We start from the raw sequence: 72089 nt of genomic DNA on the forward strand, positions 1-72089 counted from the left end.
TTCTATTGATTTTGATATCTAAAGATTTATTAATTCTCAAAACCCTAAAAACCCTAAAACCTAAATTTTATAAAATTTGACATCAAGAATTCTATAAAAATAGTTATGAAACTCATAATATTATCCTAAAACAATTAAATTCAGGGAAATATAATCAAGGAAAATAAAATTTAACTCATTAACATTTACCCTTAATTTATAAATCAAAAATCAAGGTTTTATGAATAAAAACTTGATTTTAGTGCACATTTTATATAAAAATTGAGATATTTTATAAAAGAACTTAAATTTTATAAAAGAAAATGAATGAGAAAGGGGTATTATACTAAAAAATTCGGATCCCTCTCTCCCCATATCTCTCTCTCACATTCTCATTCTCCAACACACACACATCTCTCTTCTTTCTCTCTCTAGAAAACTCTCTCTATCTTCTCTCTAATTTTTCTCTCCAAACACCACTCCATTCTCTCTTCCTCCCTCTAAGAACCATGAAATTTTCCAGAAAACAAACCCAAGAACACTCCTCAAACTCGAAATCTTCATCATCTTGTGGTATTCTTGAAGGTAAAATCGATTTCTACTTCACTTTTCCTTCAAGTTTTGCTCTTTTTCTTACACTTTCTCCTTCTTCATCTTCTTCAAACTTGTTTTATTTTTGTTAAAATGGTTTTTAGAACATGATGGATGTGTTTTAACACCATGCATGTATGATAAACAAGGTTGCATGTTCATGATCTTAGTGCAAAAATCGATTTTAAGGATTAAAACATCAAACTCAAGTTAAGAGTTTTTGAGAAACAAAATTTTGTTCATAAATGCATGTATACATTTTGATAAGTTTTAATCTTTTGATCTCTGGAAACATGACTAAAATATGAGTTTATCATGATATATTTAAAATACTTCAAAAGATTTACTCAAGGAAATGATGAAAACTCACTTTTCTAACCAATCATCATGCATGCAATCTGCCAGATTTCTTTACCTGACTTTAAACTGTCATATCTCACTCATTTCTTAACCAACATTCGTGATTCTTTTTCTGCAATATAATATTTTGAGTTAGCTTTCAAACCCATCTGACCTCACTGGAAAATTCTAATATTTCGATTTTTACCAATTTTTACAAAACTGTTGCTCAAACAGCACTTTCCTTATGAACATTTGTTTTGTGTTGCATGTTCAAAGGACTTATTCATCACTAAAAGTCATTCAAAAATTATTTTGAACTCTTAATATCATGTATTAATAGGTACAAAAAGATCTTGATTCAAAAGTCTTTGTAACATGTTGCAAAAATTGTCATAGTAACATCAATAATCTTTACATAAATCACAAGAACCAAGTTTTCTCTATAATTTATTGAGCCTTTAGGCATGGTTTTCAACATCAAAAATAAGAAAACAATTTTTCATTGTTATTAAATTGTATGAAGATGCATTCTGGAAATTTTCAGCTCAATATATATTTTCTTTATTTTTATATGAAAATAATAAGAAAATAGAGTGTTAAATCATATAAAATACTTACGCTAGTAAATAAGTTCTGGAAAAATTCTTGGATAATCCTTTAAGTTAATAAACATTCCCCATGAAGTTTCAATGACTTTTGTTACTGTTTAGTATTGTTTTTAATTTTCTTTTTATTTAGCTCTAATAAATCATAAAACCACTTTAGGGAATGTGAAAATATTATTTCTTATTTTTCGCAGCTTGTACCCTGTATTTAAAACTCAGAAAAATATTTTGGGAATTTTTCAAAATGTATATCTATTTTTCCATGATTTTTGTGTTTATAATGGATTAAAAACAGGAAAAATAGTTTTACTCATCCAAAATTAATAAAAATTTACCAGAAACTCTTATAATATGTTAGGATGATAAATAAAAATTTTGATGATTTTTATCTTCTGTATGCTATTTTTCTTCTATTTTCCCAAGATTTAATACACTTAAATGTACAAAAATCATAAAAATTGTGTTAAACTTTTTGAAAACACATATTCATAATTTTCCCAGATTATGTACACTGTAAAACAGTTACACAAAAATTATAAGAATTTTTCATGATAATTTACTATTTTTCCATGATTTTATGATTATTCAAGGAATTAAATGGTGAAAAATAGTTAGACAAATCAAAAATTCAAGAAAATTTACCTTAAGGTCTTTGACTTCAATTAAAAATGAAATACAAAGTTTGGGAAAGTTTAGAACTAAATTGATTTCGTTTTGAATATTTAATCATTGGAACACCTCTAAAATGTTAAATATTAACATTTCAATAATCGAAATTTTCCACTTAAATTGTTATATAACAATTGATTCTTTTAAACTTAATTTCCACAGAAAAATGTTTGTAACTTATCAATATTAAATTTTGACACATTATTGGCATAATTCTATTGTAGTAGTAAGTATACTAGTATTAGATTTCGATTAGAGACTCACTAGCGAATACCATTATTGTAGGAATCGGTAGTGGTACTCGTGGAACGTAGTTCAAGGCACCATTTGCATCATCTCAATGCATTGTGAGTATTCACGTACTCCCCTATTTTCAGTTTTTATGTTTTGGGGTGGAAAAGCATGTCCCGAAAAACTATTAATTTGAATGTTGTATTTAAATTGATTTGTATCAAACATGATTGCTATTTTATTGCTATGTCTCTCTATGTATGTCTATGCAACACGGAACATGAGAACTTATCGTACTAAGGCCCTTCCCTTATCTCTAACCATTAACTCTTTGAGCCAATGGTCATTATGGATAGCGCTATTAGGAATTGACAACTCCTCACTCGCCCTATTGCTGGAGTGCATGATACCATATTCATCTTTGGAACGATAAGCATAGATCTTGATAGGGCTTCAGTCATAGGTTTGGTTGAGACTCATTGTTTGCTCATACACATACAAACTCATTTCTCGTTATAGCAATAAACTTGTTATTAATTATAGCAATGAACTTTGTTTCTCATTACAACAACGAACTTTTATTACTGAAAACTTATATACATGTTTTAGCAATGAAATTGTTTGCTCCTTGTAGCAACGAAATTGATTGCTCATTTTAGCAATGAAACTTGTTTACTCGTTTGAGTAACGAACTTTATCTTCCATGAGAATATGAATGTTGCATCTTAATTGGGCAACATACTTTATCTCTCATGATGACAAAGAACTTTGTTTTTACAAACTTATTTACTCATTTTAACAATATACTTTTATTATTGGAAACTTTTATCAAAACTTTGATTTCAATTCATGGAACCAATATTATTTTGTTTATCTGTGAGTACTCACCAACTATTTTTATAGTTGACGCTCGTTTTACATGCTTTTTCAGGAATCATCGAGTAAGTGGCACTTAGAGACACTTCACTTTTAGGAGCATTCGCATGTGTTGTATTTCAATTTACATTGTAATTTCTTTTAAAAGTTGTTCAAACCCATTGTAAAATTGTAATGATTTTTAATACTATGGTTGGTGTTGTCTTTTAACTTTTGCTATGAAACCCTTTATACTGCCACGCCTCGTGTTTCCGCTTTAGCGGGGTGTGACAGTTCGGCTAACGACCCTCCACCGATCAAGGAAGCGGTGGGTGAGAGTGGACACCCATTAAGTTGCCATTTTATAGGCAACAACCTTATACCCCCCCTTATACACCGGCTTCGTGAATGAGGCGTACTAGCGGTAAGACGACTTGATCTTATACATATATAAATATTATCAAACTTATAATATTATAAAGTATAAGGGTTGAATTTTAACTTTTAAAATTCTAGGGGTTGGAACTAAAGTTTTTAATATGACTTTACATGTTCCAAAACTTGAGGGCAAGTTTTGTAAACTTTCAAAACTTTTCATTTCTCATAACTTATGAGTTAATGGTTATTAAAAATGAAGACTCTTCATTTTTTTTGTAACCTATGTGTTCTTTTAATGGTTATTTATAAATGTGACTTTTGGTTATCCATAACTTAAGAACTAGTTATGGACTCCATTAAAACACATAAAGATCAAGAATTAATCTAATCAATTATTAGAACATAATTTCTATGATCTTCTAAACTCATATGTTTATGAATGTTCATATCAAAAATTTCAAGAATCGTAAAAACATATACAAAACTTGAAATTTTGATACGAGCTTTTGAACAAAACTACGATTTTTCAAGTTTTTTTTTTTTTTTTGCATCAAGTATCAAATAAACAAACCTGTCTCTGATACCACTGATGGGTTTTCAGCATTCTAACACTCCTATGGTGTACATGCAACCCTAGAAACCTTGGATCTATGTTTGACTAAGATACATGCAAATAATTATTTTTCCAAGGTTCTTATCCTAACTAGCATGGCATGGGGTACTTGAATCAAATAAAACTAGTAGAATTACTTACCTTGTAGTAGTAGTTGATTGCTTGGAGTTTGAGAGCCTAACACCAATAATGTGGATGCCTCAAATGGAAGTCACAAATCACCACAAACTTGGAAACTTGAGAGAATAGTCACAAACTTCTTGAAATCGGCCCTCTTAGTTTACACACATCAACTAGTGCAATTTCAAGAACCAAAGCCTCCTTTATATAGTGTGGTGGATTAGGGTTACATCCATGTAAACCCTAATACCCATGTCTTTTCATTTCCATGAGATCCATGGGTTAAAGCTCCATGGAGTATCCATGGACTTTCCATGCAAGCCTAGCCCATTCCAAATAAGCATTAGCCTACACTATATAAATACAAGAGCCCATATTTAATTAGTCATACTTTTGATCTCTAAATTAATTCTAAATTAATTATAGATCAACACTAATTAAATAATATGATTTTATATTAATATATTATAACTTATAATATATTAATAAATCATAACTTATACTATTCTCAAAAGATTATTCGTAAATTGTTCTGGTGAAGTGCAACCCAAATGGACCATGCCGGGTCGGGTCAAGTACATACCAAATATAGTTATGGACTTAGACACTATCTCCAACAGTAATATCCGCCACAGTTTCAATAGTCTGAAGAAGGTCCTGGAACTCCCTCGCCAACTGCTGCACTTCGATCGCTGGTGCAAAGTCCTTCTGGGACCTCAAAACAAACTCCTCCTAAGGCATGACTGCCACTACCACATACCCCACAGCTTGGCCAACCTCATCCCATCAATCGCGTGCTCGGTCCCTCAGCAGGTAGGATGTAACTCCTAATTTTGCGCCCTCAGGGAAAAAACTCATCTACTGAACATTTTCCATATCAGCGATCCAGCATCGGCTAGCGATGGGGTCCTTAGCCCCAAAGAACTCTGAAGCTCCACACGCCTTGAACTCCCGAAACGAGGGAGTTCGCACTCCAAACTGACCCGCAACAATATCGAATCGAAAGGACCTGATCCACTCATCCATAAGCTCCATAATCCCTTCCTTTATGGTACCAAATATCATAGGATTAGCATCCAAGATACCGCGCGTAACCTCGACCACAATGAACTCGCACAACCTCTTATCAATCGGTTCTGGCCTGAGCCAAAACCTGAACTAGAACCTCCTCCTCGAGTGATCATCACCATACTCAAATTAAAAACCATACACATAAATAGTCAACATAGTCTCGAGGGAACTCACGACATACAGATCTCCATAGAGTCCCCAGGTTTGTTCTTGTCTCAAGTACATATCCTGTGCTTCCAGCAGTACGGGCCCAATACTACCTTTCACACCTATCTATACCTTCCTTACGATCCATCCTAATTCCTCTAAGTTACCACACTAAAACTATATACCAATCATATGCTAAACGGCATACATATCCTAGACTTTCCTAGGAATCCTCAACTCCCACCTCTTGCAATACTGAGAACCTTAATCAACACTGCTGGTTGCCTTATGCATGCAAGTTATACAAAAAATAGAATCATATAGATTGTCAAATGATGATTCTACTCTATGTCGAAAACCAAACAAGGTATATGAAATGAGGCTAAATCGATCATTCTAGGGCTATATGATCCTAATCATATACAACTTTAAAAGAATACACTTAGCAATTAACTGAGTCAATATCAATTCCAAGTAATACATAGCATCCAATCCTCCTAGGCTATAAGGCATCACACAAATCAAGTAATTCTATCATATGATTCCTGAAGGTATCCATAGTCCTAATCTAACATGTAATTCACATATCAAGCATAATAATAATAATACATAAGTATGGGTAATTTAGGAACCACTTACTTGAGCTCGGATGATTACACGCATCACATCCCTTTTACTTAGTAAAATCTTTTTAGAAATTCAATTTCTTTTTCCTTTGAAAAGATTACAATTTCCTTAGTTTGAGTTCTGACACACCCGAAAGTGCGCCCGAATCCCTCAAACCAAGGCTCTGATACCAACTTGTAACAACCCAAAAACAATGATAAAAATTTTCATGTAAAAATCAATAGTTTCAATTATCAAATAGATCCAAGTCAATAACAGTGTACAATATCCAAAACATCAGGGTAATAGTATCCAAAAAGTGCGGAAATCATGAGGGGAGGATATGGTGCCATCACGCCGGGCTCTTCCCTTTTGTACCGTAAGTACCGGAAATCATAAACATAAACTGTAAGCCCAAAGCTTAGTGAGTTTCCCCAAAATACCACATACCAAACATATAAACTAGGCCTAGCCCTGAGGTATATGCTAATCTAATAAAGAAATATGGGCCCAGCCCTGGGGCCTCACCCTGGGGTTTATTTGAACGTGATCATACAATAGTGGTCCCTGCCCTGGGGTTTATTTCAACTCGATCATACCATAATAGGCCCCGTACTGGGGTTTATTTAAAGACGATCATAAAATAGTGGGCCCTGCCCTGGGGTTTATTTCAACCCGATCATACAACATATATGGAACAGTCATATAACAACTAGCATTCTACATATCAGAATAACAGGTCGACATTGGTGCCTTTGACCCATGGATACAGTGAGGAGACTTACCTCACAGACAGAAGAAATAATTGCAAAAACACGCTGCTCCGAATACCAAATCTACCGATCACCTTTACAAATAACAGTGACCAAAACTCAACCTACAACTCAAAATACCCAAAATACCCCTAGGTCAAACTTAGTCAAATCCTTATCAAATTCAAATGTCAACACAGCTAGTCGCCACTTCGTGGCCTCCTTGGCCACAAACTTGTTGGGTTTTGAGCATTCTAACACTTCCTAAGTGTACATGCAACCCTATTAAACCTTGGATCTATGTTTGTCTAAGATACATGCAAAATATTATTTTCCAAGGTTTATAACCTATCTAGCATGGCATGGGGTACTTTTAAACATAAAAGAACTAGATGAGTTACATACCTTTTGTTGATTGTTGATTCCTTGGAGTTTGAGAGCCAAGCACCAATAATGTGAATGCCTCAAATGGAAATCACAAATCACCACAAACTTGGAAAATGTATGAGAGAGTATACTAACTCTTGATTTTGGCCACCACACTTACACACACCTTAGTGTCTTTTTCATGCAACATAAGCTTGTTTATATAGTGTACATGGTTAGGGTGAAACCCTAATAACCCATGTCTTTTCCTCTTCCAAGGATCCATGGGTAAAAGCTCCATGGATCATCCATGGACTTCCATATAAGCTTAGCCCATTCCAAATGAGTGTTAGCCCACACCATATAAATATAATAGCCCATGATTTAATTAGTCTTCCTTTTAATCACTAAATTAATTCATAATTAATTCATAATTAATTCAAGATTAAAACTAATTAAGTAACATGACTTTATATTAATATATTATAACTTATAATATATTAATAAATCGTAAGTATACAACTCTCATAAAATTATCCATAACTAGTTCGGGTGAAGTGCAACCCAAATGGACCATGCCGGGTCGGGTCAAGTATATACCAAATAAGTTATGGACTTAGACACCTTATCCAACAAACTCCCACTTGGATAAGTCTAATAACTGTATTTGCGTATGTTACTTCAGGAACCAACCAGCAATCGTAGCTCTCGAAAACTCTGTTGAACTATGAAGCGCCATTTTAGATAAGTGATCATATAATCCTCTGCTCTCATGATATCAGCCGGACAAATACATGGAACAACGTCGTACTTATTGTCCAGCAGTTTGTTTCCCGATTTCCGATTTGTTTGACAAAGAACTAAATTGAACACATCAATTAGGTTCTGACCGGGCCCGGTACATAGGTCAAAACAAAATCATCGAGGGGCCCAGATATCGCTTCTAATCCTCCAAGGACTAGAAGGAACAGATAAACTTCGACTCATATACTTGTTTCTACTACTTGTTGAATTATACACAAAGGCACGTTTTATAACATCAAGTTACTGATGCGTTTACGTGCAATCAATGCACAACCAACTCATAGGTAACAACTCATATCTCTAGGTTTGAAGACTTATATGATATTACCGTCTCACGATCACTCGAGATAAATTCCATGAAGTGATACAAGTGAGCGTGGGTTAATTCCAATACTCATAACTTATGAGTACTCATGAATGTTGTAGCAACCATTGCTATGTCTAAACACGTTTAGCCATCTACAAACTCAATTCATGATAGTCTTAATTCATACCTACTTCCAACATATGAACGACTGTGGAGTGTTTAAATAACTTAGTCATTCGGAAAGAATAACCTAGCTATTCTGGAAGTCAAAACATGCAAAGTGAAACACAATAATAATCGAATCCAATATGGTCTCAGAACCCTTTTGAATATAAATAAAACCACCTTTTATTTATCACCATATTGATTACACATTATTCATTGTATAATGTTTCAAATAATCAACTTAATACTTGAACAAAAACAACAGTCGTCCCATGCTCCTAGCATGTACACTTTGTTTTTCTAAACAATAGTTATGCCATACTCCAAGTATGCACACTATGTTTGTCTATGATCTTTACTTTGTGAAATATATCAATTGAACATGATTCCAATGATGCTCATTTCACAATCCTAAATCCTTATTGTAAATGTAAGAATTCCTCATTCCTACCATTTACCAAAAAACTGTTAGATTTTAAACTTATATGCACTGATCCTCTCGTAATGATTATGCACCAGGTCACCAAAACCTTGTCATCAGTCATTACAAAGGATTCCAAAGGAGATCAACTCTATGGAAACGAACTCTCATATTCAAAGTACATTGCTTTGAACATCCTTCTTGCATAAAAGTTTCTAACTTTCTCATAGATTCTTAATATCCAACTCCCAATATGGAAAATTTCCATATTCCTATTTTGATTATCATATCTGAACAAGAGTCACCTCTTTTCAGAATATGTCAATATGGTCCTTTCCAACAATTTACATCATACTTCCAACTGTCCCTGAGCAACCAATCTTTGGTGAACCTTAGATTGTCCTCGACAATTGCTTAATCATTTTAGTCTTATCCAATTCTAGACTTTTCCCTTCTTAATGCTCTGAGCATTTGGAAAATTTAGAAAGGATGAATACTATAGCACATGTGACCGATCCTATACCCGAAGCATATGGGACACGATTCACGATGTCTCACATAAAGACCTGATACTGGATTAGTCTTTTGCTACAATATATTTTTTTTATTTTCCATGTTTTCAAAAATCGACTATGAAGAGGGATGTCGTGATCATAATCGAATTTGAGAACGCAATATATATAGAATTTCCTTATGTTGAACCATTCCAACATAAAATTCATATATATATCCTTGACTAAAGATGATTAAAACTCAATCTAAGCTTTTAGAATTGAAATGAAGTATAATTTCCTCTCCCTTAATTATAGCAAAACAACTTTTTCAACCCCTACAACTTTACGAATTGAAACTTTTGTTTTTCTTTAATTAACATTGCTAACTTGCAACACTAAACATAATAATCATGCTCCCACTAACATGATGATTATCAGCATAACACTTATGCTCCCACTAGCTCTGACATATTTCCAGAAATCAGCTGGACTTCTGAAATTTAGATTCGTACACCCTTTCTTAGATAGCTCACATGTGTGTCTAAACAATTTCCAGAACTATGAAAAGGGATGCCGTAATCATAGTCTTAATTGTTTAGACCTTTGCCATTTCTCACAAGTCCATGTTAGTGTGCCGGTTAACCACACACGCTCCACTAACGACTTTGAGAATGCAAACATCACAATTGCTATCTACTTAAAATCTTCTTAGTGAAAGCATTTCCTCACCATCATTTTCATGAATCGGAGAGAAACCTTATGACACTTAGATTTTATGGTGTATGAGTTCCTATCCATGTGAATTTGTCAAAACCATAATCACAAGACAAGGTTAGTAACAAATCCAGCCTTACATGGATTGAACTTGTTCAATCTTAATTTCTTGTCATCTGGTAGCACAAGGCCCACCAATGCTTCCAAGCTGTTATGCACACAGTTTAGAACTAACATAACTCATATGCATAGTCAACTTAATAGGAACAGACACAGAAACAAGAATTATGTCAACTTAATAGGTTGCAAACCTTAAGTCGTGTGCTAGTGATAAAACTCAGGTTTTACTCTTGATATCTTGAAATCCTTTCAGGATCTTAAAGACTCCTACTGTCCTCTTGACATATAAGTTTCCCTAGTCAAGAACCATTTCTTGACAAAACAAATATTCAAGGGATAGTGCAGATTCTTATCAAGATAAACACTTCACACAATTGGTCTTAGTTGGTCTTTGTCTTATCCAAGACATCACAACTTACCAATTTCAAATGTACAGGAGTAGAAAACATTTTACACTACATTTGATAAGTGTTTTTAAACCTTACTTTATGTCACTCAATGTTACAATCTTGGAGTATGACTCTAAGAGTTGTTTTGGAACGAAGTATGATCCATCTTCTTGATTTTAACCATTCCAACAATTCATGACCCCTCATCTTAGTCATAACAATGCACTAAGATGTCCTTAAAGTATGAATTTGTGATATGGTTTCATAATCATTAAGATGATCATAAAAACATGTATGATCCATCTTTTTGATTTTAACCATTCCAACAATTCATGACCCCTCATCTTAGTCATAACAATGCACTAAGATGTCCTTAGAGTATGAATTTGTGATATGGTTTCATAATCATTAAGATGATCATAAAAACATGATACTAAAGTTCTCTCAGATTTGAGAAACTTTTATCTTTCTGCCAAATTTGATTCATCTCATCCGTTCTGCCATACATTGAAACTTTTCCAATGTTACAGAATTATACTTAACCTTATAAGTATAACCATATTTACTAATCTTTAGTAAATCATGACGAATTGATCTTTGTGGTGGACCTTGACCATCGCACACCGAGTGTACCTAATTCCTTAATTGACTCACATATGCATGTGATCAATGAATTAGTCTCAATTTTACAAAGATGAAAATTCTCATTCATCATACAATACAACTTGTATGATTCCAAGTTTCTGTCTAACTGAAGCTTGGGTGATGAGAACCTTTCCTCATTTGGTAAATTCAGACACTACCACATATGAGAGAATCAAACTCATATTTCCAATATTGCTAGAAACATACAAACATCAATTTCCATAAATGCCATTGTAAGGGGATATAATATAAAATAAACTAAACAAAACTTTTATTTCTTTATTAAAATGCGGAAAAATATTCCTTACAATGCATCTTCAAATGAAAACTATGATATTACATATTTCCTAGCAATCTATCATAACTTTTAAGTAGTAGCTCAAAAATCCGATCCTCGAACCATGCGATAGAAATCCATCTTCGTGATCAGATTCAGCACACTCTTATTTTAACCTTCCTTTTGCTCGATCCTGCTAAACATCAAGATGCAACCTAGTCACATCATGTAATAAGAATCAACAATTAGGAATTTTAACAAAGTTAGATAGTGGACTTACCTGAAGCCGAGTCAAACATTTTGTCTCTACTTGCTTTCAAATATTTCAGGTATTCAGGGCAGCTTCGCTTCCAATGTCCCTTTTCATGACAATAAAAACATATAGACTCTTTGGGAATGGTACATGAGACAATCACATACTTAGCCTTTCCCTTTACCTTTTGGTCAACCGGGTTGACCAAGGCCGATCCCCTTCCATTGGGACGAGAAAGCTTTTCTGGACTTCCAATGTTACCGTTGTCCATGTCCATGGAAGTTTGAGAATTAGACCTTCCATCAATATTTGCTTGACCATTGCGCCAAATCATTGCTGATTCAGCAGCAACAAGCAAATAAGAAAGATCTATTAGGGTCATGTCGTGATCTTTCATATGGTAGTCTTTAATAAACTCACTATATGACTCAGGAAGTGACTGAAGAACCCAGTCAACAACGAACTTCCTTGAAATAACAGCACCCAACATTCTCAACCTGTCTATGTGTGACTTCATTCCTAAGACATGAGTGCACACAAGTCTTCCATCTTTATGTTTCATTTCTAGTAGAGCTTGAGTGACCTTGAACCTTTCAAGTCTTCGGGCTTGTGGGTCAGGGAGAATAAATGGAGGAGGTGGAGGGAGTGAAGCATGATGTTGAGGGACATCATCTTCAAGAGGAAAGCTTGTTTCAAGCGATTTGGGAAGATCATAGTTGTCTGAACCAGACATCTACAATGGGAGAAAATCAAGTTAGTTGATTCAAGTCCTTAATATAACACCCAATATGAAATATTAAGGCTAGGACCCAACACAATATTTTATTACTTGGAAGAGGGATGCCGTAATCCAAGCTATAAAATATTTGAAGGTAGGTGAATAACGATTCACCAATTTCCACCATGAAAAACGAAATAATGTATTAGGTTTTAATTGGATTTGAAACTCCTAGATCTTTTGAGATTCATTGAACTTTTCAATGGCATGTTTCAATCTCGATTGTGCCCTTCAGGTTTTGTGACTGGGATGCCGAGGATCACAAAACAAGGTGTGAATAACCATGCAAACTCACTTGGTACCCTTAATATTATCACCTAATCGATGTGCCGGTTAACCACACATGCTCCACCGATCTATGATAAACATTAAGTCACCCTTCGTGATCCTTACTAGTCCATGTTAGTGTGCCGGTTAACCACACACGCTCCACCAACGACTTGGTAAGGTACAAAGTGTGAATTTCATGGGTTAGCACCATATTCACATTTTCCTAAAGTAACTAAGATTGGGAATTTATAAAAGGTTTAGTTACTTTATAATATTCATTATACTTTTAATGAGAATTTAAAGTCATTGTCCTACCCGTTCGGCTAGCGACCCTCCACCGATCAAGGAAGCAGTGGGTGAGAATGGACACCCATTAAGTTGCCATTTTATAGGCAACAACCTTATACCCCCCTTATAGACCGGCTTCGTGAATGAGGCCTACTAACGGTAAAACGACTTGATCTTATACATATATATAATAATTAACCATTAATGTTATAAATAGTATAAGGGTTGAATTTTAACTTTTAAAACTCTAAGGGTTTGGAATTAAAGTTTATTAAAGTGTGTGAAACTTTACAAATTCCAAAACTTGAGGGCAAGTTTTGTAACTATCCAAAACTTTTCATTTCATAACTTATGAATTAAAGGTTCATAAAAATGAAGACTCTTCATTTTATGTAACTTATGTGTTTTAAGTGTGTGTTTAAAAGAAGTGACCTTTGGATATCCATAACTTGAGGACAAATTATGGACTCCATTAAAACACATAAATGATCAAGAATTAATCCTAAACAATTCAGCAAATAATTCCTATCATCTTCTAAATTCATAAGAACATGAACATGATCATCAAAGTTTCAAGAATTATATGAACACATACAAAGCATGAAATTTTGATATAAGCTATTGTAAATGGATTAGAACAACCATTACACCAACTAAAACAAGTTTTAAAACACCAAAACAGTTTAGGGTAATGTTTCTAGTCCATTTCCAGCAGCAAAAGTCGAAAAACTGCATTCTGAGGCTCCTACTCGCCGAGTGCACGAACCTACTCGGCGAGTAGGATGAGTTTACACATGAACTCGGCGAGTCCCCCCATGGACTCGGCGAGTTCATCAGTCAGACAGCAAAAAATCGACTTTTTATCACTATTTTGCATCAAGTATCAAACAAACAAGCCTAGGCTCTGATACCACTGTTGGGTTTTGAGCATTCTAACACTTCCTAAGTGTACATGCAACCCTATTAAACCTTGGATCTATGTTTGTCTAAGATACATGCAAAATATTATTTTCCAAGGTTTATAACCTATCTAGCATGGCATGGGGTACTTTTAAACATAAAAGAACTAGATGAGTTACATACCTTTTGTTGATTGTTGATTCCTTGGAGTTTGAGAGCCAAGCACCAATAATGTGAATGCCTCAAATGGAAATCACAAATCACCACAAACTTGGAAAATGTATGAGAGAGTATACTAACTCTTGATTTTGGCCACCACACTTACACACACCTTAGTGTCTTTTTCATGCAACATAAGCTTGTTTATATAGTGTACATGGTTAGGGTGAAACCCTAATAACCCATGTCTTTTCCTCTTCCAAGGATCCATGGGTAAAAGCTCCATGGATCATCCATGGACTTCCATATAAGCTTAGCCCATTCCAAATGAGTGTTAGCCCACACCATATAAATATAATAGCCCATGATTTAATTAGTCTTCCTTTTAATCACTAAATTAATTCATAATTAATTCAAGATTAAAACTAATTAAGTAACATGACTTTATATTAATATATTATAACTTATAATATATTAATAAATCGTAAGTATACAACTCTCATAAAATTATCCATAACTAGTTCGGGTGAAGTGCAACCCAAATGGACCATGCCGGGTCGGGTCAAGTATATACCAAATAAGTTATGGACATAGACACCTTATCCAACAAAACTAACAAAACTGGCGGGTCTTGACCAAGTCACCATGTCGTGGCGACCTCAACCATGCCGTGGTGATGAATCTGGACAACTTAAACCAATAAGTCATTTCCTTCAACTACAAGAGCTCTAAGGCTCAGATCTGGTCCTTCCCATGGTCTTGATGGGTAAAGTTTCCAACTTTATTCCTAAAACCCATCCATAAGCCAAAGTCCCAACCATAACCACTAATGGTAACTTAATGCATCAAGATTCTCATTAAGCACCAAATACTTAGAGTTGCACCTCCAAAGTTTCCAGAAAGATTTTACACTCCAAAGAGACCTTAAAAATCATGGATTTATGGACTTGCATGTCCAATACATGCCTTTTTCATTTTAGGTGAAAAATACGGTTTAATGACTAAAACCCCATGCATGACATCAAAACTTGATTATAATTCAGATCCAAGACACTAAATTCTCTATTTGCCCTGGAGATTAAAGTTGCAAACTTTATGAGATCCTATTACTTAAGTCCATCAAAACATGGAAAAAGGGGACAACAACAAGAGATCTAGCAACATAGCAAGAAAATATTGAGTCTTGGGCACTCACCAAGGTCCAAGAGATAAGTTAGCAGAAGAAATGATGCTTGCCAAGTAACCACCTCACCAAGAGCTTCCTTCTCCTTTTACAATCACCAAAAAGCACCAACAATGAGCTCATAACTTCCATAGAGGCTAGGGTTAGGGTTTCTGAGGCTAGGAGGAAGATAGAGGTTGAAATCCTAGCCTTAATGTTCCTTATATAGGGTCCAAATCCCGAAATTTGGGTTTTCACTAAAACACTTGCCACGTCGTGGTGCCCCAATGCCATGTTGTGACGGGTCATTTAAATCCCGCAATCCAAAATGTTTCGCCATGTCGTGGTGATGCACCACTACGTCATGGCCATGCTCCACCACGTCGTGGCCAACCTTTTAAAGTAAATACAAGAAAATTGATTTAAACCTGCACCATGTTACAAATTCAGTTAGGGTGTTGTACTATTTAATTAATGGTCCGAATTGGGACTCCTCTTCTATCTATGCTTACACAACCCTCTTCCATCAATGTCCTTCATCGTCGACACTGCTTCCATCAACGCCCTTCATCATCTGACATATCTTTATTTCTCCATTTCCTCTCCAAATCGACACTTTCTGAGGCTGCATTCTTTCTTTAAATTTTTTGAATTGAATTAAACGTATGTTTAGGTTTTCGAATATTTGATTATGTTTAATTTGGCTTTCAGTGCTTATTTGAGCCCTAAACTGAACATGACTGAACATGTTTAGATTTTAAAATGAAGAACCGTAATCGATTGATATGTTGATTGTTTGATAGTTTTGGTTCTAATTTTTTTGTTTTGATGGTTTAACGGAATCAATCTTATAGTATTGGGGGCGGCCATTTCGATTGTCAAAATTCATGCTATGGAAGCCCAAATTAAGGTGATTTTTTCCTATTTTATTGCAGGATTGATTATTTATGTGCTTGAAACTATTGTCATGTCAAATTATTGTAAATGGTAATTTTCTTTTCATGTTAAAGAATAGAAAGTCGCTACTAGAAAGTTCGGTGTTGATAATCAAAAAGAGGAACTATACTTTACCCCTGTGCTGTATTCAAGAGAAAATAGGGTTTTTGAAATCTGCTATTGCTTACAATAGATGCTAAATTAGTTTCTTTATTTTTCTTTTTTGACTTCTATATTTATTTTTGTTTGTTAAGTTAAAGGGCATAAGATGATTAGTACAAAGTTTGGCTTTCATATTGAGAGAAAGACTTTTGTTTCTATTAACCATAGATGTATGCATTTTTACCGAAGTTGTACTACTTCATTCGTTGGTTATTGGTTTGATGTTACAAATAGATGAAACACAGGGTCATGGAGAGCATGGATTATGTCAACATGATTAAAATCAAACCCTCCATATATGTTCAAGGCGTTCGACCTTATGGAGCTTTGTGCTACTATAAATGGTTTCAATAACGACCTTAAAGTTTTGGAAATTGGAGAGAAATCTCCCAATGCAGCCAGACCTTCAACAATTTTAGGTATCATCAACTAAACCAAAACAATACTTTTAGGTTCATTTGAATTTAATTTTTTATCAGAAAAAGGGTATTACATACTCAATTGGAGTAAGTTTGTATATAGGCGAATTAAATTTTCTCTATTTTAGTCGTCTTCTGTAATCTCAACTCAGTTGTGTATGTTGAAGCGATAATCATTATTTACTGGAGTTAATTGAGTTGTTTGGTATAATATCAGGACATAATTTGTATTAACCTTTGAATTTCACGATAACGAAAACAACTTATTTGGTTTCTAAGTCATAAACTTTGTTCTTCCCTTTATTTCAAATTGATTTTGTTGTTCAATTTCATTATAATTGTTTTAAAAAGAGAGGTCGTACATGAAGTAGGTTAAATTTCAATTTTACTGAATTTGATCTACTGTAATTGCATTTTGTTGAACAAGAGTAATTTCTCATGAGTTTGATTTCAAGAACACACATGTGTCAAAAGTGATGAAAAGAAACACTTTTTTTCAACTTTTTGATACTTTTGCTGTTAAAATATTACAAAAGATGGTCCAAGGTATTAATCATGACAAATGTGATGGTTATGCAACAGTTCTTGCTAATTTCTAACAAATTGAAATATTTACACTATTTTAAGCTTAATAAGGTTTATTTTTATACGAAGGTAGTTAAAAAGGTATTAAAAAACATCGATTATAAAGTTATTATGTGAAGAAGATTGGCATGCTCATTGTAAAATTTATCGAGTATTTTTCCGTGTTTGGTTGGTTTTACTGCTTATCTTAAATTCTTAACTACTCTTTATAGTGTAATTCAATATCGTGTTCATACCTTGACTTTCTTACTTGTTTCTTTAGGAAATTCTGCAATGCACACGCAGGGTAGTGTAGGCAACACGTCCAATTCAGTTTGTGCTTAAGGAGAAGCTATTGACTTATGTGTTGCCTGATGTTGATGACAGTATCCGCGTAATTTGGATGATATCCTCCAATAGAATAAAACACATAGCCACCCATTTACCTGAAGCTATAAGGTACCCCCTAACACACACACACACACACACACAAACTTATGCCTTTAAAGTTAAAAACTATTTTTTTATGAATGTAGGAAAAGTGTTAGTTCAGATTTATTCTGGAACATTCTGAGTTTCCATTCTCTCAGCCAACAAATGTGGGGAAGTAATTTGTCTACCCACTAGGTGTTAGATCATTTGCATGAGTCTATTTCAAAAGGAAAAAGTGAAACATAGTTACATTGAAGTGCCAAATTGCGTTTCAATAAGTTAAAGACGTAGTTTAGTATTATTATTTCACTTACTTTGTTCAATTAAAGAACAAAATTGTTTATCATTGTTTATAATACCAGATCTTTTCATTGTCTTAACTAATCATATGTTTAATTGCAGGCCTTCCATTAAAAATTAATTTTAATTTTATTGGGTTCTTCATTCGATCGAAGTCGAGCAATAGGAAACGGTGCTTATAAGCTGAAGGTCATTTCAAAGGTAATTTGTCTTTACTCTTTATGATTTACAAATCTTATTGTGAGTTTTTTTTTTGGTTCTTTTCTGAAACTTGGTTCTGTGGTGTTATGTGATATAATTTAGTTATCAAAAGCTGGTTATTCGGAAATTAGTTGAGAGAAAGTAGTAATAGAAAAGAACAATCTAAAAGGATAAAAGTTTTAAAGCATCTAAATGTCCCTTGTTATGACAGCTTCCTGTATTGATAGGTTTATGCTGATATGGACTCCAAAGATACTTTTTGAAGACTTTATTGACTATGATTGTGCATATGAGTTATGTTATGCCTTTAGATTTGGGGAAGCTATTGGGCTTACATGTGCATTCAACATGTAGTTAATCTATCAAGTCAAGTAAGCAACTTTATTTGATTGTAGTTTATCTTTGTAAACAGTACTTACAATATTGTTTGTGGGTGTATTATCAAGGGTGGAATCCGAAGGAAATATAAGGGGATCTAAGATTATATTTAAGATGATCTGGTGCGCACATAGCGTGTAGGTGAACCGTTATTATCGGAATCCATCAAGATTTTTAAATTACCCAAACAAGTGAACAACCACCAATTGCATTTCAACAATTTTCAGGTTATTTCATATTCGATTTAAAGCGGAAAGGATCTTTTTTTTTTTTTTTTACTATTTTGTTGAAGTTGAAGTTGATCCAGTTTCAAAGCTGTTGGTACTTTGGTTAAATGGAGGTAGAAATTTATTTGTTTAACAGCTCATCTTACATCCATTTTTCCTGTAAGTAATTTCCATTTTGCTTCGTATTAATATGTTGTAGTTTTAAAACCCCGCCCAACTTTAGCATTTTACTTTCAAAATTTTCTTATTACAATGTTGTTATTTGGTAGATCTTTTGAACTATCATGTTGTAGTGGGATAAATTAAAGTAACATGATATAATAAAAATATACGTGAAAGTATATTGCTATTTCTTGTGCAACTCATCACTTTAGATTATCTTTTTGTGCATAAATGCACCAACCGTTGGTTAAACTTTAAAGCATCAATATCTTGATTAAACTATGCTCCAAAGTCTGATGTTTTACCGAAGATCACTTAAAACTAGCTTATTGATCGACTCTTTAGGGCCGTGATTATCACGGTTCCAAAAAGTTTCCTAGCATATATATATATATATATATATATATATATATATATATATATATATATATATATATATATATAATACATGGTTGTTATGTTTATAATATCATTTTAATTAAAAAACACAATTTTCTTTCATTGTTAACTTCTTCTTATTGCTTTTGAACTCATATTATTTTTTTATTTCGTAGTTCATCCCTAACATCTATGTATTTTGAATGTGTTTTTTTATTAGACCTCTAGTAGGCTTCATAACTTCCTCCGCCACCTATCTTATGTATACTTGCGTGGTTTTTTATGGGTTACGGAAAGAGATTTATTGGGTATTTGAATGAACACTTTCAATCTTTCACTATATTTTTATGTATTAATTTCAATATGGAGACCTAAAGGTAGTTGGTAAAATATTCTTATAAACGGTTTCTCGTGCAAAATTAAATTTGTAAAACTCTATAAAAATTATATACAAAGCCTAACATAATGTCACAGAGTCGATTCCAAATTCGTGCAACCTTAGTGATCTTGTTGTCAAAGATACTACGTAAGCCAAAAATTGAAAGAAAGGTTGATAAGGCAACACTTGCAAATCAGGAAATGCTACGAACTTGTTGTATTGATCATAAAATCCATGATATACAAATATAAGAGGGGAGGCCTTCCTATAGGGGTCTAGAATTCAAAGAGAGAAGGAAACCAACATTTATGAATGAAAGACACAATCATGAAATGAAGGGACATGATCTAGAAGCTCTTTATTTGGTGGGCTGGACTAGACCCTCAAAAATAGTTGGGCTAAGGTTTGGGAGGTAACACTCTCCCCAACCCGATTTCACGATGTCCCCGTCGTGTCTTCATTGTAGTGTCAAATATCATCTTCAAATTTCAACAATGCGTCCCCTCGTTCCCAGCTTGTCTTATCTTCTTCTTTACCTTTCCACTGTATTAGGTATTCTTTGTAGTTTAGTACCCCTCGCTTCCGAATTACTCAATCTGCCAATATACAATCTATCTCTTTGTTGAACAGAGTTGTGATAGTTGTTGGTGCTCTCTTGGATCTATTTCTATTAGGATATTCTTCGTCTCCATGATATCGTTTCAATCGATTAACGTGCACTACCAAGCGAAATTTGAGTCGTGGAGGCAACTCTAGTTGATAGACCGCTGAGCCAATCCTTTTGATTATGGGGAAAGGCCATACATAATTCCTGATTAGGCCTTTATGTAGGGATCTCAAAGCTTTGAATTTATTAGGTAAGAGTTTCAGCATTGCCAAATCCCCGACTTGGAATTCTAAGGGTCTTTGTTTCATATCAGCCCACTTCTTCATTTTCTTCCTATTCTTCTTAATGTATGCTTGATCTTCGTCTACTTCTTCATGCCATTCTTTTGCAAATTTGAAGGCTGATGAATTATTTCCCAAGTATGGGGTTTGTAGGGCATTAGGAGTAAGAGGCTGTTGTCTTGTCACGATTTCGAACAGGCTCCTTCCAATAGACTCATTTTTTATAGGTTAAAGGAGAATTGGGCCACAACCAACAACTTTACCCAATCCTTCTGGTGTGTGCTTACATAGTGTCGAAGGTATAGGCCGAACAATGCATTGACTCGTTCTATTTTCCATCTCTTTGGGGGTGAAAACTGGTGGAAATGTTAAAATCCGTCCCCATCAACTTGAATAGTTCCCTTTAGAATTTTCCTGTGAATCTTTGGTCTCGATCACTAATGATGCTTTGAGGGATCCCACAAAGTTTTACCATGTTTTTAAATAACATGCGTGCTGCTCCTCTACCTTGCAATCGGGGGTGACAGGGATGAATGTTGCGTATTTTTTAAAACGGTCAACTACCACCATTGTTGCCCCAAAGCCATCCGATTTTGGGAGGGTGACTATGAAATCGATAGAAATGCTAACCCAAGGTCTTTTAACAATCAGAAGTGGTTCCAAGAGGCTTGTGGGGGGCTTTTGTTCCCATTTGTCTTGTTGGCACATAAGACACGTCTTCAAAAATGCCTCGATTCCATCTTGCATGTGAGGCGAGTAGTGGTTTTGTTGCACAAGCGTAAGGGTCCAATGCATCCATATATTCCCTAACCATAATGATTCGTGACTCTCTTTAATTATCTCCCGACGCAAATTCTTCCATGTTGGAACATAAGTTCGATTACCCACAGTGTACAATAACTTATTCTCCACCCAAAATCGTCGGGTCTTCCCATCTTTTGGTGAGCTTCATCAGATTACATGCTACTGGATCATGACTTATTCCTTCTTTCAACTGTGCAAGGAGGCTTGTCGGAGGCTGGGAAAAGACGAGATTCCAGCCAATTCTGTCTTTCGACTAAGGGCATTCGTCTGACCTGGTTTGTACACCATCTCATATTCAAATTCTACATGGAAATAACTCGTGGTGATGTTGTCTATGTTGATAACGGTCTGACTTCCTAAGAGATAGTTTCTCCACATATGCAAGCAATGTACCATAACCGTTATTTCTTTTTCTTGGACCGTATATCGTCTTTCTATCTCATTGAGCTTGCGGCTTTCGTAAGCAATAGGGTTACCTTCCTGCATCAACACACCACTTATAGCAAAATCAGAAGCGTCGGTATGAACTTCAAATGGAACATTACAGTCGGGTAATTTCATGACCGATTCCTGCATTACAACGTCTTTCAGTGTTTGAAGGCATTTTCGCAATCACTGGTCCAATCACATGCTTTATTCTTCTTTAACAACTCAATCAAAGGAGCGACTATTGTTGAATATCCTTGGATGAACTTCTGGTAATAGTTTAGTAAGCCTAGGAAAGAGCGCAATTCAAGAATCATTGTTGGGGTCTTCCATTCCTTGATGGTTTTTGATTTTGTCGCATCCATCATTAACGTTCATTCCTGGGTGTGATGCCCAAGGAACTCTACTTCATATTGTGCAAAAGAGTATTTTTCCAACTTTACATACAAGTTATTTTCTCTTAATACTTGAAGGACCTATCGAGGTGTTGTTGTGTTGCTGATGTTCTTCAATGGTTTTGTTATACACCATTATATCATCCAAACAAACCACCACAAATCTATTCAGAAACGGATGAAAGAGTTTATTCATCAAGATAAAAAATGTTGGCAAGGCATTTGTAAGCCCAAATGGAATGACAAGGAATCCGTACGAACCATACTTTGTGATGCAAGTAGTTCTTCGCTCATTTCCCTCCGCAATGAGAGCATGGTAATATCCCGATCTAAGATCCAACTTTGAGAAGAACCTTGTAGTCCCCATCTGGTCCAAGAGATCATCTATTAACGGGATCAGGTATCGATTATTCACAGTGATTTTGTTGAGTGCCCAGTAATCTATGCACATGCGTAAAGACCCGTCTTTGTTTTTTTTGGAAGAGTACTAGTGCACCAAAGGGGGCTTTCAGTGTTTGGATATAACTTGCATGAAGGAGTTCTTTAAGGTGTCTACATAATTCTACCAATTATGGGGGAGTCATCCGATATAGGCTCATTATTGGGGGTTTTGCTCCTGGTTTCGACTCTATCTGGTGGTCTGCTTCACGCCTCGAGGGTAACTGTTTTGGGAGTTCTACTGGCATCACATCCTGATATTCCTTCAAAACGTGTTAGATCAACTTTGGCAGCTCGTTTATGAGGAAACTCCCATTTCCTGCACATGACTCCCACATTACTGAAACATAGCACCTACCTTCTTTCATGCCTTTCTTAAACTATATTACAGAAATTAGAGACGAGTCTTCCCTTTTGCCCCTCAAGCGAGTCACTTGGATGCAGTTATCATCAACGAAAATAAGCGAGCTTACGAAAGGAATGGGGAAAATGCGAGCTTTTCGAAAGAAGGACAAATACAATACCATCCTGAAATCATCCATTAGAACAACAATGAATGTTAGTTCATCTATCCAATCATCAATACGTAACCGAACAATGGCTATCCTCAAAATTTTCTTGGCTCCCAAGTTAACCGCATTGATTGTGCCATTGCTTGGTGAGTAACAAACACCAAGTCTTTCTGACTTCTTTTTATCTAACATTTCTGAGACGCGCCGATGTCCACTAGTGCTGCCGATTTTTCTCGTTCACCACCAAATCCATAAAGAGTAAGCCTTTATCTTTATTCTCGTCTTTCTAAAGGAGCTTGTTAAGGGCTCCAAGATGCCTTATCGATCCTAGTTCTTCTTTAGTCTCCGTATCATCATCAGGTTTATTGATCATGTAGGTCACCAATGCATTCATATCCTTCTGACCAGGGTATTTTCGAGTCCAGTGAGATCCGTCACATATGAAACAAGGCATTCTAGGATCCTTTGGGGCATCACGTTTGAACAAGCTCTTGAATCTAGGTTTATCCATGCTACTGTCATCAAACTTCTTAGGGGCATTTTTGTCTCCGCCACTTCTGGCAGTAGGGGGATTCTTTTGTGGAGGGCGATAGTCTAAGAGTGATTCAACCATCGAGATTGCATCATCCAAGTTCTGGACATTCCTCCTATTTAATTATACGTTGGCATAATCACACAGTCCATCGTTGAAGTATAATAAGGCATCTCGATCTAAAAGGTCATCGATTTCTAACATTATAGTTATGAATTCTTTTATGTAATCTGCGATTGTACCTCCTTGGCACAACCATCTTAGCTTCCGCATGGCTTCCTTAGTTGCATTGTGTAGGACAAAGTGCTTCATTAGCTCGACCTTGAACTGATCCCATGTATCAATCATGTAAATACCATTTTCACGTTCTGTGTACTTCCTACTCCACCATAGCTGAGCTGTATCACAAAAAATGCAGGGGCATTCCTGATTGTGGCAATATTATCAAGTACTCCTCTTGCTTCAAAGCAGCTCTTACAAAAATAGTGTTGAATTTCCTCTTGAACTCAATCATCTCGAACATCTCACCCACGTGGGCTTGCATGCCTTTTACTAGAAACTTTAGACTAGCAATGCGAGAGTTGACATTTTCACCCAAACTACTAGGGGCAACAGGCGGCCTTGACTTACTTTTTGATTTGGTGCTCTTGGACTTTGGTTTCTCAATTTCTCATCGATGAACATCATCAAGAATATCAAAAATAACACCTTAATCTTCTGCCATTGTGTTGAACCTTCAAAGGTGTACCTAGGATTGATCCTTTGCTTTGATACCATAATAACACTAAAAAAACAAAAGTAAGAACAATTTAAAAACATGAATTACAATATTTATTAAAATCCTTAATATTATAATATATATAATTGGTCCACAAAGCAAATTGCAAGGCTTTGAAATGTGAAAGACTTTAAGACCATCCACACCCGTGCACTGTCAATCATCCTTCAAACTTGCCACTTCAATTTTGCAATAACCATTCACATCAATGAAATATCAATACTTTTATAAAATGAGACCCTCTACCATATCAACAATCATTTTATACATTTTTAGTAAAAGTGATCAATATGTATTTTAATGTGCTCAATAGTGAAATATAAAGAAACTTAAACATATATCAATAATGTTAATTTAATATATGAATTACAATTAAATAATTATAAAATGAATTTCTTTTACTAAAAAAATTAACATACAATAGGTTTTTTAAATAATGAGAAAACTGTAAAAACGGTCCATGTGGTATGTTGAAAATTGTCACTTCGGTCCAAAAAGGTTTGGACTAGTACTAGTAGTCCAAAACTTTGATTTTGTTGCGAGTTTGGTCCAATTTGTTTTGAATTTGTTTTAAAATGATGATTTTTCCCTTTGTATTTTCTTTTTTCAAATTTTTTATTAAATAAAAAAAGAAAAAAAATACCCTCTCTCTCTCTCTCTCTCTCTCCCTCTCCATTCCTCTTTTTTTTTCTCGCTCAGTCGACCTTCCCAATTCTACACTCACTCAAAACCCCAACCATCGGAGAAAATGCAACAACGTTGTTCACCAGCTTGGTCTTAATTATGACATATACTTGTAGATGCGTAGGGAACCTTAGCATCGTCGTCCTCTTCCCCAATAAGAAACCCTCGACCAAAAGTCTTGAAATCATTGTCATGAAACCCTAACACAACTATGAAAAACCTCAAAGGAATATTTGTCTCTCTCCTTGAAGATTGGAACACATTGTCAAAATCTAAGGAAGGGCGGTGACGAGTTAAGGCTTTTAGATCCCACAAGTTAGGGTATTTGGACCAACGATTCAGAGCCGCTATCTTCCTCAGAAAAACCTATCTCCATCATCTTCTCCACATCGTTGGTCTTGTTTGGATTCGACAACACCGGAGTTCAGGTTCGATTTTGTAGCACCTAACCAACGATTCAGAGCCGCTATCTTCCTCAAAAAAACCTATCTCCATCATCTTCTCCACATCGTTGGTCTTGTTTGGATTCGACAACACCGGAGTTCAGATTCGATTTTGTAGCACCTGTGGCTCGAGTAAAACTCTGATCTCCGTCTGTGGCTCGAGTTTGCAGTGTCTCCGCCTCTGTAAAACTCTAGTCGTGGACATGTGTCTATTTTTGGAGACCTTGTTACATCTGGTATGTCTGATCTTCATTTGTTTAAGAAAAAATCAAGATTTATTGCTCATCATTTTCTATTTCTGATATTTCTTTCCCTTGATTTTTGAATTTTGTGTGTAATATGATATTTCTTTGAAATGATTTTTTGGTTTTGTGTGTGTTCAATCTCTCTTTTTTTCTCTATCTCTGTGTGTGTGTGTGTGTGTGTTTGTGTTTGTGTGTGTGTGTGTGTTTGTGTTGAATTTGTTGGTACAGTTCTTAATTTGATAGCTCTCGAGCTCGAGATATGGAAAAATTGTTTTTGAGTTCATCATATGGTGGCGGCGACGTTAAACGGTGGCGGTGGCGATGGCTAGTGGTGGTCCTCGATGTCTCTCTTTTTTTTGGCGAGTTGTTAGAGATGGAATTCCGGTGATGATGGACATCTGCTTTGTAGGGGGAGTGGTTGGGGATAAACACTCAAAGAATTTTGTTTTTGTTTTTGTTTTAAATTATTGTAGAAGGAAAAATAAATATCAGGGGCAAATAAATCATTTTAAATATTTTGAAAATACTTTTGGACCAAACTTGCAACAAAATGAAAAGTTTGGACCTCCGGTGCTAGTCCAAATCTTTTTGGACCAAAGTGACAATTTTTAGCTAACCTAAGAGACCATTTTTGCAGTGTTTTCTTAAATAATGTATTAAATATGATTAGAAAATGAAAAAAGTAAATTAGGAACGAAACATGGATAGTAATTAAAAGGTGGGATCTATAAATTTGCTTATAATTTCAAGACATTTTTCAAATATTAAAAGACGAGAGCTCATGTGCCAATTGCAAATGGTTTGCAATCCATTTGAAAGACCCGATGTGGGTGCCGTCACATGACCTTGATTAATTTTTGGCTTGTGTAACAATTGAAAAACCATTTGCAAGAACGATGCAGATCGTCGAAGTGATGAATCAGACAAGCTCACCGGTTGGAGTTACTCGCTTGATCCATGTAGCAGCTCCTCCAACATTTATGACGTATCTTGTGGTATGGATTTGAACTTTAATTAATTCTAAGTATTTTTTTTTTCAAAATCTTAAAATCATTTTTTAAATACACATCAACACCATCTCGCTCTGTCTTATTTTCTTATTGTTTTATCTCTTCTCCAACTAGGATCTACACACACATACTTTTTTTGTTCACTCTCTCTCTCTCTCTCTATATATATATATATATATATATATATATATATATATAGATATATATATATATATATATATATATATATATATATATATATATATATATAGGGTTAACAAGGATTGCGGTGGAGAACCAGATTTTCAATGGATCGTGTAGGTTTGCCTTCCGAACTGGTCTTTCCACCTTATGACCAGGTTAGCAGAAATCTAGTCTAGGATAATATAAATGGACACTTACGAATCCAAGCACAGAAACATAAACCAAATTGCTAGAGAAATTTGATATCATTTGGAGAAGAAGGAGAGCTGAGAAGGGTATGTGGATGACTCAAAAGAAGAGTCGTATTTATGCTTGACATTTAGGGTTTCCTTCTTATAAATTAGTTAAGTAAATCATGAAATTAATGACATAACCAATGATTTACAAAACTGACGAGATTTGTCAATCTTACCATAATCACTTGCTAGAATTTAGATTTTCCACTATGATACTAGTTCAAATTCTCAAAGACCTTTTAGGGTGCTGCCCCAAACCTATGGGGCAACCTCTAGGGGCGCTGCCCCTAATTCCCTACAAGGAGCGTGACCCCTTTGACCCCCAACATTCTGTCGTACAAGCATATAATTTGATCTTATATATGTGTACACTCCATACTCACCAAACATATAACATATAGTACAAATTGTAAACTCCTTAGCTCATATATTAGTTCCAATTACACAAAATGTCTGGTGACACTAAAATCTCCAACAATCCTCCCCCATTTTAGTGTAGCCCATGAACAAACATAATATTAATCAAAACAAATCAAACCAATACATAAATGAAAATGTCGAGACGATCGAATTCCCATCTTAGTATCTTACAATTTAAATACTCGAGAATCAGTGTGTTCTAAGAATTGAACCCTTCAACCTAACTGCATACCTGAAAATAAAATACATACTAGTTTATTGAACTTTCTAGCAAAATACAAATTGACACTATTCTAAAGTCGTGTGTCCTAATCTTCTCTTGACTATATCTATACCAAGACCCCAACCTCTTGAAATGTGGCTACACTTCACAATCACATAGGTAATTCCTTTAGTTCATGTAACTGCACATACATTTCATCAAAGGAATTATTAATAAGTTAAATACCAACCTGGTCAACTGCAGAACTGAACACATATATAGGATGAATACTTTATGTGTTCCAATCTATAAGTGTAATCTTTGCACATTGAATTGAACTCATAATATCATATTAGCAGGGAATTGGGTATCTCACCATTATAAAATTAGATCGAATTTAATCGCATCCCAATAACGACTTGTGGACTAAGTCTCTTGTTAGACCTTCAGTTAGGTGGTCTGCCAAATTTTGTTGTCATTTACAAACCCAGCCGAAATCACCCCGTTCATGATTAGTTCTCTAATCATACTGTGTATAACACCTAAGTGTCTAGACTTTCCGTTATAAACATGGATATATGACTTAGCGAATATGACTGTATTATCATAAAGGATAGAGATAAGTGTTATGAGCTTTGAACAAAAAGGAATCTCATAGAATAAATCCTTATTCACTCTACTTCTTTATCAACAGTAGCTAATGTAATAAAGTTAGATTCCATTTTCGAGTTTGTAATTTATGTTTTCTTCTTGGAAGCCTAGGAAATGATACATCCCCCAAGCAAGAATACCTAACCAGTAGTTGAGGAATGGCCATCCATGTTGGTTATCCGTCTTGTATTAGAATGATCTTTTAACAATAAAGGACTTCCCAAGTAACTCAAGTTGTAGTCCATGGCTACTTTGAGATACTTAAATAATCTATTAATGTCTGCCAATATTGACCACTAGGATTACCAGTGTACCTGCTCAAATTTCCCACAAAAAGTTTAATGTCAGGCCTGGTACTTGTCATGGCATACATCAAGCTACTAATTGCCTTAGAGTACTCTAATTGAGAAATAAGAATACAAATGTTGGGCATTAATTTCACACTTGAATCTATTGGAATGCTCAAAAGAGAACAATAACTAAAATTGAACTGTTTGAGAATTTTCTCAACATAATGACGTTGAGTCACTACTATGCCTTTGTTTACCTGTTTAATCCTTATACCAAGAATTATATCAACTCCTCGCAAGTCTTTCATGAAAAATTTAGACGACGACAATTGTTTTGTTTCATCTATTTTATATTGGTCAGTACCAAAAATCAACATGTCATCTACGTGCAAGTAGATGATCACTCATACACTAGTAACATCATTAGTTCTACAATAAAAACATTTTTCACATTAGTTTAACTTAAAACTAGAGTAAAAAATAACCTCATCAAACTTTTGATTCCATTGTTGGGTGCTTGTTTCAACCCAAACAAAGACTTCACCAGTTTACATACTATATGCTCCTTACCGGGCATAACAAAACCTTCTGGTTGTTTAATATAAACTTTTTCATCAAGTTCACCATTTAAAAATAATGTTTTAGCATTCATTTGGTGGAAATTCAAATTGTGAATACTTTCCAAGGAAATTAACAATCTAATAGTAGAAATACACACAACCAGAGCATACGTATTAAAATAGTCAACACTAGGTTTTTTTTTTCTAAACCTTGAATGAAAAATCATGATTTGTACTTGTCGATAGTGATGGGTTTTGAGCATATCTACATTCCTATGTGATCATGCAACCCTAATTGCTTTGGATCTAAGTTTTTCTCTATTTAACATGCAAATTGAATACCAAAACAATAACCCTAGAACTAGCATACAATTTTCGAAATTCATGTATATAACGGGGTTAGAAGATTACCTCACTTGTTATATAGTAATAACAAGAACAAACCTTGAAGATCCGTGACTCTTGAAAGCTTAGTTCCCCAAGTGTTGCACCTCTAATGGAGTCACAAACACCCAATCAAAGGAGGAGAAGGAGAGATAAGGAAATCGACCAGGGTTTCAATCTAGAGTGCATGAGCCGATTTTCTTAGGGTTTAGAGGGTTTATATATGGCTAGGTTTCTTAGTCTTGAAGCTGGACTTGAATAAGGAAACGCTAATTCTTACCTTAAGCCCAAAGCAACCCATGGACCTTCTCTTAGAGCCTTTGGACAAAATCTTATGGGGTTACCCATAAATTTCGTCCACTCCACTCTATGAAGTCCTAAGCCCATTTTCACAACTATCAATGATTTGCAAAACAGACCCTCCATTATTAATCAGTTCCTTGAATCCCAAAATTAATATCAAATTAATTTATTACCAATCAATAATATGATTTCCAAATAATATATTAATCTTATAATATATTAATAAAAACATTTTGAGTACCAATTTATTATTTCACATAATAAATTGTACTCTCTCTCCACTTGTCATCCTGTCAAGTTGCATGAGTGAAGGTAACCTAAAAGGACCATGCTACTATCAAATCAAGTACATACCAATTATAGTTATGGTCTTAGACACCTATTCCAACAGTCTCCCACTTGGATAAGTCCAATAACTATTATTGCAAGTATGACTTCAGAATCTGATTAGCAATCGTAGCTTTCAAAAGCCGCTGTTGAACTCTGATCTAATAAGTGACGCTTCCTTTAGATAAGTGATAAAATATTCCTCCATTCTACAAGATATCGTGTGGACATGAGACATGGATTATAATCAATCTCTGTCCAAAATTTGTTTCCCGATTTCCGATTTATGACGACTGACTAATTGAACAAATCAAACCAGTCCAAGCTTCGCCAAACGCTTCAGATTTCATCACTAAATCATCGAGGGGCCCACAGATATCGCTTTTATGCCATTTAGGGTAAAAGGAACGGATAAACTTCGAGTCATATGCTTGTACTGTTTACTCATCAAATCACACACAACAATACGTTTTATAACATCAAGTTACTGATGCGTTTGCGTATTATCAATCTACAACCAACTCGTAAAAAACAACTCATATGTCTCCATTTCAAGAATATAAGATATTATCGTCTCATAATTACTCGTGATAAAATCCATGAAGTAATTCTCTGAGCGTGGGTTTAATCCAATACTCAAATCCTATTTCAAGAGTACTCATGAATGTTGTAGCAAACATTTGCAATGTCTAAACACTTAGACAATCTACAAGCGAATTCATGACAGTCTTACTTCATTACTTACTTCCAAAGTATGATCCACTGTGGATAGTTTGAATAATCCAATTATCCGGGAAGTAAAACATGCGAAGTGAAACACAAGAATAACCTAATTAACTATGGTCTCAAAACATTTGAATATAATTAAAAGCACTTTTATTTAATCACCATATTAATGAGACTTTACTCATTGTATAATGTTTCGAGTAATCAACTTAATAATTGAATTAAAACATTAGTCATGCCATGAACAAAACACGCATACTATGTTTATCTATGGCCCTTTCTTTGTGAAACAGATCAATTGAACACATTTCCAATGATGCTCATTTCACAATTCTAAATCCTTATCACAAGTGTAAGAATACCAAATTCTTGCCACCACTATAATCTGTTAGAGTCTAAACTTATATGCAATGATCCTTTTGTAATGTCAAGGCGCCAAAGTCACAGAGACTTTCCCAATGATATTACAAAGCATTCCATTGGAGATAGGTTACAAAAACTATTCCATGGAAACAAAGTCTCACATTCAAAGAGAATTCCTTGAACATCCTTCTTGCATTAAAGTTACTAATCTTACATACGGATTTCAATAACTAACTCCCACTATGGAAACATTTCCATATTCCCATATGACTATCAATTTTGAATAAGAGTTACCTTTACTCTGAATATGTCAATATTGTCCTTCCAAGCAACCAATCTTTGGTAAACCTCAGATTGTGCTTGACAATTGTTTCACGACTTTAGTCATATCCGATTCTTGTTCTTTTCCCTCTTATTGCGCTAGGCATTTGGAATATTAGAACACATGAATATTATAGCAGATGCAATCGATCTTATATCCAAAGCATATGTAATTCGATTCGTGATGTCTTACATACAGACATGACACTTGATCAGTCTCTTGCTATAATATTTCCGTATATCAAATTTCCTATGTTGAATCACTTCAACATGAAATTCATATATGTTTATGACTAAGTTCCATTAAAACTTCAAACTAAGCATTTAGATCCGAAATGAAGTATAAGTATCTTATACGTTAAATCTTTCTATAGCAAAACAATTTCAAAACTCTGCAACTTTGCAAATTGAAAACTTTGTTTCCCATAAATAACATCGCTAACTCGCAACACTCATCACAATGATTATGCTCCTACTAGCATAACAATTATGTTTTTACTCCCAGAAATCAGCTGAACTTCTAGAAAACCATACCTATTGACTTTCTTACCAAAAATTAGATTTCTGAAACGAGATGCTGCGATAAGTCTTTATCTAGACTTCTCAAGCTCACACACCCTTTTATTAGATAGCTCATGTGTGTGTCTAATCCTTTTCAAAACTTATAGCAATAAGTTCCGAATATTCAAACTATTTTCCGTTTATCACAATTCAAACTATGAAGAGGGATGTCGTAATCATACTCGAATTTGAGAACACAATTATTACAACTGCTAACTCCAAGGATATTAATCAATCCTTTAAAATCTACTAGTGAAAGCGTTTCTTCATAATCATTTCCATGAAGTTGAGAGAAACCTCATGCCACTTAGATTTTATGGTGTACGTGTTCCTGTTCATTTGAATTTGTCATTTCCAACCACTATCATAAGACAAGGTTAATGACAAATCCAAACTCATATGGACTGAACTTGCTTGATCAGTGCTTCCAAGTTTATTGAGCAGCTCACCTATACAGATCAATGTACTTTCACTGATGAAGGTGCTTCGCCTTATGCAGTCAAATGAGAACTCATAGAACTCACATGCATAGTCAACTTAACTGGAATGGGCACAGAAACAAGAGTATGTCAAGACGATAGGTTATCAACCTCAGGCCATGTGCTAGTGATAACTAAAGGTTTATTCTCGATTGTCTTCCTGAAACTTTTCAAGATCAATAAGACTCTCACTGACTTCTTGACATATAAGATTCTCTGTCAAGGAACATTCATTGACAAACAAATATTCAAGAGTGAGTGTGTGTTCTTATTAAGAAAACACTTCATATAATTGGTCTTAGTTGGTCTTTGTTTTAACCAAAACATCACAACTACCAATTTCAGATGTGCAAGAGTAAGAAAACATTTCTACTCCACAATCCATGAGGCGTTATAAACCTACTTAGAACTTGTTACTCAAAGTACAACTTAGAGTAAATAGAGTATAACTCTAAAACTTGATTTTAGAATAAAGTATGATTCATCTTCTTGATTTAACCACTTCAACAATTCTTGATTCCTCTTCTTAGTCATATAAATTCAATAAGGTGTCTAAGAGGATCAATTGTGACATGGTTCCTTAATCATTAAGATGATCATAAAACATGATACTAAAGTACTCTCCTTTCTATTCAGATTGGAGAAACTTTTATCTTTCTGCCCAATGGATTCTTCTTATTCATTCTGCTATACTTTGAAAATTTTCAAGGTATCAAAATTACACTTAATCTTGTAAGCATAAACATATTTACTGAACCAACAACAAATCATGACGAATAGACTTTATCGTCCTTTGTGGTGGATCTGACCAATTCACATTAATGTGTACTAGATCCTTTAGTCCTTCACTTGACTCACATATACATGTGAACAAGGAATTAGTCTTAATTTCCCAAAGATCAAGGTTCTCATGCATCATACAATTCAAATTGCATGATTCCAAGTTTTGTCAAATTGAACCTTGGGTGATGATGATCCTTCCTTATTTGGTAAATTATGACACTACCACAAACGATATAACTAAGAATCAATTTATTTTCAACATTGCTAATAATAGAATATAAACACCAATTTTCATAAATGTCATTGCAAGTAATCATAAAGTAAATAAGATAAACCACAAAAATTTACTTTATTGATAATGTGCGGAAAACTTATTCTTACAATGCAAATACACATGAAAACTATGTTTCTAAATATTCCTAAGCAATCTATCATAACTCCTAAGAAGCAACTCCGAATTCTGATCATTGAACCATGTGACCGAAATCCATTTCTTCAGATCAGAATCAACCTACTCTTCTTTTAAGCTTCCTTCATTTTCTTCGATCCTACAAAACATCAAAATGTGATTAACACATCATGTAATAAGAATCTATAAATAGGAACTTAATAGAGTTAGATAGTGGATATACCTGAAGTAGAGTTATACAATTTGACTTTACCATCTCTTAGATCTCTCAGGTGGTCAGGACAGCTTCGCTTCCAATGTCCCTTCAATTGGTTGTAGAAACAGATGGATTCTTTAGCATCGGCACATGGGACAATCTCGGAACTGGCCTTTCGCTTGTTGTCAAACTTTTTGACTTTGGCCGGTTTCTCTCCCTTAGGAGAGGAAACCATTTCTGGATTATCACCGTTGCCATCACCAATGTCCATGGAAATTTGGGAAAAAGATCCTCCTAAAAAATTTGCTTGATCAGCGCGCCAAAGCATTGCTGCTTCAACATCAATTAGCAAATATTTCAGATCGATAAGGATCACGTCGTGGTCTGTGAAATAGTAGTCCTTCACAAACTGACTATATGACTCGGAAAGTGACTAAAGAACGAAGTCTACAGCCAGCTTCTGTGGGAAAACGACACCCAACATTCCTAGTCTGTCAATGTGCGACTTTATTTTTAGGACGTGTGCACACACAGAACTTCCATCTCGATGCTTGCATGCCAATAGGGCTTGAGTGACCTTGAACTTTTCAAGTCGCCAAAAACGTGGGTCAGGGAGAATCACTAGAGGAGGTGGCGGAAGAAAATTATGATTTCTAGTTCCACCAATGCACAAAGAAGGGAATGTTCTTTCACCTTGATCGACACGTGGATAATCATCTTCATAAGGAAAGCTTTTTCCAAAGGAATGAGGAAGACCAAAGTTGTCAGGATCAGACATCTACAAAAGGGAGAAAATTCAAGTGAGTTGATTTAATCCTTAATATAACACCCAAATGAAATATTAAGGCTAGGACCCAACACAATAATTCACAATTCAGAAGAGGGATTCCGTAATCCAAATTGTAAATTATTTGAAGGTAGGTAAATGACGATTTACCAATTCCACCATGAAAACGAAATTTCAAAGCGACCTAGGTATTAAATGAAATTCCTAGATCTTTTGAGATTCATTGAACTTTTCAATGGCATGTTTAATCTCGCTTTTTCCCTTCAAATTTGTGACTGGGATACCGAGGATCACAAATAAGGTGTGAATAAACATGCAAATTAGCTTGGTACTCTCGATGTCATTTATCACCTAATCAATGTGCCGGTTAACCACACACACTCCATTGATCAACGATAATTTACGAGAAACCCATTGCTAACAATATTAGTCCCATATTAGTGTGTAGGTTAACTACGCACGCTCCACTAACGACCAATAAGGTGCAATGTGCAATTTCATGGGTTAGCATCAAATTCACATTTTTCCTAAAGTAACTAAGATTGGGAATTTAATAAAAGAGTTAGTTACTTTATAACTCATTATACTTTTAATGAGAGTTTCATGTCCTATCCTACCCATTCGGCTAACGACCCTTCACTAGTCAAGGGTGCGGTGGGTAAGAATGGATACCCAATGGCGCTCATTTTACAGACTGCTTCTTTAAACACCCCTTATAGACCAGCTTCGTGAATGAGGCCTACTAACAGTAAGACTGACTTTTATTATACATATATAATATATTAGACTTTTAATTTTATATTGTATAAGGGTGTATTTTATACTTTTAAAATACTAAGTGAGTTAATCCTTTAATAAGTTCAACTTTTAATTTAATTAAATTTAAACCATTTTATGAATTTATTAATTGTCTTTTAATTAAACACTTAATTAGTTTATTAATAAAATCCATGAGGGTGTATTTTTAAACTATTCAAAAATACTAGGGTTCTTCCATTTAAATTTCTAAAATTAAAACCTTTAATTTAAAATTTAAACTATAAAACCAAAGGGGTGCAATTTTAAACTTTTCAAAATTACTAGGTTAAATTTCAAATCAAAATAATCTTATCATTATCTAAATTTAACCAAATATTTCAATTTTGATAAGGATATCATGTTACCATTCAAAAAATTCGATTTAGGCTGTAAAAACGAAATAAGGCAATTATCCAAATCAAAACCAGATCTGAAAATCGAAAAATTAGGAAACTGACGAGTCAACTCGTCGAGTTGGACACTGAAATCGTCGAGTTCATCTAACTCGTCGAGTTACAGCTTCAGACAGTAAAAAATGATTTTGTTGCTGCTTTGAACAATTCACTATTGCATCAATTCAATTGAAAAACATCCTAGGCTTTGATACCACTGATGGGTTTTGAGCATATCTAGATTCCTATGTGATCATGCAACCCTAATTGCTTTGGATCTAAGTTTTTCTCTATTGAACATGTGTTGAGAGAAAAACTTAGAGACACACTTGAACAAATGTTAGAACAAGTAGATTGCGAAATAGTTAATCTCAAAGGATCTAAAAGCTCAACAATAATATAAATAAGTTATAGTTAGATAGTTAGAGAGTTAGTTGCGGAAAAATAAAGAAATAGAAATGACAACAATTGTTATATCAAGTATACACTTAAGTTGATTCATAACGAGGAATGCATTCAAACCAAGTTAATAAGGAAGATGAAACTTAGTGATTAAGTCACAAAAGACTTGCTCCGAAGAGAGATTATATTCAGATGAATTCTGGTAAGATTGAAGTAGAAAGAGATGAGTAATAGAGAGATAGAAAAGATAACTTCAGAAATGTGTATTCAGATGGAATGCATTAGTTATCCGTGTTGAATAACAAGAGAATGAGCTCTATTTATAGAGACTCAGAAATACACTAGATTACATCTCTATGAGTAGCCATGCAAGGCATACTGGACAATAGAGTGTATTACAATAAAGATAAGTAAAGTAATCTAGCTAAGTGACTGCGGTAGGTAGACTCCGGTTGCGGTTGCTGATGAACAAGATTTGACTGCGGGTGCTGAACATGTTGCGGTAGCTGGAGTGGCTGCGGTAGCTAAGTTCAAGAGGGTCACTTTTATGATTCAACAATTTCCCCCTAAGTGACCTCTTTAACTTCAGTTCAGCTATCAAGTTTGAGGAACTTGATCAGGATCCACCAAAACCTCCTGATGTTTTCCAGCCAAGTGATTCTCCTTAGGATTTTGAATTTGACTTCTGCGGTAGTATGCTTTGATCTTTCAACTCCGACTCGGCAGATGTCTAGTTGCTTCTTGGTCAGGCGATGCATGGCAGTCATAGGAATGAAGTATTTGACATTATCAGTCTTCCTTTTGAAAATGACTCCAAGTTCAGGAAAGTTGGTTGCGCCTAAGGATCTTTCTTGAAAGCCTTCGGTAGGCATAGGCGCAGGTTCGAGTGGTGGCAGATCAAATTTTTGGGCTATGGTGGGGTAGATGTCCGCATCGATCTTGGCAAAGTCACAGACTGTTTCCTTCAGAAAAGTGTTAGCCCTTTCAAGCGCAATCTTCATTTTAGGGTGCTTCTCAGACTTGTTTTGGAACACTTTGGCAATAAGGAAGATTTCTTCCGGATTCATGCAAGGAAAGTCTGCCTGGGTGCAGACATAATCATGCTCTCTTCTTGTGAGGGTATACTGGATGTAGTCAACCTTCATGAACTTCCGGATTTTGTAATACTTGACTGCGGATGGTCTATCGTTAGACCATATGTTTTCAATGGAGGAGGCATTTTTAGCATGGAAAAGACTAAGTCTCTCAAACTCCATTGGCAGTCTTTTGTGATCAGGAAGGCTGCGGTCAAATTGCTCAAAAAATGTGAAGAATTTGGCATTTGGAGAAATTGGGACATCCCAGTATCCATCCGATGGGGGTTCAGCATAAGTGAGGTGGGGTCTGTAATCTTCGTCCAGCAGTCGGCGGTGCGGATTGATCCATGAATTTATCAAAGATTCGTCCATCATTGTGTCAAAACCGCACTCTCTCCAAATTAGCTCTACAAGTTTGGCTGCCTTCCAGTCTTGTTTTCTTTGAGCAGTGGCAGGGGAGTCCGTTGAGCTTGGAGATGACATGTTTTCCGCGAGGTTTTTGAAGTGAGGGGGAGTCACTGGCTTTTCAGGAGTGACTTCCTTTTGCGGTGAAGGGATATGTGGTGGAGTGTGATGAGATGGTGTAGGTGTGGGAATTTTTTTTGTGATGATGGGGGGACGTTGATGTTGTGAGATGGATGGATCAGAGTGATGGACTTGTTCTTCTTCACTTCCCCCTCTTGAGGGATGCAACGGAGGAGCTTCCTCAAGCCATTGTTTAAGTCCATCAACCTTGGCAAAAACCTCTTGGAATTGGGCTTTGAGGGCTTCGGCCAACTGTTGATTGTTTGGAATGGAGGAGCTGAAGAGTAGCCTGTGGATTTCCTTGGTAAGCTGGAGGATCTCAGGACCATGGAAGTTGGAGGACAGAGATCGTTGCAGTCTGTTGATGGTCGATTGAAGAACGGAGATAGTGGACTCATAAGCAGTGTGAGTCTCATCTATCAGCTTCTGAGACTGCATGGCTTGATCCGTGATAGCTGCTTGGAGATTCGTTTTGATTGCGGTCACTTCAGTGATGAGGCGTTCCGCAGCAGCCATAAAGTCTTTGTGATCTGCCTTGCGGTTGTTGACAAGGGACCGGATCCCCATTTCTATTTTGAGAGAAATCCTCTCAACAGCCAAGCGTTCCCTTGTCTCCAGACGTTCTAAACGTTCGATCAGGGACTGCGGTCCCGGGGTGTCTTCAGGTTGCGGTTGAGTTGGCTTGACCGCAGCTAAGATCTGATCTACTTTAGCTTGTAAGCTCATAAACTCTTTTCTGGTGACAACATTCTTCTTCTTTTTCTTCTTGTTTTTCGGTTTGGAAGTTGAATGATGGGAGCCACTGGATTCCTCTTCCTCATCAAACATCATGAGGTCGTCATCAGAAGGGTTGGGCTTGTTGACCTCCTAAATATCGTTATCATCAAGACCGAAGGTTGGAGCAGAACTGACCTCGATTGCGATTCCTTCGTCTTGTGATTCATGGACTGTTGGAGTGGGATTTGGATTGGGAGTTGGAGTGACTTTGGAGGTACCTGCAGCTGCACCGGAGGCTTGAGCTTTAAGAATTGTTTCAGCCATCTCGGTCATCCAGTCTTGAACTTTCTGAATAGTGGCTACGGTACTGGCATTGCTGATAGCATTTGCCCAATACTTAGCCACTGACTGGATTTCTTGCTCTTTTATCTGCTGCTGCTTGATCTGTTGTTCCTTGCGGGCTTGGAATGCCCTTCTGAATGCATCATACTTTTTGATTTCAGACTCAGTTACCGTAACCATGAGTCATTTGATTCGTCGCCGTCAAATCCTGGTAAACGCACCGAAGTGTCCTTCGGGTCCACGGATCCTTGCACGTTTGTGCTCACCGTGCCTAAACCACCTGTTGCGGATGTAAGCAGAGTAGGATTTCCTGAGCTTCCTTGGTGTCCTTGACCCGTAGTCAAGTGTGGCCTCGGCTCAGTTCTGGCATAGGCGGAAGACGTGCCCTACGGTTGGGAAGGTGTTTGTAGTGTTTGGGTGACGTTTAAAAGGATGGAATGCAACTCCTCGGGAGAAAAGAAATGTAGTCGGGAAGCCCTGGAGACCTTAGGGCGAGCGCCAGTGTCATCCTCTTGGGAGTGAACTGGGGGGAGTCTCCACGAAGTTGTGAATCAGACTCACTTTCTGTGTCTGATTGGAAAATGATTGCGGTGTTGAATGGGTCTGCGGCCACCCCAAGGACTACTGGAGCCTTTTGAGAGGCTTCAGTATAGGTCCGGTCACGCATTTGGCTAGGGGGATCGGTTTTTCGTTTCTTAAGGATAGCAATTGGTTGCCTATCCTCATCAGAATTACTACTGGATATGGGTGCGATTGGTTTGGTTTTACGTTTCTTGGTGGGTGCGGTTGGTTTGGGAGCATCCTTCTTAGGGGTTTTTTGTTTCTTCTTGGTTCCCAATTGCTTTCTTCTTTGAGAAAGATTGGAGAGTATAGTGGCAGAAGGGATTGTGGTACCTTCAGGGTTAACAGTTGCGGATGGTTGTGGAAGAGGCGGGGTAGGAGGGTATGGGGCAATACCTTCCGTAGCCTCAATGTGATCTGAGACATCAGCAGTCTCAAGACCAAGTGTTGTAAGAATGTGGGTAGGGAGTCTGCGGATAGGTCCAAAAATAGTTTGATTGGAAATTGTACCTTTTGAGATCCTTAGTAACAAAGAAGTTGATGTCACTACCCATATCGATTCCAGCATCCGCATGAAGGTCTGAGATGCAGAGTGACCAGAACCTTGCAAAAGTGAGTTCGGTTGGGTTCTCCTTTGGGCTTTCTTTGGGAATGTATTGAAGGAAGTGGTCCCATAGCATCTGCCCGTAGTTTACATCGTGCCCTGTGAATATACTCCACATCAGCTCCAATAGCTTGAGTCCCATGTTGTCAATGCCTCCGGTTCTGCCGGATAGACAGTGGATGATGAAATGGCACACAAACTGCCAAACCGCAGGCAACTGATTTTTCTTAAATTCACCAATTCCTCTAATTGGTTTCTGATACCCCATTCGGTAGTGGGCAGAAGTAACGTCCGCCATGGAAGGAGAGAAGATCTTGATGGAGGGATGAACCAGAAGGTTTATGGCAGTGAGAAACTTTTCTTTGGACAGGATGACCAAAGAATCGTTAATCAGATTGAGGTGAACTTCTTGAGGGTTTTCGATTGGGCGATAGGCGGAGAATGCACACTTGAAGAGGGTTGAGACTAGAACATCTGTGAAAGCGTCGAAAGGACCAAACAGAGGATGATTCTTGAGAAACTTGATCATCAGTTTGGTTGGAGCATTGTATGAAGAATGATCTTCAAACACTGCTCGAAAGTTGCTCGAGGCAATTGTTGGAGAGTCTGAAATGGTAGGATTCGCTGAGCCTGAAGCCTTGGATTGTTTCTTTGATGCACCTGATTTCACCATTGTAGAAGCTTAGAGAAGAAGTAAAAAAAAACAGAGTGTTCTTGAGAGATTTGAGAGGGAGGTTTCGATGTTCAGAAAGCGTAAAATGAAATTGGGAAAGAAGATGGGTTTATAAAGGGGTGAAAATTTTATTAACCCTAGGTAAAAGGTAAGGATAAGGTAAAAACGTCGTTTGGGATTTGGGGGGAATCTTTGAATTGGGGATTAAATCTCAGCCACAAATAATCAAACGGTTTAAAAAAGATTTGGGAGATTTACTAAAAGGGGTTTGCATTTAATGAAAAGTCAGACATCTATCAATGTGTCAGGTGATCGTGGGTGAGGGGAAAGGAAGTTGTAACGGATGGGACGTGTTTGGGGAGAGGAAAAGACAGATTAAGGATGTGATTATGGAATACGTGCTTTTTGTCATCATGCCTAAAAATAGGTCTGACACAAGGTTTATTCAGAAAAAGACAGTTTCTCAAGGGAATGTTTTTTTTAATGTTTTATTTAATGAAGGATCATTAAATAGCACACAAAGATTCAAGAGTTGATGAAACAGTTGAGAAATCAGCAAAGTGATCGCGGATGGAAACTGTATTGCGGATGGATATGACGTTCCGGATGGGAATTTCATTGCGGATGGAAAGATGAATGACTGCAGTATAAGAACTGAAAAGAGCACTTGTACAAAGATTAGTAATAACAGACAATAAGGACCCATGAGAGATAAGTATGATTTATGGTTGCGGTACCACGACTGCAGTACCTAAACCATCTATCATAAGTAACTCTCAGTTAGAACCGCAACGGAGACCAAGGATGGTCTGCGGTATCTATTAATTCAAGAAGAATTGTGGGTTTGGATTCATCATTCCTAACATTTGCAGGAAGGTGTTAAGCTTTGTGGAGTCGAGCGCTTTTGTGAACACATCAGCAATCTCTTCATGAGTATGGACAAAGATGAGTTCAATGTTACCTTTCAAGATGTGGTCTTTAATGAAGTGATACCGTAGTTCAATATGCTTAGTCTTGGAGTGCTGAATTGGATTGTGAGAAATAGCAATAGCACTTTCAGAGTCACAATAGACCGGTATCCGCAACATTCTATACCCGTAGTCCAATAGTTGAGTTTTCATCCAAAGGACTTGAGAGCAACAGCTGGCTGCAGCCACATACTCAGCTTCTGCGGTAGACAGAGAAACACAACTTTGTTTCCTTGAGGACCAGCTGACGAGTCTTCCGCCCAAAAATTGACATCCTCCTGATGTACTTTTGCGGTCTAATCTGCATCCGGCGTGATCCGCATCCGTGAAAGCTTGCAGGCTGAAGTCATTGCATGCGGGGTACCATAGACCAAGAGATTTGCTTCCTTTTAGGTACCGTAGAATTTGTTTGGCTGCGGTCATATGTGACACTTTTGGGTCAGCCTGATACCTTGCACATACACCAGTTGCAAAGACAATGTCTGGCCTGCTTGCGGTGAGGTACATCAAAGAACCAATGATACCTCTATAAGTCTTGTGATCCACAGATTCGCCTGAGGGATCAGCAGAGATCTTATAACCGAAGGCCATGGGGACCTTAGCAGAAGAACAAATGTCCATGGAATATTTCTTTAAAAGTTCAGTGGTGTATTTTTCTTGATGAATGAATATCCCTTGCGGAATTTGTTTCACTTAAAGTCCTAGAAAGAAGTTAATCTCTCTATTCATGCTCATTTTGAACTTGTTGGTCATGAGCTTAGCAAATTCATCCACCATTCCTTGATCAGTCGATCCGAAGATGATATCATCCACATATATTTGTACAAGCATAAGATGGTTATCATTTGCTTTTCTAAATAACGTGGGGTCAATCACTCCTCTCTTGTACCCGGATGAGACAAGGAATTCAAAAAGAGTCTCATACCATGCTCTTGGGGCTTGCTTCAGACCGTAGACTGCTTTTTCAAGCTTGTAGCAAGTGGTCTGGGAAATCAACATTTTCAAAACCTGGAGTTTGTTGAAGGTAAACCTCTTCTTTTAATTCCCCATTGAGAAAGGCACTCTTAACGTCCATTTGGTGTACCTTGACGTTCTTGTGGGCTGCGTATGCTAGGAAGATCCAGATAGCTTCCATGCGTGCTACCAGAGCATACGTTTCATCGTAGTCAATGCCTTCTAGTTGACTATACCCCTTTGCAACTAGTCTTGCCTTGTTTCTGACTACCACACCAGATTCATCCAGCTTGTTTTTGAATACCCATCTAGTGCCAACAATAGAGTGACCACGTGGCTTCGGAACGAGCTGCCAAACTTTGTTTCTTTAAAATTCTTCTAGCTCTTCTTGCATTGCAGCTATCCAGTCAGGTTCAAGCAATGCTTCTTTGATCGTTCTGGGTTCTACCGAGGACATGAATGCTGCATAGTGGCAGTGATCAGATAGGTCCTTGGAAGATCGAGTCTGGATACCTGCGGATGGGTTGCCAATGATTTGACCTGGTGGGTGGTCCTTCGTCCATACGTGAAGACGGGGTTGTAGATGATCAGCAGCTGCGGTAGAGGGAATATCTTGAATATTAGAAGAATCTGCGGTTGGAGATGGCAGTTCCCCCTGGACTTGAGAACATCCTGCTGAGTCATCTTGGTTTGTTGGAACAAGAGTGGAATTTTCTTGAGCAGTTGGAAGTGGTTCCCCCTGGATTGCTGATGGGAGTTCCTCTGGAACCTGAGAGGGTTCCCCTTGGACTGCAGATGGGAGAGTGATAATCCTTGAATCGGTTCTCGTGTCAATGTTCTCTATGAGTTCATCATCTGAATCCGAAGATACGTTTGATGGTAATGTTTCTCTGCGGGTGGGAATTTGAACAGCATCTGGTACTGGAACCTCGATGGTTGGTGCTTGATCCGGAGTAGAGCTTTCCCCCTCAACCGGAGAGGTGAAAGTATTGAGAGATGCTACTTCAGATAGAGATGTACCAGAAATATCAGCATGTTGTTGTTGAGCTGCGGACGACACAAGAACTTCGGATAGTTTTGCCGTTTCAACAGGATCGAAAAGATCTTCATAATTGACTTCAACTAGGTTTAAGGATCCCGAAGAAGCAGGAATATCACTTTCCATGATTGCGGTGGTTTCATTGGATGGAGGAGCGTTGCGGATGTGAGAATCATCAAATTTCACATCGGAGCTTTGAATGATTAGCCTTGTACGTCTGATGAGCACCCGGTAAGCAACTTTGTTAGTGGAATAACCAAGGAAGATGCCTTCATCAGCCTTCGGTGCAAACTTGTTAAGCTGATCGCGGTTGTTGATCACGAAGCATCTACACCCAAAAATATGAAAGAAACGAACATTAGGCTTGCGGTTGTTGAGGCCTTCATATGGTGTTGTGTTGAGACGTTTGCAAACAATGCTTCGATTTTGTACAAAGCAGGCAGTTCCTACAGCTTCAGCCCAGAAGTAGAGAGGAAGGTGTGCGAAGTTGAGCATGGATCTGGCTGCTTCTACCAGAGTGCGGTTCCTTCTCTCTACCACTCCATTTTGTTGTGGTGTATAAGGAGCTAAGAAGTTGTGAGTGATGCCTTTGGAAACCAAGAAACTGTTGAGAAGAGTGTTAGTAAACTCGGTTCCATTATCACTACGGATACGTCTTACTGGAAGTTTTATCTGAAGTTCCATTTCCTTTATGAAGTTGATGAGAACCTGCGGTGTTTCTGACTTGAGTCTGAGGAAGAAAACCCAAGTGAAGCGTGTGAAGTCATCAACTATAACCAGTATGAACTTCTTGTGATGGAGACTGGCTAGGGTTGATGGACCGCAGAGATCAATATGTAAGAGCTCTAGTGGTTCAGAGATTGAAGAATCAGTTACAATGGGGTTACTTGCTTTAGATTGCTTTCCACATTCACAAGCCGGACAAAGAGTATCGTTGCTGAATTTGAGAATAGGGAGACCTCTGACTAGTTCTCTTGTGACCAAGTTGTTGATGTACCTGAAGTTGAGATGAGCTAGCTTGCGGTGCTAGAGCCAGCTGACTTCAGATACATCTTTGGATAGAAAACACAACTGCGGTCTTCCAATTATAAGAGAGACATCCAACGGGTACATGGTACCTTCGGATCGGGATTTGATCAGGCATGTGTTCCTATCACTTGTCATTACGTAGCAAAACTGATCATCAAATTCAACTCGATGTCCTGCTTTACATAGTTGGCCAACACTGATGAGATTGTGTTTAAGGCTTTCTACATAAGCAACGTTCTGAATGGAAAAGTTCCCCGTAGTGAGAACACCGTAACCGCGGATGACACCATTCGCATTGTTACCGAATGTGACATTTCCACCATTGCATATTGGCCTGGAATCCCGAAGGTACTCTAACCGTACGGTCATGTGCAAGGAGCAGGCACTGTCAATTAACCACTCATCTTCTTGTTCCTCCTTGCACAAAGCCTGAGAATTACATGGTTAGTTTAGGCATCCAAACGAGTTTGGAGCCTGGGATAACTGATGTGATTCTGAGTGAGTATGGACCGAGGTTGCAGGGACAGGTCTCTTGTCAACTTTTAATCCTAGTACTGGGTGTTTGAGCAGATTTGGAGTGTTGTGGTTTTTTGAAAAAGTACTAGGTTTCGTGTTGAGAGTTTGTGAAAAAGTACGAGGTTTCTGACTCTGACTAGATTTGACGCAAGATGAATCCTTCTGACAGCTACACTGACATTTACAAAAAGAAGTTTTGTCTTTTGATCTGACACTATGCTTGGTCAGCGGTTTAAAGGACGAATTGGACCTGTTACCGGTCCGAGGTGGGTAATTCCTGACATGAGTGTTGTTGAGTTTTGAAAAAGGTTGTTTTTGAAAAGATTTTGCACGTGTAGGTCTCTGAGTTCTTTTTAGTGGAGTTGGTAGAATACCCTTCCACCTTTTGAAATTCTGATGTGACTTTAAAAGTGTTGGAATGGGTAAGATACCCTTCCATTTTGGATCGTCCAAGGAATACACTTGAAAACCATTGATTTGAAAAGACTTTACACCCTTTTGGTTTTTGTCAGGTGAACTAGGAATGACTGATGAATCTTGACATCCATTTTTGTTTGTTTTCTTGATGGGAGAGTTTTTTGAAATGTAGTGTGAGAAAACAAATTTTTCGGGACTTTTGGATTTTGGAAATCTGACATGCTTCTTGGTTTTTCAAAAGGTTTGTCTATTTGTGCCACGAGATCGAATTTCTTCTTTACAAGCCTTTTTGGCTAATGATTTTGGTGAACCGCAGTCTCTGTTATTCAACTGCGGTTTCCTTGAATCTTTTGAAATTTTCTGAAAACGAGGACTTGAATCATCAGAACTTGAGGATTCAGGGATTTGAGAACATTGACCTACTTCGAAATTTTCTATTGGTAACTCATGATGAATTGTTTGAAGAGTGACAAAACTTTTGTTTGAAGACTGCGGTAGGGATGACTTGACTACTGCAGAGTAAGTCTTTGTTGGGACTTTAGTGGGATTTTTGTGGGACTTTTGGCTACAGTTTGAGACACTGCGATGTGAGGATAGAAATGAAAAGTCTTTTGAGACTACGGGTCCTTCAGTGACAATGTCTTCATCAACTACAGATGAGGTTTGAGAATTTGGATAAATGATGCCACAGATAGGAATTTGATCACTTGTGTGACCCAAAACCTCAGGCACAATTTCCTCAATGACACAGTTGTTGCTTAGATTATGCAATCTACCGAAGTGAGTTTTGATATCTTCGGGAAAAGTCTTGTCATTGACAGGGAAATGAAATTCTCGGTCCGGAGGGACATACAGTCTGTCTTTGTTGAAACAGGGTGAGGAATCCATTGCGGTAGGATATCCATTTGACCAACCCCAATTGTATGTATTGTCCACGGTTCCATTGTTTACCAAATTTTCAATAGCTTCACTTTCATTAAACAATTTCTCAATTAAGAGATTTAAGCATACAATTTCACTCTGAGCTAAATCTCTCTGGTTCAAAGCTATCTCTAATTGGGTTTCACTTAACATTCTTGCATCTTTTTCTAACTCTAAGTCCTTCTCTAACATAGCCATTTTGAGTCTTTTGTTATCCAGTCGTCCTCTCACGTGGAACATCTCTTGGGATGCAATATTCTTCTCATCTAAGGCTTTATTATAGTCTGTAAGGACGGCAGCACAAGTGTCATTAAGATCATCTATGTAGCGTTGACAGTCATGCATGCTATAATTTAGAGTTTGGATCATGAGTTTTACCTTTTCGACGATGCTTAGAGTTCCATCCTTTGCCTTGTAGCAGTAGTTCCTTTCCAGCTTTGTGGGCTCATCATCATCCGCAGTGGCGAGCATGCAGATTTTCCCTTTTCCTTTGACACTGCTGATGGCTTCATCTTCATCTCCGGATGACCAAACTTGATGGTCTCTTTTGACATGGGCTACGTAAGCCCTTGACTTTTCCTTATCTTCCAACTCTTGAGCCATTCTAAGGTAGAATGCTCTATCTTTTACTACATTGGCCTTACAATCTCTTGCAAAGTGATTTTCTTTGTTGCATTTGTGACAAATTAAAACATCAGTCTTGTCTTCTGAGGGAGTACCGGAGTCAGTGGTTTGAGGAGACTGCGGTACCTCCTTTGGTTGATTAATTTGAGATTGCGATGGAGGATGTGAACTTTTGGGATATCGAGAATGGTTATTCTGGGGACCGAAGTTACGGTTGAATGGAGGTTTGTTGAACTGTTGATTCTTGCGGAAGGAAGGAGGTAGTAGACGGTTGAACTGTTGACTAAGAAGAGCAATAGCCTTCTAAAATTCTTCTTCATCATCATACTCTGAGTCAGCTTTGTATGACTGCGGTGGAGTGTCATACGATGAAGAGTAGGGTGACTGCGGTGGAGCTTGTGCTATGAGAGCAAGTGGTCCTCCGAAGTCAGCACAGTCTTTGAGTACGGTGGATTCTTGTGCTTGCAGCTCTCCATAGAGCTTGTAGAGTGACAAGGAGTGAATCTTTCTATTACCTTGGACTATCATCTTAGTCGTAGTCCAATGTCTTCCCAAACCATTAAGAAACTGAAGGTTTGTTTCATGGTTACTGTGGATGGTGCCCGCATTGGATAACATGGTGACTATCAGATTGAACCTTTTAAAGGAGTCTTCCAAACTTTCTCCAGTATGAGCTTTGAAGCTGTTGAACTCATTGAGTGCGGTAGTGAGCTTCTTGTCTTGTGCTTGTTCTGAGCCTTCGTACAAAATTTTGAGAACTTCCCAGATCTCTTTTGCTGATTTGCAATTTATGATAATATCGAAGTTGTCAGGAGCAACTCCACAGGAGATTTCATAAAAAGCAACAACATCATTTTCCATTTTATCGAGATCATCCTTTGTGGGACGGCTCATGACTGGTTGACCTCCTCCTAGTCTGGTTGTAGCGTCGTCGGTTTGGACTGGAGTCAAGACTGGGACATGTGGTCCTTCTTCTACGGATCGCCATACATCTCTACCAAGTCTTCTTAAATATCTTTCCATTCTTTGTGACCAGTGATGATATTCATTTGCTACTAGTATTAGGGCTCGATTTGAACCACCAACACTGTTGGAAACATTCAGAGATAACGATTGTGCCATTGAAATTTTTGTGAGAAATGAGCTTCAGTGGTATAGAAGGCTCTTTTGAAAAAATCAGAGTTCCGTTTTCAAAAAGCAACCACTATGGCTCTGATACAAATTGTTGAGAGAAAAACTTAGAGACACACTTGAACAAATGTTAGAACAAGTAGATTGCGGAATAGTTAATTTCAAAGGATCTAAAAGCTCAACAATAATATAAATAAGTTATAGTTAGATAGTTAGAGAGTTAGTTGCGGAAAAGTAAAGAAATAGAAATGACAACAATTGTTATATCAAGTATACACTTAAGTTGATTCATAACGAGGAATGCATTCAAACCAAGTTAATAAGGAAGATCAAACTTAGTGATTAAGTCACAGAAGACTTGCTCCGAAGAGAGATTATATTCAGATGAATTCTAGTAAGATTGAAGTAGAAAGAGATGAGTAATAGAGAGATAGAAAAGATAACTTCAGAAATGTGTATTCAGATGGAATGCATTAGTTATCCGTGTTGAATAACAAGAGAATGAGCTCTATTTATAGAGACTCAGAAATACACTAGATTACATCTGTATGAGTAGCCATGCAAGGCATACTGGACAATAGAGTGTATTACAATAAAGATAAGTAAAGTAATCTAGCTAAGTGACTGCGGTAGATAGACTCCGGTTGCGGTTGCTGATGAATAAGATTTGACTGCGGGTGCTGAACATGTTGCGGTAGCTGGAGTGTCTGCGGTAGCTAAGTTCAAGAGGGTCACTTTTATGATTCAACAACATGCCAATTCAATACCAAAACAATAACCCTAGAACTAGCATATAATTTTCGAAATTCATGTATATAAAGGGGTTAGAAGATTACCTCACTTGTTATATAGTAATAACAAGAACAGCCCTTGAAGATCCTTGACTCTTGAAAGCTTAGTGCCCCAAGTATTGCACCTCTAATGGAGTCACAAACACCCAATGCAAAGGATGAGAAGGAGAGACAAGGAAATCAGCCAGGGTTTTAATCTAGAGTGCATGAGCCGATTTTCATAGGGTTTCAAGGGTTTATAAATGGCTAGGTTGCTTAGTCTTGAAGCTGGACTTGAATAAGGAAACACTAATTCTTACCTTAAGCCCAAAGCAACCCATGGACCTCCTCTTAGAGCCCTTGGACGAAATCTTTTGGGGTTACCCATAAATTTCGTCCACTCCACTCTATGAAATCCTAAGCCCAGTTTCACAACTATCAATGATTTGTAAAACAGCCCCTCCATTATTAATCAGTTCCTTTAATCCCAAAATTAATATCAATTTTTGATTAATTACCGATTAATAATATGATTTCCAAATAGTATATTAATCTTATAATATATTAATAAAATCATTTTGAGTACCAATTTATTATTTCACATAATAAATTGTACTCTCTCTCTCTCTCTCTCCACTTGTCATCCTGTCAAGTTGCATGAGTGAAGGCAATCCAAAAGGATCATGCTACTATCAAATCAAGTACATACCAATTATAGTTATGAGCTTAGACACCTAATCCAACAGATAGTCCCATTAATATTCATTTTACTTTTGAAAATCCCTTTTTTTGCAACGAAATGGCTTAGAGCCTAGAAGCAAATCAGGCAACACCCACGTGTTGTTCCCCATAATTTACAACATTTCATCATTAATTGATTCCTTCCAAAAGACAATATCTCGAGACTCCATGGCCTCTTGAAATGAATTAGGATCATCCTCAACATTATAAGAATAAGAGTACTGAAGACCAATTTCATCCCTTGAACCTTCCACCACATACAATTGGAATTCGGAATTGATATCTTTCGTAATTCAATCTTTCTTGCTTCTCCAAAGCTCTTATCTTTCTAGTACAACAACACCATCTGAATTTTCTGGATTTTTCACTTCATTAGTGTCAAAAGTCAGATCCCTAGGCCTTTGAATTGATGAAAAATGCATCTCATCAAAAATCGCATCTCGTAATTCAATGATGTTGCTAATCAATACTAAATCATTAGATTCTTTTACATAGAACCTATACGCCTTGGAATGTTCAACATATTCAATGAATATACAATCTATTCCACATTATCCCAAAGTTTTTCTTTTGGTCTCAGTAAGTTTTACAACTGTCCGATATCCTCAAACTCGAAAATAACTTAAATTCGATTTTTTCTTGAACCAAAGTTCATATAGGACTGTTTTGTTCTTTTTATTTGGAATCCTATTCAGAAAATAGAGGGTCGTGAACATGGCCTCTCCCTAGAATCTCTCACTCAATACTGAGTAAGAAATCATCGAGTTAACCATTTCTTTTAAAACTCGATTTTGACGTTCGACAATTTTGTCATGTTGGGACGACAAGTAAGATGCTTTGGTTTCATGAATGATACCCAGTGATTGAAAGTATATAGGATCCATATATATTCACCTCCCCTATCAGTTCTATGACATTTAAGTGGATTGCCCAATTTCCATTCCACCTCGATTTTGTATATTTTGAACTTTTCCAATGCTTCGTATTGCATTAACCAAATACACAAAGAAAAACCGAGTACAATCATCAATAAATTTGACGATATAATTTTTTTTCCAAAGGAATGAGTAGAGTGGAAATCACACAGGTCACTATCTACAAGTTCCAAAATAGCCAAATTTTTAATAACACTAGGAAAAGGCTACTTTGTAACTTCTATAAGCATACATGTTTTATATTTTTCCAGATTCATGTCAGATGGTGGAATAAGACCATATTTTGACATTTCATGTATCTTTCTAAAATTGACATGATCTAATATATCATGCTAAATCATAGAGTCATCAATTTTAGTAGAAGATTATACAAAAGCATAATTTTGAATTTGTAATAAATTATTAATAACATTCAAACGAAACATTATATTATTCAAATATCCAAAACCAAAAAACATTCCACCTCGAGATAAGATGTACCTATACGATTCATAAACTTGTTTAAAACCATCAGAATTCAAAAAACTACCACTAACAAAATTCTTTTTAAACTTAGGAACAAACAATACATCAAAAATTCTAACAATATTTCTAGAACAAACCATAAAAATAATTATGTATAATGTATTTTTAATTTGATGGTTGTTAAAATAGTTTTAATAACATAAAAGTTTATAAACATATATCAAATTAAGTGTTAAAATGTGTGTGTTTGATCTTAATCAAAACATGGTTTTAAAAGTATGTTTTTATGACACTCCATGCTTTAGCAACAATATAAATAATTGTCGCTAATGTTGATGGAGTTTATTAAAGAGCCCAAGGGTTTATAGCGACATTTAAATATGTCACTAAAGTTGTCGAGTATTTATTTTAGTCTATATTGTGTCTAACCAGCTTTTATCGTGACACTTTACTACCATCACAAAAGTGTTGAAATACACTTTTAATTTTATAATATTGTTATTTTAAATTGTATGGATCCGGTAATATTCTTCCTCGACTAGACCTATGTTTGTATTGTCTGTTTGGTGTTTTTGGGTTTTTAAATTATAATTTTGGGACATGCATGCCATTTTAGTTCTCTATTTTTTAATGTAATTTTTATTTTAATTGTATTGTAATAGGTTAGTTAGCAAATTGTACTAGATAGTAAATGTATAAAAGAACACCAAAGAATACCAGATAGGGACCATGGAGATTGGAGTCTCATGAAGTTCCACCAGACATCAAGAGTTGATGAGGAAGAAAGTGGGAGCTGAGCATTTGGGTGGTTATTTTGTGACTAGAAATGACTGTTTTTTTGCATAGTGGCTCACAGAAAAACTACATATCATAGAAGCAGATGTTACAAATTTGTTTGCATATGTGATATGTTTATTTTAACTTGTTGCATGGGTGCTTGAAAATAAAATTGGAAACACAAACAAAATTGTTAAAAGTGAATAAATGATTTTTGAAAAAGATATTGGCATATATAAAGTTTTTTATAAAATCAAATATTTAAATATTTAAAAGTGATTATTTTCCAAAAAGAAAAGTTAGAATGTTTTAATGAATAAAAAAACCTAGTTTTATAAAAATATAAACCTCATGTTATCCATGAAAAATCATATATTTAACTAATAGTCTTTCGACATGGGAAAGTGCCATAGCCAATGTATTGGTTAGGATTTTGCCAAAATAATGTGATAATCATGATAACTAGAGAATCTCTGGTCGAGTGTCATGTTGTTTTTGCATGGTTTATTGTGACAACCCGAAATTTCTATCTTGTAAAGTCAATCAATTCAATCAAAAGTCAGACATGTTCTTGTTGTCCCTTAGAAACACTTGATTCCACCCTTGATTACAACACCTCTTTGCAAGATTCTTCAAGAGTTCACGGCCGTGAACCCTTCATAGGGCCGTGAACCCTTCTTAGATGCAAGATTGGACCGTGAACCCTCCATCTTTGGCCGTAAACCCTTCATAGGATGAAGCTTGGGCCATGAACACATCATGTGTTCTTAGGCCGTGAACCCTCCTAAGGTCGTGAACTCCTAGAGTTTGGCCGTGAGCACCTTTCAACCAATCATATGTGATTCTAACACTTCATTGAAAGTGTTTCCTAGTTCCTAAGGTTGTTACCTTTACACTTTAGTTGTTATAAACACTAATTGTATGCCTATATATGTTAATATATGTTAAATAGGATATGTTTGTGCTCGGGTGTTCACTTGGCATACTTAGAATCCTATATCGATCTTTCATTCGAATCAGTCACTACAGGTGAGTTCATACCCCTACAACTACACTTTTAAATGCTTTTAAATGCTTTTAGGGGGGGGGGGGATACAAGTAGAACACAATGAAATTGTGTTAACCATTTACATGTGAAAACAACATCTAAAAGGATTTATTATACTCAAAACTTGTTAAAACTCTTTTAAAGCTTTTATAAACTTCTTTTATACCAAATCATATTCGTCTATCTATTTACGTATAAGTATGCTTTAACAGACTTAGGACTATTTCTAGATAACTTGACTCATGTTCCTTGTTTGGTTGTGGGCTCGGGGTAGGTGTTGGATAAGGTGTCTAAGTCCATAACTTATTTGGTATATACTTGACCCGACCCGGCATGGTCCATTTGGGTTGCACTTCACCCGAACTATTTATATGGATAATATTATGAGAATAGTATGTTTATGACTTATTAATATATTATAAGTTATAATATATTAATATGAAATCATATTATTTAATTAGTATTGATCTTAAATTAATTATGAATTAATTTAGTGATCAAAAGGTGACTAATTAAATATGAGCTATTATATTTATATAGTGTGGGCTAATACTCATTAGGAAATGGGCTAAGCTTGCATGGGAATCCATGGATGATCCATGGAGCTTTTAACCCATGGATCCTCGGAAAAGGAAAAGACATGGGTTATTAGGGTTTACATGGTTCATAACCCTAATCATCTACACTATATAAAGAGGCTTGTGATGCTTGAAATGACACTATGTGTGTGTGCATAAGAGTGGTCGATTTCTAGAGCTAATATACTCTCTCATAAAGTTTTCCAAGTTTATGGTGTTTTGTGATTTCCATTTGAGGCATTCACATTATTGGTGCTAGGCTTTCAAACTCCTAAGGAATCAACTCACTACTAAAGGTATGTAATTCTTCTAGTATCTTTTATGTTTAAAAGTACCCCATGCCATCCTAGATAGGTTATGAACCTTGGAAAAATTTTTTGCATGTATTTTAGTCAAACATAGATCCAAGGTTTCTAGGGTTGCATGAACACCTTAGGATTCGTAGGGTGCACATTAACACTAAACAACCATTCATTTCAAATAGATTTGATTCCAGTAAATATTAGGAGTTTTGTGTGATAATCGGCATGGATTGGTTAAGCCCCCACCGTTCTGATATTATGTGCCACGAGAAGGTTGTTCGCCTTCACCTTCCCAATCACGAAACCCTAATAATCTATGGTGATAAACCTGGCGCCAATCTTCGTCTTATCTCGTGCATCAAGGCACAGAAGTTCCTGCACAAGAAAAAGTATGCCTTCCTCGCTCATGTTGTGGATAAAGCAAAAGAAGAAGTAAACATTAATGACATCCCGGTGGCATGCGAATTCCCGGACGTATTTCCTAAAGATCTTCCGGGAATACCCCCAAAAAGACAGGTTGAATTTTGAATCGACCTCATACCGGGAGCCACATCGATTGCCAAATCACCCTACAGGTTAGCTCCCGCCGAAATGCAGGAGTTATCCAGTTAATTAAGCGAACTTCTGAACAAAGGATTTATCAGGCCAAGCTTCTCACCCTGGGGAGCTCCGGTTTTGTTTGTCAAGAAGAAAGACGGATCCTTCAGAATGTGCATCGACTATCGTGAGTTGAACAAACTCACTGTCAAAAATTGATATCCACTCCCTCGGATTGACGATCTATTTGACCAGCTTCAAGGAGCTAGTTACTTCTCCAAAATAGATCTATGATCCGGTTATCATCAGCTCCGAGTCCGAGAAGAAGACATTCCAAAAACTGCTTTCCGAACTCGATACGGCCATTACGAATTCGTTGTGATTCCCTTCAGTCTAACAAATGCCCCCGCAGCATTTATGGACCTCATTAATCGATTCTGCCGTCCATTCCTCAATAATTTCGTTATCGTCTTCATTGATGATATTCTCATATACTCTCGAAGCAAGGAGGAGCACGGTCAGCATCTCCGTCAAATCTTGGAAACCCTAAGAGCTGAAAGGCTATATGCGAAACTCTCCAAATGCGAGTTTTGGATTCCCAGTGTAAACTTCTTGGTTCATGTAGTCAGTGAGGAGGGAATTCATGTGGATCCTTACAAGATCAAGTCCATTGAAGGCTGGGCGATTCCGAAAACACCAACAAAAATTCGACAATTCTTGGGTCTCGCCGGCTACTACCGAAGGTTTATTCAGAAGTTCTCCAAGATAGCCAAACCCCTCACCACTCTGACACAAAAGGTGTACCCTTCAACTGGACGGTCAATCAAGAAGTTGCCTTCCAAACCTTGAAGTGATCCCTCTATAGTGCTCCAGTGCTATCCTTACCAGAGGGAACCGAAGACTTCATAGTATACTGTGATGCTTCGAACCAAGGGTTAGGCTGTGTCCTCATGCAGCGTGGAAAGGTGATAGCTTACGTGTCTAGGCAATTGAAGACACATGAAGTGAATTACACCACCCACGATCTCGAGCTGGAAGAGGTGGTCTTCGCCCTAAAGATTTGGAGGCACTACCTCTACGGTACAAAGTGCACCATCTTCACGGATCACAAAAGCCTCCAACACATTCTAAATCAAAAGGAGCTGAACATGAGTCAGCGAAGGTGGGTCGAGCTGCTAAATGATTACAAATGTGAGATCAAGTACCACCCAGGAAAGGCTAACGTGGTAGCTGATGCACTAAGCAGGAAAGAATACTCAGGTTGCCGGGTGAAAGCATTATCGATAACCATCCACTCCCACTTAACCTCACAGATCAAGGCAGCTCAATCAGAGGCATTGAAGCCGGAGAATGCCGCAAATGAAATGCTGCGTGGGATGGATAAAGACCTTGAAGCCAGAGATGATGGATCTTGCTACTTCATGAATAGAATCTGGGTCCCAAAATTTGGGGGATTTAGAGAGATAGTCATGAACGAAGCTCACAAGACGCGATATTCCGTCCATCCAGGTTTTGATAAAATGTACCTGGACATCAAAACAACATTATTGGTGGCCAAATATGAAGGCAAAAATCGCCACTTACGTGGGCAAGTGTCTCACTTGTGCCAAGGTGAAAGTGGAGTATCAGAAGCCCTCGGGGTTGTTAAAACAGCCAATGATACCCGAGTGGAAATGGGAAAGGATTACCATGGACTTCATAACCAAATTACCTAAGACAGCGGACAGATTGGATGCTATCTAGGTGATTGTCGATAGGTTGACCAAATCCGCCCATTTCCTGCCAATAAAGGAATCATACAAGATGGAAAGATTAACACGAATTTATATAAAAGAGATCGTGAGACTTCATGGGGTACCGGTATCTATTATCTCGGATCGGGATAGTAGCTTTACTTCATGATTCAGGAAGTCGCTCCAGAAGGCAATGGGAACACAACTAGACATGAGCACTGCGTACCACCCTCAAACTGACGGCCAAAGTGAGCGAACCATCCAAACACTTGAAGATAAGCTCCAAGCCTGTGTGATCGATTTTGGTAAATCATGGGATACCCACTTGCCCTTAATTAGGTTATCATACAACTGTTGAGTTTTGGTATAATACAACATCCTATGGTGCACATACAACCCTAAATACCTTGGATCTATGTTTTCACTAATTATACATGTAAAAGGTTTCCAAGGTATTGAACCTATAGCTAGCATGCAATTGTCATACAAACTGCATAAAATACTAGATAGAGTAACATACCTTTTGTGTGGCTGGAAGTCTTGATGTATTTGGCCTTAAGAACTTAGCCCCAATAGTGTGGAAGCCTCAAATGAAGTCACAACACATCAAAGACAAAGGTATGACTTGAGAGAGAATCTCCATGCACTCTAAAACCTTCATGAACTCCAAGAACATGCTCACACACTAGTAGTTGCGGTTTTTAGGTCATAACATATGTATTTATATGTGTTGAATTCTAAGAGTCATGGGTATAACCCAAACCCATACCCATGGGTTTTATGATCCATGGTTCATGTGGCCCAACTCTTTATGTTTCCATACATAAACTTGGTCCAACATGGATCATAAGCCCAACACATATAAATATAACTAATTACCATAATTGGTCCCCATAGTTTTAATTAGTCTCTATTGATCACTAAATTAATTCCAAATTAATTCTTGATCAATACTAATTAAAACATATGATTTCATATTAATATATTAGAACTTATAATATATTAATAAATCATATATAACCTCTTCTCTCAAAAGTCCATCCTAACAAATTGTCCTGATGATATGCAACCCAAATGGACCATGCTACTCTCGGGTCAAATACATACCAATAATAGTTATGGGCTTAGACACCTAATCCAACAGTCTCCCACTTTGATAAGTCTAAAACTATTATTGCGTATGACTCCAAAACCCGACTAGCAATCGTAGCTCTTAAAGCCGCTGTCGAACTTTGAACAAATCAATGACGCGTCCATTAGATAAGGGATCATATATTCCTCCATTCTAGATATCATATGGACTGAGACATGGATTATAATCATTCTCTCTGTCCATCTGTTGTTTCCCGATTTCCGATTTATGACGACTGACTAATTGAACAAATCAAATCAGTCCAGCTCCGGCTGAGCACTTACGTTTGTCATCACTAAATCATTGAGGGGCCCACATATATCACTTTTATCCCTCCAAGGGTAAAGGAATGGATAAACTTCGACTCATATGCTTGTTCTACTACTTGTTGAATCATACACAAAGGCATGTTTTATAACATTGAGTTACCAATGCGTTTTCGTACAATCAATGTATAACCAACTCATAGTTAACAACTCATATCTCTAGGTTTGAAGAATATAAGATATTATCGTCTCACGATCACTCGAGATAAAATCGATGAAGTGATACAAGTGAGCGTGGGTTTAATCCAATACTCGAATCTCATTCCAGGAGCACTCATGAATGTTGAAGCAACTTTTGCTATGTCCAACACCTTAGACATCTACAAACCCAATACATGACAGTCTTGCCTTAATACCTACTTCCAGCGTATTATCTACTGTGGATGGTTTGAATAACTTAGTCATTCGGGAAGAATAACCTAGCTATTATGGAAGTCAAAACATGAAAAGTGAAACACAGGAATAATACTAATCACTCTATGGTCCCAAGCACCTTTGAGAGTAAATAAAACACCTTTTATTTAAACACCATATTGATTACTCGTTATTCATTGTATAATGTTTCAAATAATCAACTTTATACTTGAATCAAAACAATACTCATGCCATGCTCCAAGCATGCACAATATGTTTATCCAAACATTAGTTATGCCATACACCAAGTGTGCACACTAAGTTTGTCTATGATCTTTTACTTTGTGAAATAGATCGATTGAACATAATTCCAATGATTCTCATTTCACAATCCCAAATCCTCATTGTAAATGTAGGAATTCCAAATTTCTGCTATTTACCGAAATCTGTTAGATTCTAAACTTATATGCATTGATCCTCTCGTAATGATTATGCACAAAGTCACAAAGACTTGTCAACAGACATTACAGAGTATTACACTGGAGATCAATTCCATGGAAACAAAGTCTCAAATTCAAAGTACATTACTTTGAACATCCTTCTTGCATTAAGCTTTCTAATCTTACACAGATTTGAAGAACAACTTCCACCTATGGAAACCTTTCCAGATTCCCATTTTGACTATAACTTCTGAACAAGAGTTGCCTCTTTTCAGAATATGTTAATATGGTCCTTCCAAAATTAACAATATACTTCCAACTGTCCATGAGCAACCAATCTTTGGTAAACCTTAGATTGTCCTCGACAATTGCTTAATCATTTTAGTCATATCCAATTCTAGACTTTTCCAATTCTAGAAAGGATGAATATTATAGCACATGCAATCGATCCTATATCCGAAGCATATGGGACACGATTCATGATGTCTCACATAAAGTCATGGTACTAGACCAGTCTTTTTGCTATAATATTTCTATTTCTATTTTCCATGTTCTCATAATTCAGATTATGAAAAGGGATGCCGTAATCATAATCGAATTTTAGAACGCAAATAATGTAATCATGATCATGACTAAATTCAATCAAAATCTCACAATCTAAGCTATTTAGAATTTGAAATGAAGTATAATTTCCTCTCCCTTAATTATAGCAAAACAACCTTTTCAACCCCTGCAACTTCACGAATTGAAACTTTTGTTTTCTATAATTAACATTGCTAACTTGCAACACTTATCATAATTATCATGCTCCCACTAACATGATGATTATTAGCATAACACTCATGCTCCCACTAGCTTTGACATGTATCCAGAAATCAGTTGGACTTCTAGAAATCAATACTTTATTGACTTTCTTACAAAAGTTCAGAATTCTGATACAAGATGCTTTGATAAAACTTTATCAAAATCATACACCTTTCCTTAGATAGCACACATGTGTGTCTAAACAATTTCAGAACTATGAAAAGGGATGCCGTAGTCATAGTCTCAATTGTTTAGACCTTTGCCATTTCTCACAAGTCCATGTTAGTGTGCTGGTTAACCACACGCTCTCCACTAACGACTTTGAGAATGCAAATATCACAATTGCTATCTACTTAAGATCTACTTAGTGAAAGCATTTCCTCACCATCATTTTCATGAATCGGAGAGAAACCTTATGACACTTAGATTTTATGGTGTATGTGTTCCTATCCATGTGAATTTGTCAAACCATAATCACAAGACAAGGTTAGTGACAAATCCAAACTCATATGGACCGAACTTGTGCAATCTTAACTTCTTGCCACTTGGCAGCACAAGGGCCTACCATGTCTTCCAAGTTGTTATGCAACCAATGCAAGACCAACTTTAACTGGAATGGGCACAGAAATAGGAATATGTCAACACGATAGGTTATAAACCTCAAGTCGTGTGCTAGTGATAAACTACAGGCTTTATTCTTGATTAGATCTTGAAACTCTTTCAGGATCTTTTAGACTCCCACTGTCCTCTTCACATATAAGACTCTCTTGCCAAGAACCATTCCTTGACAAACAAATATTCAAGGGATAGTGCGGATTCTTATCAAGACAAACACTTCACACAATTGGCCTTAGTTGGTCTTTGCTTTATCCAAAACATCACAACTTACCAATTTTAAATGTACAAGAGTAGGACACCTTTTACTCTTACATTTGACTAGTGTTAATAAGCCTTCTTTAAGATGTGTTACTCAAGTTACAATCTTGGAGTATGACTCTAAGACTTATTTAGGAATGAAGTATGACTCATCTTCTTGATTTAACCATTTCAACAATTCACGATTCCTCTCCTTAGCCATAGGAATGCACTAAGATGTCCTTAGAGAACCAATTTTGATACGGTTTCTTAATCATTAAGATGATCACAAAACATGATACTAAAGTACTCTCCCATCTTTTTAGAATGAGAAACTTTTATCTTTCTGCCTAATTTGATTCTTCTCATTCATTCTGCCATACATTGAAACTTTTGCAATGTTTCAGAATTATACTTAAACTTGTAAGTATAACCATATTTACTAAACTTTAGTAAATCATAACGAATAACCTTATCGCTCTTTGTGGTGCACCTGATCAGCGCACAACCAAGTGTACCCGATCTCCTAGTCCTTAACTTGACTCACATATACATGTGAACAAGGAATTAGTCTTAATTTCCCAAAGATGAAAATTCTCATTCATCATGCAATAAAAGTTGCATGATTCCAAGTTTCTATCCAACTGAAACTTGGGTGATGAAAATCTTTCCTTATTTGGTAAATTATGACACTACCACAAATGAAAGAATCAAATCCATTTTCCAATATTGCTATCAATGGAATCACATAAACAACAAGTTTCACAAATGCCATTGTAAGGATACTTAAAATAAATAAAAACTTTTCTTTATAAAATTTACAGAAAACTTATCCTTACAATGCAAATACAAATGAAAACTATGTTGTTATCTATTCCTATGCAATTTATCATAACTCTTAAGCAGCAGCTCAAAATTTTGATCCTGGAATCATGCGATCGAAATCCATCTTCGCGATCAGAATCAACTTACTCTTCCTTTAAGTTCCCTTTCATTTCTTCGATTCTACAAAACATCAAGATGCGGCCTAGTCACATCATGTAATAAGAATCTCCAAATAGGAACTTAATAGAGTTAGATAGTGGACTTTACGTGAAGTAGAGTCAAAACTTTTGACTTTACCATCCTTACAGACTATCATGTAAATTTGGCCAACTTCGCAACCAATGCCCCTTCCTTTTGGCAATAGAAACCTATGGACTCTTTGGGAATGGTACACGGGACTATCTCAGATTTAGGCTTTCTCTTTACCATTTGGTCAACCGAGTTGACTATGGCCGACCCTTTTCCATTGGGAAGAGAAAGCTTTTTTGGATTTCCAATGTTACCATTATCAATGTCCATGGTAGTTTGGGAAGTCGATCTTCCAATCAAATTTGCTTTACCAGTGCTCCAAATCATCGCTGATTCAGCAGCACCAAGCAAATAGGTAAGATCATTAAGGGTCATGTCATGGTATGTCATATAGTAGCTCTAAAGGAACTCACTATGTGACTTAGAAAGTGATTGAAGAACCGAGTCAACAATCAACTTCCTCAAGACCTTGACACCCAACTCTCCCGGCTTGTCAATATGTGACTTCATCTCCAAATTGTGAGCACACATAGACTTTGCTTGCCAATAGGGCTTGAGTGACCTTGAACTTGTGGGTTAGGGAGAATAATTGGAGGAGGTGGAGGAAACAGATTTGGGAAGATCATAGTTGTCTGAACCAGACATCTAAAATGGGAGATATTCAAGTTAATTGATTTAAGTCCTTAATATAAAACCCAATATGAAATATTAAGGCTAGGACCCAACACAATATTTTACAACTTGGAAGAGGGATGCCGTAATTCAAGCTATAAAATATTTGAAGGTAGACGAATGACGATTCACCAATTTCCACCATGAAAAACGAAATAATTTATTAGGTTTTATTTGGTTTTGAAACTACTAAATCTTTTGAGATTCATTAAACTTTTCAATGGTATGTTTCAATCTCGATTGTGCCCTCTCAAATTTTATGACTGGGATGCCGAGGATTACAAAACAAGATGTGAATAACCATGCAAATTCACTTGGTACCCTTAATATTATCACCTAATCGATGTGTCGGTTAACCACACACGCTCCAGCGATCTATGATAAACATTAAGTTACCCTTCGCCACTCTTATTAGTCCATGTTAGTGTGCCGGTTAACCACACACGCTCCACTAACGACTTGGTAAGTTAAAAAGTGTAAATTTCATGGGTTAGCACCAAATTCACATTTTCCTAAGTAACTGAGTTTGGGAATTGATAAGTGTTTAGTTACTTAGTATTTATCATTAATACTTTTAATGAAGGGGGAATTATAGTCCTGTCAAACCCGTTCGGCTAACGACCCTCCATCAGTCAAGGAAGCGGTGGGTGAGAGTGGACACCCATTAAACTGTCATTTTATAGGCAGTAACCTTATACCCCCCTTATAGACCGGCTTCGTGAATGAGGCCTACTAACGGTAAGACTGACTTCGTTCTTATATATATATATATATATATATATATATATATATATATATATATATATATATATATATATATATATATATATATATATATAACTATTAACTATTAATATTATAATAGTATAAGGGTTGAATTTTAACTTTTAAAACTCTAAGGGATTAACTTCGAATTAAAGTATTCATGGGGGGAAACTTTACAAATTCCAAAACTTGAGGGCAAGTTTTGAAACTATTTAAAACTATTCAATTCCATAACTTATGTGTTTAAAGTAGTTTTAATTCAAAAAATTCTTCAAGTTCCATAACTTGAGGACAAGTTATGGAAGACTTTAAACTATTAAAAGAATATGACTTTTCTTTATTCATAACCTATGGAAATATTTATGTGTTTTATGAATCTTAAATGTGACTTTTCATATAACTTGAGGACAAGTTACAAAAACACATTTTAGAACCAACTCTTAGATTAATTTGGATTGAAAACAACAATTTCACATAACTTTTCTATTAATCTAAGCAACTCATAAGAACAAGATAATTCAAGTCAAACAATTTTCATGTAATTAGCCTAACCACTAAACTAATACAAAACATGAATCTATTGACAATTATCTTTTGAATTGGATTAGCATGAACATTACCACATAAAAATATGTTTATAAGATCAAAAACAGCTTAGGGTAATGTTCCTAGTCCAATTCCAACCAAAACAGTCGAATATATGCTTTCTGGGGGTCCAACTCGTCGAGTGCATGAACCAACTCGGCGAGTTGGATGAGTTTAGCCTTTGATCATCGAGTCCCTTCATGGAATCGGCGAGTCTGCTGAGCAGACAGCAACAAACTTCGATTTTTTAGCCATTTCAGCAAGTATAACATGAAAACAAGCCTTGGCTCTGATACCACTGTTGGGTTTTGGTATAATACAACATCCTATGGTGCACATACAACCCTAAATACATTGGATCTATGTTTTCACTAATTATACATGCAAAAGGTTTCCAAGTTATTGAACCTATAGCTAGCATGCAATTGTCATACAAACTACATAAAATACTAGATAGAGTAACATACCTTTTGTGTGGCTGGAAGTCTTGATGTATTTGGCCTTAAGAACTTAGCCCCAATAGTGTGGAAGCCTCAAATGAAGTCACAACACATCAAAGACAAAGGTAGGACTTGAGAGAGAATCTCCATGCACTCTAAAACCTTCATAAACTCCAAGAACATGCTCACACACTAGTGGTTGCGGTTTTTAGGTCATAACATATGTATTTATATGTGTTGAATTCTAAGAGTCATGGGTATAACCCAAACCCATACCCATGGGTTTTATGATCCATAGTTCCTGTGGCCCAACTCTTTATGTATCATATATAAACTTGGTCTAACATGGATCATAAGCCCAACACATATAAATATAACTAATTACCATAATTAGTCCCCATAGTTTTTATTAGTAGCTATTGATCACTAAATTAATTCCAAATTAATTCTTGATCAATACTAATTAAAACATATGATTTCATATTAATATATTAGAACTTATAATATATTAATAAATCATATATAACCTCTTCTCTCAAAAGTCCATCCTAACAAATTGTCCTGATGATATGCAACCCAAATGGACCATGCTACTCTCGGGTCGAATACATACCAATAATAGTTATGGGTTTAGACACCTAATCCAACAACAACAACAGTTGTCACACGAGCATAAAGGTTGCTCCTTTTGAGGCTTTGTATGGTCGCAAATGCAGATCGGCCCTCTGATGGGCTGAGGTGGGTGACACCCAGCTGGAAAAAGGGAAATCACCAAGTGGCACTCTTACAGGACCCGAGATCATTCGGGAAACGATGGAGAAAATAAATCAAATCAAGGCACGACTCCAAGCATCGCGTGACCAACAAAAGAGCTATACTGATAAAAGGCGAAAGCCTCTGGAATTCCAAGTCGGAGATCTGGTGTTATTGAAGGTCTCTCCCTGGAAAGGTATGATCCATTTTGGGAAGCGGGGAAAACTAAATCCACGATGCATTGGACCATTCGAGATTCTATCCCGGATTGGTCTGGTGGCTTATAAGCTGGAGCTACCTGCGGAGCTCAGCAACGTACACCCCGTGATCCACGTCTCGAACCTGAAAAAGTGCTTATTAGACGCAACCCTAGTTGTTACCTTGGATGAGATCGAAGTAAATGAAAACCTCCTATTCGTTGAAGAGCCTTTTGAGATAATAGACAGAGAAGTGAAGCGTACAAAACAGACATTCTGATTGTGAAGGTTCGATGGAACGCTAAGCGTGGACCGGAACTCATATGGGAACGCGAAGACCAAATAGAGCAGAAGTACCCTCACTTATTCTCTCATTCATAGTTCTATATTTCAAAAGAATTTCAGGACGAAATCCCTTCTAACGGGGGGATGATGTCACAACTAGCATTTTTGGCTAGGAAATTTTGTATTCATGTAATCAACTCCAGTGTAACTTGTAACCTAAGTTGAAGTTTTATACAAATGATCATTCCAAAAACAACTAGTTGAACCATAATTCACTTGTGAAGTCCAAAACCAAATTCAATGCATCTCATATACTCAACTATGGGTTCGAAACCCTAATTTCCCAATTCAAACCCTATTGGAATAGAAATCATTTATTGGGCCTAATGGGCCAATAAACTCACAACTTGGTTATTTGGGCTTTAATTGGACCCACTTTCATGAAACGATAACCTTTTGGACCATGTTGGGCCTAAAATATCTCATTTCACTTTTATGGGCCTTCTTGGACCTCAAATGACCCACTTCATTCTCATGGGCCTTTATGGGTCGTGAACAACTCTCTTGAACATTATTGGGCCGTAAACTCCCTTTCTTTATCATTATTGGGTCGTAAACCCTCATATGGGCCCAATGGGCCAAAAACTTTCAATTTGGGCCACATAATTTCGAATATAATCAAACATGGTCCAAACTTTTCTTTCTCTTTTCCTTCCCCCTCATTCTCGGTTATAAAAAATAAATAAATAAATAAATAAAATAAATAAACAAAGGAATGGATTATGGCTTGACATATCATGTTTGTTTAGTAGACTTCCATGCAAATACACCACATTTATCTAGACAAATCCCATACATCCATGCTCCATCACATCTCACTTCTCTCTTCTCTCTTCCTCTCTGTACCTACGGCTATAAGAGCCTACACCACCACCCACACTTCAACCATTTCAACTTATAAACTCCTCTAAGAACTCTCATAGAAACCTCCCTTATTCTTCCAAAAATTGTGTGTATGCTTGTGTGTGTACTTAAGAATACATCATCAAGGTTCATCATTTGGTAAGATACTTTATATTCTAGTGTTTAACTTCATCATATGACAAATCCTTCATTCATTAACACATCATTTCGTGATCCATGCTCTTAGATCCATATTAGGTTCGAAAACTCCACTCAAGAAGCTTATTAGGGCCGAGATCCTTCTCATTCTTCATCAAAAACCGAAGTCATCAAACCAATGTGAGTTCATACCCCTTATTTTCTGTTTTACTATGTTTTGGGGGAGAATACAAGTTGTTTTGTGTAGATCTATGAGTATATGCATGATTATGTGTGTTTTTCATGATATAAGTTGTGGTTATGTGTTAAAAACCTCATAAATTTGAAAATATGCTAAAATATGATGATATTTGTAGAACATAACACTTGTTATAACTTATTATACAAAGAATAGGTTTAAAACACTTCAAAGTTGTTTAAAACTAAGAAAAGTGCATAAGAGGGCAAAAACTGACAAAATAATCAAAAGTGAGGTTATTATATATAACTCGCGGTTTTAAGGGACCAAAAAGGATTTATTTTTGATAAATATTAATCTTTATGGAATTTTGTGATTTTAAAAGGGCTAAAAGTGTAAACTTTCACAAATGGGCCTCATTTTGGGCTAAATTTGTAAATTTTTGGACTTTTGTGGGCTTAAGTGTCATTATAAACAAAGTTGAGCCAAAAATGTCATTTTTCGATTATAAGGGCTGAAAATGATAATTTTATCAAATTTGGGCCAAAAAGGAATAATTACTATACTTTTGGGCCGAAAATGACCTTTTGACCAAAATGGGGTTAAAAATGTTATTTTACTCAAACCAAACCCTTAAACGTAAACTTTTGGTTTTAAGGGACGTAAAGTGTCATTTTTACCAAATATGTGTCTAGATGGTAAATTTTGCGGTTTCAAGGACCAAAAATATTTTTTTACAAAAAGTGGGCATTTTATGTTATTTTGGTAAACAACTAAACTTAACAACCAACGTAACAACAAACGGATCAATTACGTCATTTACATGCTTATTGGGTCTGGAATATAATTTACATGTTTAGTGGGCCTTAGTTGTCATTTTACATGTTTATTGGGCCTGAAATATAATTTACATGTTTAGTGGGCCTTAGTTGTCCTTTTACATGTTTATTGGGCCTGGAATATAATTAACATGTTTAGTGGGCATTAGTTGTCCTTTTACATGTTTATTGGGCCTGAAATATAATTTACATGTTTAGTGGGCATTAGTTGTCCTTTTACATGTTTATTGGGCCTGGAATATAATTTACATGTTTAGTGGGCCTTAGTTGTCCTTTTACATGTTTATTGGGCCTGAAATATAATTAACATGTTTAGTGGGCCTTAGTTGTCCTTTTACATGTTTATTGGGCCTGGAATATACCTTACATGTTTATTGGGCCTTCGTGGTCCATCTACATGCTTGTTGACTTCACACATTCACATACGCACTCGTTGGGCTTTGAAAACTAAATACTTACACGTAAACAATATAAACTGTGAAAATTTCATATTCGCGTAAATTTAGTTAATGATCTTGTGAGACACTTCTTTTGGCACATATTGAGTGTACAACTGTATCCTGTAGTTATAACCAGAGTCTCCTGGAGGGAGAGCGGGAGTTTGTGTATAGATCTATACGGGGGTGACACCCCACACCTGAGCTGTTCGCTACAGTTAGACTAGGCCAGTCTAAGGTGACAAACCTTACCATAAACACGTCGGCATCCGAAAACGTCACGACAGGCGGATTAGTCATTATCAAGCATGGTTATAACGACCCACTTAGAGGAATTAACACCATTATAAAAATTTACGGAATACGTTTACAGTTTGGTAACACGGAAACTTACACTGATAAGACTTCATCGTTTTTATAGACAGACAATATCAGATTGTATGGGATCATTCATTTTATACATTCTCAAACATTAACACACATGCATTAATACAATATCGGACACAAACATTTCAAATCGTTTTTCGGAAAACATCGGATTTTCTGGTGTTTACAACGTAATACAAAACATTTTTCTCAATCATGCTTATGAACTCACCAACATTATATGTGTTGACCTTTTCAAAGTAACTTGTATTCTCATGAAATCGTTAAGCAGAAAATGCGATAGGAACATGTGGACATTGTCATATTTTGTATAAACATACTTTGGATATTTTGGCATGTAATTTGAAATACAATACTTGATGTAAACAACGATGGTTGTATTTGGTATGTATGATGATGGTGTTTGTCATGTTTCATTTATATTCACTGTGATGATATTACAAGATGAAGTCACCCAACCCCCGGATGTTTCCGCCGTCTGGTTCGGGGGTCTGACAATAAGTATGAAGTCCATCGCTGCTAGAGTTTATCTAATAGGCACTAAGTCCATAGCTGCCAGTGTTTATCTATTAGGCACTAAGTCCAAAGATGTCAATGTTCATATGTAGGGCACTAAGTCCATAGCTGCCAATATTCATCTATCGGGCACTATGTCCATAGCTGCCATTGTTATCCATTAGGCACTAAGTCCATAGCTGTTAGCGTTCTTCTATAAGGCACTAAGTCCATAGCTGTCAGGGTTTATCTCCTTTATTGACATAATTATTTTTAGGGAGTCCACCTACAATACATGTCAATGGGTTTTTAGAGTACATCTGGTGAACACTTAGTTCAAAAACACCTACAGGTTGCGAGCCTGCTCGCGTTCCACTAGACTGTCTAGAATAGTCTGTGGTTGTCATCTATACTCTGTTATATAACGTCATCTTTAATGTCAAGGCCTCTCATCATCTATTTAATCTTTCATCTCTCATCATCTATATCATCTTTCATCTCTCATCATCTACATCATCTTTCAATAACCCATCTTTACCCAATATATTTATAGGTATAAAAATACATATACAGTTTAAATCAATTAAAACATGTATAAATCATTCATCTACAATAGACATCAGGAACACAGATAATAAGCACATATAGCATGTATTAATATTAAATACTTCATATCTATGTGTAAGGTGAAAGTAACTATGCACTCACTTGTTAAAGTGACGATTCAAAATTCAGACAGCGCTTTGCTTCTAGCAACTGTCTTTTCCTTTGACGTAACCTAGTATCATTATCACTAAGTCTTAGTCTAATATTTATTGAGACTAATTGTTAGTCTAGATTCATCATTAATTCAAAGTCTATTGATCTATAGTTGATAAGGGACAACCAGGTAGGATCATATCAGAGGTAGGGTTGGTTTGGTATACAAAGTATACTGTTTGGAAATCCCACATTAAACACCTCACTAAATCTAGCCTACACATCATCCCCATAATTAGATCAATCAGTATAACGACTTGGAATCACTGATAAATCTTGTTTATAGGTTCATAATAACGATAATGAACTTAAACATAAGTTATACTTAAAGTACGGTAAGCATAACTCAACTTACAGGTGGTTTAGCGAGAAACCGGACTTTGCGTGGGTAGAGCTTCTAAGCCGAAATCTCTACTTCTAGGGGCTTTCTGACGCTCCGGAGCTTCGCTAATAACACCTAGAGAAAGGCATTGAGGCCTTGGGGGGTTTGGGAGAGAATGGAATGGAAAGGTATGAAGAAATGAGTGAATTTCGGCTCTATTTATAGGCCGTATAGGGGCCTCTCACTTTGTGAGACATGTCCGTCACGTCGTGAGCTTGTGTAGGCACCAAGGCTTCGCCTAGTGCTGACACATGGCACCAGACGCAGGTAAAACTTTAAATCTTCAAAAATTCATAACTTTCGCATATGAGCTCTGTTTTTGACGTTCTTTATATCCACGCGTAGGTATTTACGAGTACTACAATTTTCCTTTTGACTCCATTGGCTAATTCTTGATTGATCTTGAATTTAACAGCCTAAAAATATTATATGTTAATGGTCGTTTAAAATTCATAACTTTTACATACAGACTCCATTTTTTACTATCTTTTTATCATTGAAATCCTATTAGTGAGATCTTCAATTCTCATTTAGATCATTTTGGCTAAAATTCGACCGATGTAAAATTCAATTTATGTGCCCGCATTGTTGCGCAAAAACTTCGAAAAATCATAACTTCCTCACTGAAGTCAGATTTGGACGTTCTTTATATGCACGCTCTCGGTTTAACAAATAATAAGACTTTTGTTTAGATTACTAAGGCTAAAACGTAATCTATCAAATATTCACTTTTTACGATACGCAGAGCCGTCCTAATTTAATCACGAAACTTCGAAGAAGCATACGTTCTTCATTCGAAGTCGGATTTTAGCGTTCTTTATATGTACAGAATCCTTGTCACATATACTATAACTTTTGTTAATATTATTTGTCTTATATAATATTCTATCAAAACGTCATTTTTAACGCTTATTATCTCTAAATTGTGTAGCCCGAATATGTAGGCATTACAATATAGATATTTGAAGTCTTGTCCAAGTTAGACTTCTTCAGCTCGATGAGATTAGAGAAGCATTTTCTCTTTCAATTTCCAATTTCTTCCACAATAGAAACAACATTAATCATTTGGACCTTTCTTGATTTTTGGATTTATGTTGTATTTCCCTTAACTGAACTACAACTCTATTTGAGTACACAATCTCATAGACTTCCGTTTTTTAATGCTTGAACAGAGTTGAAGCATTTTCTGGTGTTCTGATTGAATATTTTCTTTACTTGATAATACATCTGATATGTTTGATAATGATCCAAGACTTTCTACAAGTCAAGGTTAATTACTCCAGTATGATGTAAGACACATCAACATCATCACAATAACACATCCATTAAAATATCATGATCAGTCTGACTGGATTTCAGAGGTTATTCAGACATGGGATATTTTAGTATATATATAATTTCTATTTATTCTAAAGGCAGAACCTCAAGATATTATACCAGTTATGGAATTTATAACCATAAAATGTTACTGTCTCTTGAAACTCAACAAGAGAGAGGTTTTATCGTGCGTAAGATTATTAACAATTATATACAGAATTTGAAAAAGTTTCATTTAGTATTTTCAACATTAAGTCTTTAAAAATTAATATCTTTTATTGTTTCTTAAAATATTAAATTATTAAAGGCTAGGATCAAAGTAACGAAACATTGCATACGAAATATAACTCCTATAATCTAGGATCCTAAACAACTATTTCTTAACTTAGCATTTGTATCGCATCTATGCCTCAGACCTCTCATGCTTAGGTGTCCTTTATCACACAAGATACTGATCAAGTTATCATACTTGAAACAACTTGTAGTATTTTAATTGACTAGTGACAAAGTGACCATTTAGAAACCAGAAACTACAAAACTACCCCAAACATCATAAGACAATCCTAATGACCAGGTGACCCTGTGATAATAAGATCATTCAAATGATAACGAGTGTTCTTCAAAAGGACGA

The sequence above is a fragment of the Lactuca virosa genome, chromosome 2, assembly GCF_052849685.1.
Source record: "Lactuca virosa cultivar CGN04683 chromosome 2, Lactuca_virosa_CGN04683_v6, whole genome shotgun sequence".
NCBI classification, from domain to species: Eukaryota; Viridiplantae; Streptophyta; class Magnoliopsida; order Asterales; family Asteraceae; genus Lactuca; species Lactuca virosa.